Consider the following 72,089-nt stretch of genomic DNA (forward strand, 5'->3'; position numbering starts at 1 on the left):
TATGTATGATACTCCTGAGAGGAAAGGTTGTCACCACTTTTATGGGGTGGCACTGAAAATACGGTCTAAGCTTTCGTGAAGCTACGACTAGTGCCAGAGCCAGTTTCTCAAGGTGGGGGTACCTTGTTTCAGCGTCAATTAAGGTTTTGCTGATACAGTAAATTGGAGATTGCGTACCATGGCTTTCTCAGACTAGAACTGCACTTACCACAACCTCGGTACGACTAGGTAGACTAGGAGGCACTCACCTGAATCTGCTTTGGCGAGCAAGGGTGGCGAAGACAAGTACGCTTTTAGTTACCTCAGGGAATCGACGCACTCTGCATTCCACTTGAGCCTGTTGTCCTTCCTTAATACATTAAAGAATTTATGGCACTTGTCTGATGACCATGAGATGAACCTCGACAGGGCTGCTATTTGTCCCGTCAATTTTTGTACCTGCTTTTTGCTGGTCAGTGTTTCGGGTATTCCTTCGATGGCCTTAATCTGCTCCAAGTTGACCTCGATGCCTCTTTGTGACACTAGGAAACCAAGGAACTTTCCTGAGCCTACGCTGAAAGCGCATTTTTTGGGGTTTAGTTTCATGTTGTACAATCTCAATATGTCGAAGGCTTCCTTCAGATGTCCGATATGATCTTCTTTCCTCTTCGACTTAACCAGCATATCGTCGATGTAGACTTCTATTGTTTTACCAAGCTGGTTTTTGAACATTTTGTTGACCAATCTCTGATATGTCGCCCCCGCATTTTTCAGTCCGAACGGCATCACTTTGTAGCAGTATGTTCTCTGGTGAGTGGTGAAAGTGGTTTTCTCCTGGTCTTCTTTTTCCATGAGAATCTGGTTATAACCCGAATAGGTATCCAAGAAGCTTAGCAACTCATTTCCTGCTATTGAATCGATGAGCTGGTCGATGTGTGGCAATAGAAAAGAATCTTTCGGATATGCCTTGTTTAGGTCCATGAAATCTACACACATTCGCCATTTTCCGTTTTTCTTTTTCACCATGACCACATTGGAGATCCATTGAGGATATTTCGATTCTCGGACGGAGCCATTTCCGAGTAGTTTATCGACCTCTTCGTTGATTGCGGCGTTGAACTTCCTTCTCATTTTCCGCACTAGCGGATATAGGGGATCGACGTTTAACTTGTGGGTGGCGATATTGGAATGCCTGGCATATCTGCATAGGAGAAGGCAAATAGATCGGCATGGTCTGTCAAGAACTTATGAAACTTACCTAGTTCCAAGAGGTTGTGACCGATGTAAACCTTTTTTGTGTTATCTTTGCCATCTAGTAGGACGGGATCAATATTTTCTATCATTGATTAGAACTCCTCCACGATGTCGGGGTCCTTGATAACGTCTGTCTGCACGTTAGGTTTGGCTCCCGACATCGCTGATTGCTATGCTTCCACATTTGCTCCTTTGAGTTGTTGGGTGTGTGTGCAATCTTGGGCGATGCGATAGAATTCTTGTGCGGTGTGGTGCTCCCCTCGAATGCTGAACATTCCCCATAGGGTAGGAAACTTGATCACTTGATAGAGACTGGAAGGTATCGCTCGCATGGTGTGTATCCACGGGTGCCCTATGATGGCGTTATAAGCCGTTTCTTGGTTCATGACGTGAAATGTTGTTTCCAGGGTGACTCCTCTAGCTAGGACGGGTAGCACTATTTTCCCCAAAGTCTGCTCAACTGCATTATTAAAACCTGTTAGCATTATACAGCATGGTATAATTTTATCTTCGAGTCTCATCTGTACGAGAACTCGAGGATGGATAATACATGCGCTGCTACTGTCATCTACCATTATTCTTTTTACATCAGTATCTGCGATACATAAAGTGATAACAAGATCATCATAGTGAGGGAAAGACAAATCGTCGAAATCTGACTTATCGAAGATGATACTGTCTTCGATGTCATCATACCGCTCGTGAGTGATTGATCGTTTGAGCTTATGTGGTGGTGAACTTGACATGATTGATTGTTGTGTCGTTGCCCCCGCCGATGATCATCTATATGGTGCAAGCGGGAGAGGGCGATTTTGAAGGCCCGTGGGGTTGTTCGCGTCCGCGGGCAAAGTTAGTCTGTCCTCGATCATTCAATAGCTCCTTCAGGTAACCCTGGTTCAGCATTCGTATTACTTCCTGTCGCAATCCTATGCAATCTTTGATTTTGTGACCCCTTTCTTGGTCAAATTCGCAGAAAGTGCTTGACTTCCGAGTGCTGGGGTTTGACCTCACCTTTTGCGGCCATTGCACTTTTGGGCCGAGTTTCTCTAGGGCGTACACTATTTCTGAAGGAGAAACACAAAAGTTGTGAGCGGATAAAAGTGGAGGCATACCTTTCTCGTGTCGATATGGTGTGATGTGTTGAGGAGGAGCATCCGTGCATCGGTGTAGAGGCGGGACCGACGTCCTGACATAGGGTTGATGCCTTTTCCGACCGGAACGGGCCCCCAACTGATCTATTCGACCGTCGCTACGATGATCTTTCCTTGCTTCGGTTTAGAGTAACATCAACCGTTAGGTCGGGCCGTTTAGATTTTCCTCGTCGGCTTGTACCTCGGCGTAGTAGGCGTTATGAATTTATTCCCAAGTAGTTGGAGGGTATTTCATGAGCCTGCTTAACAGTTTTCTAGTCGCCCTCGACCCATTTCTGTTTAATCTGTTCTGGAACTCTGCTACTGCCATTTCTTCTGACATATTCGGCAAGCTCATTCTCACCCTGTTGAACCGAGCTAAGAAGTCCCTAAGTCCCTCACCATGTATCTTCCTTATGGCGAATATATCATTTACCCTGGCCTCTGCCTTTTTGGCTCCAGCATGGGCGATGATGAATTTGTTTGCCATTTCCTTGAATGTTGCTATCGAGCGTGCTGGTAGTTGAGAGTACCATGTCAAGGCTCCCCCTGTTAAGGTTTCGTCGAACGTTTTCAACAGCACCGATGGTACCTATTCTTTTAAGAGATTGTTGCCTTTTACGGCTGTAACGTAGTGGATGATGTGATCTTTTGGATTGGTAGTACCATCATATATATTTAAGTAGGGCGGCATTTTGAAGGTTTTTGGAATAGTGTACGGGGTCGCTTCCTCATTGTATGGTTGCTCGATGAATCGCCTAACATCGCGTTTTGGCAGCAACTTTGGAACGCCTGGTATTTTGTCAATTCTCTCTTGATGTTCTTTCATTTGATTGCAGAGCGCCTTATTCTCATTTTTCATTTCTTCCATTTACTTGAAAGCGGCTGCATGCGTATCATTACTTGTGTTATTAGCAACATAAGTGTTACCTATGCGGGGGGCGTCTTGCTCACCCTCGTTTATTGTGACATCTGCATGTGTCACATTCCTATCATCCATTTGGGTGGGTTTATCAAGGATGGTGTTTGGAGAATTTGTTAGCCATTCTTCCAGCAGTCTTCTTACTACCGGTGGTGCCTCTCCTGTTGCAGATGTGGAGGCTTTCTTTTCGCGTGAAGCGGTCATGCTCCCGTGCGAGGGAGGTAAAGTTTCTCCCCCGGGCGTGATGTTTGATGTTTCATTTTCGTGATCCTCTCTGCTATCTTCGTTGATGGTGTCTAGGAGGTTGGCTATGACTGTCACGACCCATTTTCTAAACAAGCCGAGACCGGCACTCGATCACTAAACCTGAACGAGCGAACCATCTCTGCTTATTCAATCTATTATAGCTCCACACTTTATATGCAAGAAAGCAATACTCTAACCAAATACTCTTGATTAATTCAAATATTTAAATAAATTAACTCCAAAACTTTATTCATAGTAACTACTGAATTATTGCTAAGTTATTATAAAATAACTTATGAATCTCAACCCAATGACTACGTCTATGAAGCCTCTACTGATAAACTGACGCACTGCTCAGGACATGAGATTTCCTGGTCAGTTCTCTAGATAAACAAACAAATAGCTAAATGAAAATGACTCTAAGAATACTCCACGAACAAAAGCGGAGCTCACCAATATCACTGGAAGGGAAGGAAGTCCTAACTCGTAACCTGCTCGCCTGCAAATCCGGTTCCTACGTTGTACCGCAGACCAACGTAGGTTCCCAAAAGAGAACGTCAGTACCATCCATTGTACTCAGTGAGTCTGAACAACATGAGGAGAAACTTTAATAACATATACATTACGAGCAAATGTTCTAAATGCATGTAAAACATAAAGCTTATAAGAATAATTCTAAAATAATTGCATAATAGCAATTTACGAATATTCTAAAAGAAATTCTTTTCTTTTTCTTTCTTTACAAAAAAATTACTTCACTTTATACTTTGGGAGTTCCAACTATCCTGACTTAATTCTATCTCAGTCACCGTGTGATCGGCACGGGTTCGATCCCAACCTGATCGAATAGGTCCAATCCACGAGGTGCCACTCGCTTCATGGTTCTCAGCGCTCATGTATCATACCTTAGCATGGCTAAGTAAATTCTCAGCAACGAGACCCTCGGCTCGTGTGCTCCCTACTTTGGCACAAGTAGTTTTAGGAAGTCAACGCCTTGGTCAGGACCCTCAGCCTGGACGATGACCCCTTCTCAGAATAACGGATACTCCCCAAAAATCTTTTCTTTCTAAAACTTCTTCCTTGTGACTTTATCAAGTCTAAATCTTTTCTTTATAGAACATTATGTACATGCTCATATTGATGCCCTTAAATGTAAAGCATGACATAAGAATGAAATAAACATATAAAAATATTTCTAAAGACTCTTTCTTCTTCATAATCTTCAACATGAAAATAGCATATAAGAATAACACAAAAATCTGAAAATTTAAGCACATATAGCATAATAGATCATCTAAACTTTTGCTAGAACAATTCTAAATTAATGGGTACTCACTCGCTCTAATTAAATAAAGATAAACTCTTTTAAGCAATTCATCAAACACCTTGTATGCGTGCTTTTGTGAGTTAAACCACTTTAGTAAAGGGTTATATCAACTCACCTCAATACTCCTTGGGCCAATACGTAGACTCCAGTCCAATTTATACCCGTCAAACAATCGTTTCTACAACAATCAGTGTATTTTAATCAATTTTAAAGTACTACACCTAAATATGAAATCTATTGTTGATATAGAGGGAGAAGGGAATTAACTATTATATTCTTACCTATTACTACTGTAGAGTAATTGACAATAGGGGATTTTACATACCTGAGTTCAAGAATTAGTGATTTGTAAGAAACCCTAGATTTTTCCGTTGCCTGTGTGATAAACGAAGTCTCTGTTTCGTGAGCGAACGATTCTATTTTTTTTTTTTAGCTTTTGCTTTCCGTCATTCTGATAACGTTCTGCCTCTCTTTTAAGGTTTGGAGGCTTTTGTTTCCAACAGCCCTTCTTATGGGCTTTTAAGCCTTTTTCCTTCTTTTTTTAATTACTAATAACTAATGATACCTTTTTTTTTGAAATTTAATAATATTAAAACTATTAACATTTTCTTAATTGTATAACCAATTATATATATATATATATATATATATATATATATATATATATATATCACTATAGGCAAGATAAAAATAATAACAATAGTAATAAATTAGTTCTATAGTTAGCGTGTCTCGAATCTTTTATAAATTTGGGGAGTGTTACAATCTTCCCTCCTTAAAAATATTCGTCCTCGAATGTTGCTAGGGCCTTATTCTTAAGTTAACAATCATTCCTTAGGTCCTTGAACCTCTTAAATTTTCTTAGCACTATCCACTCTTCCAAGGGACTCAAAAATTTGGCTAACTCCCTAAATTTTCAAAAATTTCGGCAGAGTTTCCTTTGTAACTTGGACTATCCAAAAAAATATCTCTGTCACAAATACCACTACTACATCAACAACAACCAAATATACCATAACAGGCCATTCATAGGCACCATACGCAGCTCATAAATTAATTACTCACACTCCGGCAAGGAGGTACCACGATAACTAACAAGAATCTAAAGCACAACAACTCTAGCACAAGTAAATCACTTTAATGAATTAAATATACTATGGCATAAACTAAATTACTACAACAACTAAGTATAATCTAAGAAGGACATAAACACTTGCTAACTTGTATTAATAAATGAAATATAAATGTCAAGTCAAACCTAGGTTCACATACCTTGTTACTCAAATAAATAAGGATACTTCTTCCTCATATCTTCCTCGACCTCCCACGTAGCTTCTTTTGAATCATGATTACTCCACAAAACTTTTACCGATGCTAATTCTTTTGTTCTTACGTAGCTTCTTTTGAATTATGATTACTCCACAAAACTTTTACCGATGCTAATTCTTTTGTTCTTAACTTTCTTACTTGCCTATCGAGAATGTCTATAGGTACCTCTTCATAAGTTAGGCCTTCTTTAATTTCTACGGTATCGGCAGGTATTATGTGCGACTCATCATGAATGTACTTTCTAAGCATAGACACATGAAAGACAGGATGAACAGAGGACAACTCAATGGGTAGCGCTAGCTTATAAGCCACATTTCCTTTCTTTTCTAGAATTTCATAAGGTCCGATAAATCTAGGGCTAAGTTTCCCTTTCTTACCAAATCTCATAACTCCTTTCATTGGTGAAACTTTCAACAACGCCTTATCACCAACCATGAACTCTAACTCACGATGCCTCTTGTCAGAATAAGACTTTTGACGACTCTGAGCCGCTTTAAGTCTTTCTCTAATTAGCTGAACTTTCTCCAAGGCCTCACAAACAAACTCTGGACCAATCAACGGCACCTCTGCTGGTTCAAACCAACCCACCGGAGACCTACATCTCCGCCCATACAATGCTTCATAAGGAGCCATATTAATGCTGGCTTGATAGTTGTTATTGTAAGCAAATTCTATAAGTGGCAAGTGATCATCCCAATTTCCTCCAAAATCTATAACACATGCACACAGCATATCTTCGAGAGTCTGAATGGTCCTTTCTGCCTGTCCATCAGTCTGTGGATGGAAAGCAGTGCTTAAATATAACTTGGTACCCAGATTGAATCATGCTTACGGTATGTGCGAGGTAGACCTACTACGAAATCCATATTAATCATCTCTCACTTCCACTGTGGTATCTCTATGTCTTGAGTTAGGTCACCAGGCCTCTGATGCTCGGCTTTGACTTGCTGGCAATTTAAACATTTAGCCACATTCTGCTACTTGTTTCTTCATGCCCTTCCACCAATACAACTCTTTCAAATCTAGATACATTTTGGGGGCACCTGGGTGGATAGAGTACCTCGAACTGTGGGCTTCCTCCATTATGGCCTTCCTAAGACCATCTACATCAAGCACACATAACCGATCATTCAACTTCAAAACTCCGTCACTTCCTAGAGTGAAAGCAGTGATTTGTTTGCTTCTGACTCCTTCTTTTAATTTCACTAAGTACGGATCGTCGTCTTGCTTAGCCTTAACATGCGCAACAAGGGAGGATTGCGCTAAGGCATAAGCAGTTATGTCTCCTTCTTCAGTCTCATCCAATCTAATTCCATCATTTGCTAGTTTTTGAATTTCTCGACCCAAAGATCGTCTTTGTACTGCAAGATGGGCCAAGACACCCATTGACTTCCTACTAAGTGCATCTGCTACCACATTAGCTTTGCCCGGGTGATAAAGGATATTGATGTCATAATCCTTCAATAGCTCGAGCCACCTTCTCTGTCTCAAATTTAGTTCTTTTTGCTTGAAAATGTACTGGAGGCTTTTGTGATCTGTAAACACTTCAGAATGCTCGCCATAAAGGTAGTGTCGCCATATTTTTAATGCAAACACCACTGCTGCAAGCTCCAAGTCGTGTGTGGGGTAGTTCTTTTCATGATTCTTTAACTGCCTGGAAGCATAAGCAATAACTTTTCCATTATGCATAAGAACACAACCAAGGCCCACTCTAGAGGCATCACAATACACTGTGAACCCACCCGAACCTGTTGGCAAGGTTAGCACACGTACAGTGGTCAATCTCTTCTTTAACTCTTGAAAACTCTGCTCACAAGCATCTGACCATTGGAACTTAACTGCTTTCTGAGTCAACTTAGTTAATGGAGCTGCAAGTGAGGAAAACCCCTCTACAAACCTTCTATAGTATCCAGCTAACCCCAAGAAACTCCTGATTTCGGTTGGCGTTGTCGGCCTGGGCCAGTTCTTGACTGCTTCTGTCTTCTGAGGGCCTACTTTTATTCCTTCACTAGATACCACGTGACCTAAGAATGCTACTGACTGCAACCAGAACTCACGTTTTGAAAACTTGGCATAAAGCTCATTCTCCTTCAAGGTCTGCAAGGCTATTCTAAGGTGTTCTTCATGTTCTTCCATGCTCTTAGAGTATACCAAAATATCGTCTATAAACACGATAATAAAGTTATCCAGGAATGGCTTGAAAACTCTGTTCATGAGGTCCATGAATGCAGCTGGAGCATTTGTCAACCTGAAGGACATTACTAGAAATTCATAGTGCCCGTAGCGAGTTCTAAAGGCTGTTTTAGATATATCCTCCTTTCTGATTCTCAACTGATGGTATCCCGACCTCAAGTCTATTTTTGAAAAGTACTTTGAACCCTGAAGTTGATCAAATAAATCATCAATTCTTGGTAGTGGGTACTTGTTCTTAATGGTAACTTTATTCAACTGCCGATAGTCGAAACACATTCTGAAAGACCTATCTTTCTTTTTGACAAACAGGACCGGAGCACCCCACGGTGAAACACTCGGCCTGATGAAGCCCTTGTCAAGAAGGTCTTTCAACTGTTCTCTCAACTCATTAAGTTCTGCTGGAGCCATCCTATAGGGAGGTATAGATATGGGCTGAGTGCCTGGCATGAGATCAATGCCGAAGTCTATGATTCTTTCGGGAGGAAGTCCGGGAAGGTCATCTGGGAAAACTTCTGGAAATTCTCTAACAATTGGCACTGACTGAAGAGCTGGTGGTTCTGATTCTGGATTAATAACGTGAGCCAAATAGGCGAGACACCTCTTACCGATCATTCGTTGTGCCTTAAGATAAGAAATAAACTTACCTACAAGCGATGCTGAACTACCTTTCCACTCTAAGACTTCTTCATTTGGAAATTGGAACCTGACTATCTTGGCATGACAATCTAACATGGCATAGCAGGAAGACAACCAATCCATACCCATGATCACATCAAAATCCACCATTTCTAACTCTATGAGATCAGCTTTGGTGTTGCGACCTTGGACTGAAACTATACAGCCTCTATAGACTCTGGTGACTTTCACTGACTCGCCAACTGGAGTAGATACTAGGAATGGCTCACTAAGTTGTTCAGGTTCTAGTCCGAGGTTAATTGCAAAGTATGGAGTCACATATGAAAATGTTGAACCTGGATCCATTATGGCATAAGCATTATGTGAGCAGACTAAAAGTATACCTGTAATAACTTCTGCAGATGCCTCTGCACTCTGACGATCAAGTGTAGCAAACAAACGGGGTTGTCCCCCTCCCTGAGTAACTCGGTCTGCACCTCTGCCTGCTCCATGCCCGGACTGATTATGAGAACCACGAGCCTGAGGTGGTGCAACTGCAGTAGCTGAGGAACTAGAAGGACGAGTTGATCCACCACTGAAATTACGTTGCAACTTTGGGCAGTTGGCCTTTATATGACCAATGTCTCCACAATGGTAGCAACCATGAAACCCGAGCTTGCACTGACCTGAATGTTGCCGCTTACATGTTCCACAAAGACTTTGCTGGTGTGAATGTTGCTCAGCATGACTCTGGCTATGTGAGGATGATGTCCTAAAATTCTGATTCTGGCGAGACTGATTTCCATTACTCTGAGTACGTCTGAAGGAAGACCCACCACCTGACTGATGACTGAACTAAGCTGGTGCTAATGACTCCTTATTAGAGGAATCCCTTCTGCCTCCGCTGGATGTACCATTAAACCTGCCTGTTGTCCGGGATTTCTTGTTATGCTCTTTCTCTTCTCTCCTTTGTTGTCTGTCTTTTTCTAAGTGCTTGGCGAACCCCACAACAGATGAGAAAGTTGTCATTCCTACTGCTGCAGCTAATGTCGTATCCTTAATGTGGTAAGCCAAACCGCCAACAAACCTGCGAATCTTTGCTTTTTCTGTCTTAACCATGTGAGGAGCATGCTTAGCTAACCTTATGAATTCCATGTAGTACTCTTGCACACTTTTATTCCCTTGCTTGAGCTGTTCGAACTGTGTAGCCTTAGCTGCCATATCCTCTTCTGGGATAAAGTTAGCCATGAAGGCCTCTTCAAATTCTTCCCAAGTAGGTGGACCATCATCTTCATCTCTCTCTTTTCCCACATCTCAAACCAAGCACCAGCCACATCTCTAAGCTGGTAAGCAGCCAGCTCCACAGCTTTGTCATCAAATACTTTCATCACTCGGAGGGATTTATTAACACCCTCCATCCATAACAGTGGATCTTCATCTACTATAGAACCATGGAACACTTGAGGACTCAACTTCAGAAATTCATTCACTCTTGAGGACTCAGAATTGTTCTGCCTATTTGTTTGAGGTGGAATCTTATCTCTTTTCTCGTTCTGGTTAGCCATAAAGGCCTTAAACATCTCCATAGCACTGTTGACTGCATTGAACATTTGACCCACCTCTGGGGATATAGTTGTTTGAGTCAGAGCTGTTGTTGGGGTTGGCGTTGGATCCTGAGGTACTTGCTCATCATGCTCCACCCCTTCTTCATGTTCAACCTGGGGTACTTGAACCCCCTTGTGGATTTACCCTTCCTTTTCTGAGTTCGAGCCTTTTTAGTTATGCCTTGAGCCACAATAGTAGCAATAGTTTCTTGAGCAGCATCCTGAGTGTCGATGTTAGAGTTGCGAGTACGAGTCATTTCTGCGAGTTTTGGAGAAAAGAATACATTAGATAATTTCTTAGAGGTAGGCTCTACTGCACGATCTAAAGTATAAAAAAAAATTCCTAAATGCTTGTAGCCTCCTGTTTATAAGTATGGCGCGCTTCATACACATAAACAAGACTCTACTAACATGGCTTCATAGACCCCTAGAACTCCATAAACCTGAGGCTCTGATACCAAGTTTGTCACGACCCATTTTCTAAACAAGCCGAGACCGGCACTCGATCACTAAACCTGATCGAGCGAACCATCTCTGCTTATTCAATCTATTATAGCTCCACACTTTATATGCAACAAAGCAATACTCTAACCAAATACTCTTGATTAATTCAAATATTTAAATAAATTAACTCCAAAACTTTATTCATAGTAACTACTGAATTATTGCTAAGTTATTATAAAATAACTTATGAATCTCAACCCAATGACTACGTCTATGAAGCCTCTACTGATAAACTGACGCACTGCTCAGGACATGAGATTTCCTGGTCAGTTCTCTAGATAAACAAAGAAATAGCTAAATGAAAATGACTCTAAGAATACTCCACGAACAAAAGCGGAGCTCACCAATATCACTGGAAGGGAAGGAAGTCCTAACTCGTAACCTGCTCGCCTGCAAATCCGGTTCCTACGTTGTACCGCAGACCAACGTAGGTTCCCAAAAGAGAACGTTAGTACCATCCATTGTACTCAGTGAGTCTCAACAACAGGAGGAGAAACTTTAATAACATATACATTCCGAGCAAATGTTCTAAATGCATGTAAAACATAAAGCTTATAAGAATAATTCTAAAATAATTGCATAATAGTAATTTACGAATATTCTAAAAGAAATTCTTTTCTTTTTCTTTCTTTACAAAAGATTACTTCACTTTATACTTTGGGAGTTCCAACTATCCTGACTTAATTCTATCTCAGTCACCGTGTGATCGGCACGGGTTCGATCCCAACCTGATCGAATAGTTCCAATCCACGAGGTGCCACTCGCTTCATGGTTCTCAGCGCTCATGTATCATACCTTAGCATGGCTAAGTAAATTCTCAGCAACGAGACCCTCGGCTCGTGTGCTCCCTACTTTGGCACAAGTAGTTTCAGGAAGTCAACGCCTTGGTCAGGACCCTCGGCCTGGACGATGACCCCTTCTCAGAATAACGGATACTCCCCAAAAATCTTTTCTTTCTAAAACTTCTTCCTTGTGACTTTTTCAAGTCTAAATCTTTTCTTTATAGAACATTATGTACATGCTCATATTGGTGCCCTTAAATGTAAAGCATGGCATAAGAATGAAATAAACATATAAAAATATTTCTAAAGACTCTTTCTTCTTCATAATCTTCAACATGAAAATAGCATATAAGAATAACACAAAAATCTGAAAATTTAAGCACATATAGCATAATAGATCATCTAAACGTTTGCTAGAATAATTCTAAATTAATGGGTACTCACTCGCTCTAATTAAATAAAGATAAACTCTTTTAAGCAATTCATCAAACACCTTGTATGCGTGCTTTTGTGAGTTAAACCACTTTAGTAAAAGGTTATATCAACTCACCTCAATACTCCTTGGGCCAATACGTAGACTCCAGTCCAATTTATACCCGTCAAACAATCGTTTCTACAATAATCAGTGTATTTTAATCAATTTTAAAGTACTACACCTAAATATGAAATCTATTGTTGATATAGAGGGAGAAGGGAATTAACTATTCTATTCTTACCTATTACTACTGTAGAGTAAACAACAGGGGATTTTACATACCTGAGTTCAAGAATTAGTGATTTGTAAGAAATCCTAGATTTTTCCGTTGCCTGTGTGATAAACGAAGTCTCTGTTTCGTGAGCGAACGATTCTATTTTATTTATTTATTTAGCTTTTGCTTTCCGTCATTCTGATAACGTTCTGCCTCTTTTTTAAGGTTTGGAGGCTTTTGTTTCCAACAGCCCTTCTTATGGGCTTTTAAGCTTTTTTTCCTTTTTTTTTAATTACTAATAACTAATGATACCTTTTTTTTTTGAAATTTAATAATATTAAAACTATTAACATTTTCTTAATTGTATATATATATCACTATAGGCAAGATAAAAATAATAACAATACTAATAAATTAGTTCTATAGTTAGCGTGTCTCGAATCTTTTATAAATTTGGGGAGTGTTACAGTGACGCCTACTCTGGCTTTTAGCCTTGCATCTCTTTTCCCTGCCTTTGTTGATTTGTACTAGGTTCGGAAGAAGTGATTATCCCTTTCAGGAGTCTGGATGAAACTATATTCTTAGCTAGAGAAATCCCTACAAACGATGCCAAATTGTTTGACCCAAAAGATATTGAATCCTTTTTGGTTAAATCAATTAAAGAATATAAAAGGGTTAATCTCAGTCAAGTATAATAAACTCCAGAATGAGGGACATGAGGGGTGAACAAGGTAAATAGAATTTGTTGATCTCGTGGAACAGAAGGATTAAGTGTCTCGAAAATGATCACCACCAATGCCGAATAAGTATTACAAAGAAAGTTCTTAGTTGAAAAAGTCCCCTCCCCCAAGGTTACTTCCTTCATGTATATATAAGGGACAACTCCCCTCTGAACCCTATGAGACATATCATAGGGAATATTCGAGAGTATATTCCCAATACACCATGTTAGGCCTACGCTATTACAAAAGTCATACGTCCTTCATCCGTTGTCGGTCGTCCTCCACAGGACGTCATGCTGTGGAGACCTCGTCTTTGGTCGTATTTGACAGTAGCAGTGATCGACCAAATTTAGACCCATACAATAGTCTATATATATACAGTTGCCGCAAAGGTTCAAATTGCGGTGATATATGCTCAGATGCAATGGAAAAATGGATCCAAGTGGCAGTTGGAATTTCTCAATCTCAACTTGCTGTGAATGCCATCCGTCCAAGTGTAAATTAGCCGCTTATAATCAGACGCACCTATCATGGGCGTATTGATTATTGATTAACTCTTAGAAAGCAGCATCACACAATCCTTTGTGACACTTACTTTTTAGTTCCTTTGCTGCAGAAATATCTTTATTACTTGTCCTGCTCTGGTAGAAATCATCTACATTATTTAATAACCTTATAACTAACTAGGGGTGGCAACTGGCAAGGGGTCGGGTTGGGTTGGATATGGATGGGTAATGTAAAAACGGATAAATTAACCGACACAATCCATATTTTATACGGATAGAAAATGGGTTTAATCTGAGGATAATATGGATATCCATATTTTATACATGGCTTCTTGAATATGATCACTTTTGGGGGAATTCCTAGTCTTCCAAGCTTGAGAACCCCCAATTTGAGCCTTTACAAATATAAAAGTTAAACTCATTGGTTATCCATTGGTTAAGAGGATAATATTTGACCTGTGTTTAAAAAGTTCATTATCCAACTCATTTTTTAGTGAATAATATAAGTGGATAGCTACGTTTTTTTATCCATTTTATCACCACTGCTTATAACACCTTGAATTTAAAGCTGATATTTAAGTAACACTATCAATCTTATCATATATATATATATTTCCTGGTCCCAGACACGATTTGCTAACGAAGCTTATATATTTAAATAATAGTATGGGTCAAATACGTAGCTGGAACTTTTTCGTGCAAGTTTTGGCTGGAATCAACACTATATACTTGCAATTTGAATTGTTTTGAGGAAATATTATGTTGATTAATGGGTCATAATAAATCGTTGCTTATGAGCGATTAAACATGACACCGGCTAGTTCTGCAGGTTCTTATCCATAAATCTAGTTATGGACTCGCAAAGAATATTGAATACGCTTGAATATTGAATACTTAACAATTAAATTAAAGTTATTTTAAAGAAATGCTTTTTCTTTATCTTTTTTTTTTTTAAAAGATAAATTGCTTCCAACTTCCCAAAAAGTTTGCCAAACAGTATATGCCTCTCCCATATTTTGGTTTATAAAATTCGAGAGGTATCTATCCCAATATAATGTAGTAATCATGAGATTACATTTCGAATCATAGCGGAAGGGGTCATCCGTACTCATCTCGCCGGAAACTTATACGTACTATATATACATATACAAAGTCAAATTTTTTTTTATTTATATATAATAGATATTTAACTCACTTGAGACTTGACCCTCTCCGTATATTTGCTTCTTTATATTTGGAACTCTTTTACTGAAATTTCTGGGTCCGCTACATGATTCAAAAGTTAAAAAGAGTAGTCCATGTCGTTTACTACTATCATTTAATAATGCGTATTTAGAGTCTTTCCAATTTTTTGCTGGCTAGATATATATGCCGGAAAAAGGGATAAATGAAGGGGGGAATTTCCAGCAGTCATTTATTTATCGCTAGAGCCAACTAACGGCCCTACAGAGAAGAGGCCAGTCTCTGAAGCTTCATCCTACAGAAAATGGAAGAAGTGGCTGTCAATTCAATTTTTAGTGAAGAGAGAATCCGGCAAAAGAAGAACCTTCCTTTAAACAAGGAATCTTCTTACAATGACGATGACTCTGCACTTTTGATACAGGGGCGACCCTTCCATATATAAAATAATAAGTAAAGCAATTACGTTAGGCCCCATATTTGCGGGGGTCCCATTTTTTGTTACTTTTAATAGACTATGTATAAGTTTTAAAAAAGGTTTTGTGAAGTGAAAAAGTTGATTTCTTTCATTAACAAGTATAGAGAAGAAGGATTTGCAACTGTTAAGATTCTGCCAAGAAAATTGCATTTGAAATGAATATCGAACCCGAATTTCGTAAGAAACGTATGATATATAGGAAGTAACAATTTGATGAGAATGTTAATAATAAAATCTCAAAATCTTTCGAAGAGATCTTTGGAGTTGATTACTTTATAGATAGTAGACAAGGCTATTTTTTCACTTCAAAATAGATTTGAACAATTCGAAACATATAAAGATATTTTTAATTTTCTATTTAGCGGCTAAAGTTACGATCACTAGATGATGAAAATTTGAAATTTTTTTGCCTTAATCTTGAATGTTCCTTAAAGCATAATAATCAATTTGATATTGATAGTTTAGATTTATTTTCGGAATTAAAAATATTAAGAAAAATAATACAATTAGAAGAATATAACAGTTTAATTGATACACTCAGCCAAATAAAAAGATTTGATCCTTTTTCCAATGCCTATATTGCTTATGAAAAACGCTAATAACTCATGTTACCGCCGCTTCATCAGAAAGAAATTTTCAAAATTAAAATTGATAAAATTTTACCAATGATCAACAATGTCTCAAGAAAGGTTAAATGGATTAGCTATATTCTCAATTAAGAAATACTTATTAGGGGTTATTGAATATAAAAAAAATTATTAATAACTTTGTATCTAAGAAATGCTAGAAAAATAGAGTTAAAATAATTAAATAACTCTAAAAAACAAAAAAAGTTAAGGCCCTCAAAAAATTTAGATTTAGGCCAGATGTGCATTTTGCAATTTTCTAAGTGCCCAATGACCCTGGAAATGTGGAATAAAAATGTCTTTAACATCATTACACTTGACGTTCATGCGGAAATTAAAAAAGAAGGCTTTTTGTTTATTTGATAACTCCACTTGCATGCTTTGCCGGGTAATTAAAGGGTTTTAGCAAACACCCCCATATCGTGATGATTAGACACTTTGAGAATGAGTAGCTAGGTCACATTGTGTTAAAAAGTCTTCTTTTGTGTTTGTTAATGAGCCATGCCTAAAACCATCTTCACTCGCTTATAGTACTTTAATTTATTTGTTAGTTGTTACGTGTAAACCTGAAATATTAATCACAGATCTTTTAGTCTTTCTTCTTTTATTATGTCTAATTTTCTTTCAAATAATTATGTGCCAAAATTAACAACTCCGTAGTGCTATGACATTGACTTTTCCTTTCCTCTTTGATTATTATATATGATCTTCATTCAGATTTTGATTCTTTCCTTGAACAGTTCATAATTTTCGGCATTCCAATATTTTTTATAATAATTTTAGAGCAAAATTGTTGAAGTTGAGTAACGCAGAAATTACGAAAGGAAGTTTTGACTTGTCCGGTTCTAGATTCCTATTTCTATTTAATTTCTACCTTTGATTATTCGGTCCTTGGGTTTCTTTCCTTCCCACTATATATATATATATATATATATATATATATATATATATATTTATATGCAGCCTTTTCTAATTTAGCGTGCTAGCGGTTGATGAATATGAACACTTGCATGGGATGCCCAACTCCATATCGCTACTTAGTTTAAATATTTCTTTTATCCCAAAACCTCAAGTAATATATTGAATCACTCTTTTTCTATCATTAGAAAGGGAAGAAAGAAAGGGATTCCACATTTCTAACGCATATTCAATTCAATCGACATCACTCAATTGATTTCTTTCAGATCAAACAATCATGCAAATGCAAAAGATTTGCATGGAGAAATTAAAGGAAAGTGCCTACCCTCTCTTTGTGGGGTCATTAATCGTGACTTATCTGCCTTACTGAGAAAATATCTTTATAAAAAATCTCATATATTAGTAATACAACCATGCATCTCTATAAAGTATAGTATGCCCATATAACAATCATAATAAATGTCATATTTTTTTCTCGAAGTTATTTTATATTTTGCCTCTTTTTAACAATTTTTTTACCTATAACAACAACTGTCTTTATTGCAGTACGCTCTTTGTAAAATTACCCCTCTGTAACAACCAGGGACAGATGCACGTCTAGCGAAGCGGTGTCATCCGACACCATTTCGTCGAATTTTTTTACTACATATGTATTAATATTTTGAGGAAACGAATAAGTAGGATAAAATGACACCACTTGATCTAAATTGTCTCTTAATGCGTTGGTTATGTGTTTAAAGATGCACAAATACAATATTTTTCGTTGGATAAAGTTCCATCATGTATAATGCTTAAGATTTGAAGATTTATAGAAATCTTTTTCAGAGTTTTTCCATCAATTTTGGAAGAATTTATTTTTCTAGTAGCTTTAGAATGTGCGCAATAGAGCTTAAATCATTGTATATTTAGTCATGAATTTACTCATAATACATTAGCTTTCTTTAATATTTAATTAGTGAAATATGCATATTTTTTGAGATTTTAAATTTAAATAATTTCTTGTCTTTTATATGTAACATTAAAAAAAGAAAAAAGTCTTTTTCATAATTTATTTATAACGGCCAAAAAAATATTTAAACATGAATTGTTGTTATGGATATATAACCGTTATTCATTATTAAAGTATAGAAATATAGGAACTAACGATGTTGTAATATAAAAATTTGACTTTATATATGGGAGTTAGAGGGCTTCTCTTGGAGGAATCACAGATCATCTTCTCCAAATTAATTTCCACTTTTTCGAACAAAAAGCAAATTAGGAAAATCAACGCATCCATTGACCCATTTAACGTGCGAGGCTGTGAATCTTTAATTTGAAGCAATGATAAGATAAGTCCAGCCCTGGAGGAAAGGAGCCAAAGTAAGGTATAAAATTATTTTTTAAAAAGTTAAATAATTTGAGCATCGAAGTTAGCCACGAAATACGAATAGCATCTAATACTTGTGGCTATTATATTATATAATTAGACTAATAAACATAAAAAATAAAAAATAAAAAAGGAAACGTGGAGATAGGATAAGAACACTTTCTCCTAAAAAATGGTGCAACAGGAAACATATATACAATGAATATAAAACAGTATTTTGTGAATCCTATTCAGCCTACAACGTCTGACCAAATATTTCTAATTGACATGAGGCGCAACTCCGCTTCTAATTAAGCTGGTCATATCTTACTACAATATATAGTATCTTTTTCAACAACAATATCAAATTTTAAAATTACAAGGGTCAAGGGTCTCCCAATTTAAAACGTGCGGATTTCAGCCTCTCTAATTAAACTGACCTCATAATATTCCTTGTGTAATTATACTCATCTTTAGAATATTATGTTACAGTTCATCATATTATGACTTATCAGTTTTGGCCTCTAGAATATTTCATAATGAGAATTACTTCGTCCTATTCAAGATATATAACCGAAGAAATTGATGGGAGAATTATCAAAAAACATTGCACATGCAAAAATCTAGAATCTATTGGGCTCACATACAATGAAGACTAGGGGGATTTGCATCTATACCCGTTTTTTGGGTCACGTTTTAACTTGTGTTCGCTTTGTAAAAAAAATTGCAAGTGTGACCACTTTTTCACGTAACTTCAGCATTCTAGTAGACGGGCCTGAAGTAACAAAAGCAATAAGCTGAAGTTTTTTTTGTCCTGGATAAGATGCTGAAGTTATTTAGTTTATTTGTAAAAAAATTCAACACTAAAATAGCTGAAGTTTTTTTGTCCTAGATTTATTAGTTTTGTCATAAAGCTTTTTCAAAAACTTCAGCAGAAGATGCTGAAGTTATTTAGTTCATTTGTAAAAACTTCAGCACTAAATAAGCTGAAGTTTTTTTGTCCTAAATAAGCTTTTTAAAAAACTTAAGCAGAAGATATTGAAGTTATTTAGTTCATTTGTAAAAACTTCAGCACTATATAAGCTGAAGTTTTTTTGTCCTGGATTCATTAGTCTTGTCATAAAGCTTTTTCAAAAATTTCAGCAGAAGATGTTGAAGTTATTTAGTTCATTTGTAAAAATTTCAGCACTATATAAGTTGAAGTTTTTGAAAAAGCTTTCTAACATACTAGATAAATAATCACCTTATTCTTTCATAGTGTATTACTACTATAAATAATCAGATTGCTAACAGTATCAAAATCATAAATTTTAGAAACAAAAAACGTGAAAAGAACAGAATTACGTGGAAATATTCACAATTATTGTCTACTAACTTACGTAATTATTTATAATTTATTTTTAAATAATCTGATAAACATACTTATGACAATCATCACATGAACTAAAGTTTCATAGCAGCACCAACAATAGCAGAAGAGGAGGAGGAGGAGGAGGAAGAGGAGGAGAAATGGGCTGAAGTTGTTTAAAAAGTGGGTACAAGTTAAAACTTTTTAAAAAAAATGGGTATAGGTTAAATGGGGTCGACCAAATAGGAAGCTCCGTGCAATTTTTACAAAAACTAGAGAAGGACTTTTATCGGGAGAAATTAAAAAAATAGCCAGATTTACAACTGGTCGTTCAAAAATAGCTCAGTTTTAAGAGTAATCGAAATTTAGCCACTTTTCATGTAAAGATAAATCTGAGCGGAAACACTGTTCAAAACCCGGAAAATACGCCAGTATATTATGCTGGAGTTCCAGCATAAGTATACTGGAATTATACTGGAGTTCCAGGATAAGTATGCTGGAACTCCAGCATAATATGATGGAGTTCCAGCATAAGTACACTAGAACTCCAGCATAATATACTGGAGTTCTAGCAAGTATATTTGTCTAGCATAATATACTGGAGTTTGGTGCTCCAGTCTTCAGTATATTATACTGGAGCCAGCAAAGTATACCGGTCCAGCATAATATGCTGGACTTCTTACACAGGTGCACCGAACTCCAATATATTATGCTGGACCGGTCTCTGTTGCAGCAAAATAGTGGCTATTTTTTTATTACCTTGGTAAACGCTGACTATTTTTGAATGACCAGTCCGAAAACTGGATATACTGTGCTATTTTGCACTTTTATCTAATCAATTTTAATTTGGAGCACGTGAATCATAATATATAGCTGGGGGTGTGAGAATTTTCCAAATAATAGGCTCCACGTTCATTGTATTCTTTTAATGGTTTTCACGCTGTCTCTTAAGAAGTTATTTAATCACTTTAAACTATAAAATTATTTATTTAAACTACCATTTTTTATTTTTTAAAAAAACTACCGTAAGTTTTTCATAGGCTCCACTCTTTTAATCCATAAGTTTTGGCATCTTGTTGTTGTAATGTTATTCCATTCCAATATTTCTCTCTGCTTTATCTTTACCGTTCTCATTTAACAGAAGGTGTAAGGAAAAAGGTTATACATGTCAATGAACTATACGAATTAAGATAAATATGCACGTCGTTAATAGTTTGGCACAGATATGTCAATCCGTTCAATACTTGCTCATTCATGCCTTTAGTTTAACAAAACCACTATTTTGTTTTTCTTAAATAATTAATAATCGGACCCAACCAAAATCTGCTAACCCAATCCATTAGGACCGACCCACCCTTATTTCAAAGATATTTTTTGATATATTATTTTTGTTTGATTGAGAGATTGTGTGATAACCATATTTATTTATCTGAGTAATTTGATAATCAATTTTTTTGGTATACATTATTTTGGAAAGTGATCCTACTAAAAGTAGTAATTGATATTTATTTATTATTTTAATAATATTATATTCGAATTAATTTGTGCTTTCTTCAATCATTTTACCATCTATTTTTATTTTTCTCACAATCTATTTGTATTTTTCACCAATACAAATAACTCCATGTTCACTATAACTTAACCTGATGGATCCGTTTTTTTGTTTAGATAAGTGATTGATTATTAGTTTATTGGATTATTTTCTGCATTATAAATTTATTATGAAATAATTAATAAATTGTTAAAATAAGTGGCGCTTGTTATTAATTAATTATTTCATAATAAATATTATTTCATAACAAGCACCATTGAGAAAAATATAAATAGATGATAAAATGATTGAACAAAGCACAAACTAATTCGAATATTATATTATTAAAATAATAAATAAATATTAATTACTATTTATAGTAGGATTACTTTCCGAAATGATGTATAACAAAAACAATCGATTATCAAATTACTCAAATAAATAAATATGATTATCACACAATTTCTCAATCAATCAAAAATAATATTTCAAAAAAATATCTTTGAAATAAAGGTGGGTCAGGTCCTAACGGATCGGGTCAGCAAATTTTGGTTGGATCCGATGATTAATTATTTAAAAAAGATAAAATAGTTATTCCGTTAAACTAAGGGTATATATGAGCAAGTATTGGATGGATTGAGCATATTTGTGCCAAACTATTAACGACGGGTATATCTATTCTAATTCGCATAGTTCACCGGTATTCGAAGGTGTAATTTCAATTCCATTTGTATGTAGCCCTTATAATCTTATTTGATCTTAACACGACCTCTCATCAAATCCTTTGGCCAACATCCAAACTGAAACAACAACAAAATTAGACATCAAGTTGCCAACATTTTGAATATTGCAACTCTTCTAATATAACAATAGCAGCTTAATCTTTCCACTGGTAACACATCTTAGTCGCCTCCACTTTATTGGCTTGTATTTGTACTTAAAACATTATATTGACACTTGTCCAACACTTTTGAAGAAAATCAAGAATTATCTCAATCAATTAGTGCAATGTAATTAATTAATTAATTCAACTATTGAAGTTTCTTATAGTTATCAACACGTACCTCTCTAGATTTTGAAAGGTTTATCATTTGTGTAATCAAATGTTGTTCGTTGTATGTTAACAAAAAAATGTCAGGTGAATAGAACTTTTGGGAAAGCAAGTGCACATTAAATAAGGCTAACAAAACTCTATTGGTCATTGCTACGTGGCAAGGGTTTGCCAACAAGGCAATTACTTTTTAATTTCCTATTGGATAAAAGTGTGTATATTGAAAGGTTAATAGAGGATTAGGATGACACGTCAGTCTCAGAGTAAATAGAAACTTGGCCATTCCTTTAATTTCTGGCTTTTGAAAGTTTCTAAAAGCCGTTTATTGCCAATTCTCGACCTTGCCTGGCATTGACGAGGTGGTTTATCCATATAAAGGGGACCCGGAAAATAAAACCACGAAAAGTTCAAGGATAAAAAGGGAAATTCATTTACAAACTCAACCAAATTCTTTCTCCACTCTCTCTTAAGCATGTTATCTTTCACGAATCACTATTTTTGTTTTAGTCTTGGAGGTTGTTGTTCACGCACATTTAAGTACGCGTCAAATACGTTGAGAAAGGAAATCGTCCACGCTGTCTGCTCTTTTGCTTTTCTGTTGGTGTGTCACGTTGCCTATATATAGGGGGACATGCGAACCATGATTCTCCACCGAAAACTAAAGAAAAGAAACACTCTAAAATCTGAATTATACCCCGAAGAGGAAATTCATTGAAACGATATTATTAGTTTCCAAAAAAATTGTCGATATGTCGCCTAATAACTTTGCCACCGATTTTAATGGAGTTTCCGGCGAAATGCCTGAAGCCGACATTCAAATCATCACCTCCGGTGGCCGCCGCATTCCAGCACATTCTACTGTTCTGGTACGGAATTTCTAAGTATTCGAGTTTAACAAATTCAATAAGATTTGATTGCCAGTCGAATCTTCATATTCGCGATTTAACGAACTTGAATTGTATTTTCAAACGGGAGAATTTAAAGGAGAATTTTCAATTTTCAGTTCCAAAACGTGAATAGTACTAAATTTAGAATAAATTGTTGGATAATCTGTGTCAATTTGCAATAAGTACTGATTTTTTTTTGGCTAAATGTTATTGTAGGCTGCGGCTTCTTCAGTTCTGGAGAGCATACTGGTTCGGCCGCAAAAGCGACGGAGCTCCGAGAAAACCATTCGGATTCTGGGTGTTCCCTGCGACGCCGTTTCCGTGTTTGTCCAGTTTCTCTCTTCTTTCAAGTGAGTTTACTGATTCACGCCAAGTCCGTCGTCGTACATTCACGTTATTCTCATGATTAGTTTTCTCGCTAAACCTTTGAAACCTGATTGGCTTGAATTAAGTTATACCTGAATTTACTGGAGCTAAATTGACCATTTACAGTAGATTTTTTCCCTTTTATTAAAAGATAAAGTAACTGGCCCCTAAATCAAATCCCTGTCTGCCATTTATTTATCGTCTTACACATGGTACAATCATTGACTCTAGACAAATTAATCACATGTTTCTTTTCCTTAATAGTATTCTATAAAAGACTAAGCACCGGCGGTTCTATGTTTTCCTCTATTATTGGAGGAAAGAATATCTTATTAAATAAATATCTTGGTGTCTCGAATTGACCAATTTATCCTTGTGATCAGGTGCAGTGAGGAGCAGATGGAGAAACATGGAATTCATCTTCTAGCACTCTCTCATGTGTATTTGGTACCACAACTAAAACAGAGATGCACAAAGGGATTAGCTGAGCAATTGACCATTAAAAATGCGGTAGATGTGCTTCAACTGGCCAGGCTCTGTGATGCACCTGATCTTTATCTCAAGTGCTTGAAATTTATATCAACCAATTTCAAGAAAGTTGAGAAGACTGAGGGTTGGAAGTTCCTCCAAGATCATGACTCTCTGCTTGAACTTGAAATTCTGCAGTTCATGGATGAGGCTGACTCGGTATGTTTAAAATTAATTTAGCATAATTCCTCTTTGGTTTTAGATTGGCTAATATCAGATTAAATTAATTTTTATCATGAAAATCTTGTACTATAATGTTAAAGTTTGTCACTTGATAGTGAAACAATAGGATTTAAAGAAGCCGTCGTACAATCTTGGCACATTTGTTTGCATCTTCTTTACCATTTAGCGAATGTTTACTTAATCAAATTTGGAATTTTGTTATTACAGAGGAAGAAGAGGACAAGAAGACACAGACGGGAGCAGAACTTGTATTTACAGCTAAGCGAAGCAATGGATTGTATAGAGCACATATGCACTGAAGGATGCACCAGCGTGGGGCCATGTCACGAGGAGCCCTGCACAAAGAAGCTTCCATGTAGCAAATTCAAAACATGTCAAGGCGTCCAGCTCCTTATTCGACACTTCGCTACGTGTAAGAGAAGGGTGAATGGAGGTTGTTTGCGATGCAAAAGGATGTGGCAACTCCTTAGATTGCACTCTTCTATTTGTGACAAACCTGATGAATGCCGAGTTCCACTGTGCAGGTAACAACTAGTTTCTTGTTCTTTACAATAACTCCATTTTATACTATGAACATCGGCCTCGCAACGTTTCCATGTGAATTATCAGGACAAGGAGTTCATTTAATTGATTTGTCTTAATAGAAAAAACAATGAAAGTGCTGTCCTGGACTTGTCCATTTCCTCTTTCATGATCACCTTGTTGTGACACTTTTTCTTTTAGATTCTTTGGTAGCTGAAACGTCTCTTTCTGTTTTCCTGTAAAAATCATCAACAAAATGTTCTAATAGCCTTACAATACGTTGGACTGGATAAGGTCGAACCTCTTACATAAATATATCAGATTAAAATAGCGTAGTTTGCCCTAGCTCTTTATCAGTAGGGCCAATTATTTTTCTTGTTTGTCCTTGGTATTATTGAGTCTCTAAACATGTCCAATTCTACATTACAGACAATTCAAAATGAAGGTGCAACAAAAGGGAGATGATGCGCTATGGGAATCACTTGTTAGAAAGGTGGTGTCAGCCAGAACCATATCCTCACTATCTTTGCCCAAAAGAAAGAGAGAAGAGGAACCAAAGATGAACTTAGACCATCATCAAGCAAGAAGCTTGTCGACAACTCGGTGTCAGTAGTTTGGAAGTTTAGTAGTACTATATAATCCGAGAAGGAATTCCAGATAGAATATTAGTGGAAGCGCAACGGTTTTTGTTATTATTACATATGTTCTGCTATAGTGATTTTACTTAATGTGTCAGTCCTATGTAAATGCGGGGGTTCAAAAGTAGAGTTGTTAGGAATGAATTTTGTACATGTAGTTGATGGCTGTCAATTGTATCTTCCTCCGTTTTGCTTGATGATCAAGTAGATTGGTGAGGTAATTTATTGTTATTGGCTTCAATCTGTTACAGCAGTTTGGTTTCTTTTACACATTATATTGCGAGAAACATCCCCCACCCCACCCCACCCCCCCAAACCCCCACCCCCCTCCACCCCCAGAAAAAAGAAACAAAACCCCAAAATGAAAAAGAAAGGAAGAGAAGTGGAGGAACCAATTAATCCATAAACAGAACTTGTAAGTTTTAGAGGAAAGGCCCCTACCCACCCACCAAAAAGAGAGACAATGAAGGAGAATATACGAAATGGGAAAGAAGACCCCATTTTGGCGTTGGATTTTGCAAGTTGTAATACTCTGGACGGCCACTTCAAAACTGGCCATAGAATGTGCTTTGCTTGTCCCCGTTCGGCTTAAATTTTCACAAAATTAAATTCCCTTAATAAATCTTTTTGAAGCAGATTGGTGTATTGGTCAAAATCTGACCGTCGCGGCCGAGCTGATCAATGTCCCGTCTAAGTGACCGGACAGTAAAAGATAACGTAGTCCACTCTACTTCCCGTTCCCAATATCCGTCGAGTTAGAAGGAGCAATGTCTAAAAGGACGACCAAGGCACATTAGATGCGAGAAAGCGTCGGACCAAATAAATGGCAAGGGTGTCTTGGCTATATATAGCAAGGGAAAACCTTCGATTGAAGGGGGAGGGGAGAGGGGGGAGGTTCCTCTCCCTCTCTCTCTCCCAAGCTCTCTTCGGGGGGAGGTTCCTCTCCCTCTCTCTCCCAAGCTCTCTTCTTGTAACTTTGATAGGAAAGAAATAATCCGCAGAAGAACATGTAAAATTGTCTCCCTCATCGATTGATGAGAGTCACAATGTTGAATTTCAATAAGATCAATTTTATTTCTTTCACCCTATGTATTATCTATATTATCAGCTTTTTGATCTGGAGATTATTATGTCTGACTAAGATTTACCCATTCATTTTCTTTGATTGATTTGCTCAAAAAGGTTCCGATATCTTTTGAGTCAAACAATTTGGCACCGTCTGTGGGTATTTCTTAGTGAAATTTCCTAGTCTCTCCTAGATCAAAGACAACAAATACGATCACCCACCAAAAAGAGCGCGAAGGAAAACCCAACCCACGCGGGACCGAAGCGCAGCACTGTAGGGGGCGAAGAGCCAAGTAGAATCACCAAATTTAGAAATCTTCGCCCCATCAACCATCGGAATGCCAAACGAGACGAACAACGTTACCAACCTGTTCTCCTTCATCAAACCACTGGGTGGGGGCAAGGAAAGTTTCATTCTAACTCACCCTCTGCTCTTTGCTCAAGCAGGAACGCAAAGGCCGCGCGGGTGAGCGGGTAAAGAAACATCTCAATTAGAGAACGAAAAACTACTGCAGAACAACCGAAATACCGCCCGTCGGTGACACCTCCAAGCCGGAGGGTAGGAGTCAGACAAGGAAACTACAATGTGTGCGCAAAACGAACCTAAGCGAAACAACGACATTTCGTATTTTTCGACGTTGCACCCTCTGATGCAAGCAATGTCAAACAAACTGGGACTCTCCAAAAACTGGGACTGACGACGGGTTACTATTTCGATAAGGTCGAAATAACACCCTTTAAGGCCAAGGGCCTTCGCCAAAAAGAAGAGTTCGACCTCGATCGAACGACGACGGGTTACTATTTCGATAAGTTCGAAATAACACCCTTTAAGGCCAAGGGCCTTCGCCAAAAAGAAGAGTTCGACCTCGATCGAACGACGATGGGTTACTATTTCGATAAGTTCGAAATAACACCCTTTAAGGCCAAGGGCCTTCGCCAAAAAAAGAGTTCAACCTCGATCGAACAACAACGGGTTACTATTTCGATAAGTTCAAAATAACACCCTTTAAGGCCAAGGGGCTTCGCCAAAAAGAAGAGTTCGACCTCGATCGAACGACAACGGGTTACTATTTCGATAAGTTCGAAATTACACCCTTTAAAGCCAAAGGCCTTCGCCAAAGAGAAAGTGCAAAAGGACCGGGACTCGTTGTGCGGGAATCTATCTCAGACCGAAATCACACAAAACGAAAACAAGGGTAGAATACAAAACAAATAACAACGAAAAATTCTTCTTTATACAAAGCCTTCGCGCAAATAGTTGCGGATTACATAAGACCCAAGTCAACAATACAAAAAAAAATAAGGAAAAAGGGGAAGAAAGGAACAACGGCAATCGACTACGAATGAAAAATGGAAAGGAAAACAACAAACGGATAACAGATCAATATCACTATCCCTCTACTCTGCATCATCATCGCCACCCTCTCCACTGCCATCTCCGGGAAGTTCTCCTTCGGCGTCCGCGCCCCCATTGGCTTCTGGCGTCGCCGCGTCATATCCACAATTGACGCGAGCCTCCTACGCTTTCACCCGTACCTCTCCATATGCAGCCTCAGTGACATAACCCGCCTCCCACAAACTCTTGTATAAATCCTGCTGGGCTTCGGTGTAAACCCAAAGCTCGTGCATGCGGCGGGAATGACGGTGGAGGAAGATTCAATATGAGCCAATAGTCGCTCATTTTCTGCCTTCAAGGCTGCGATCCGATCTCCCAGAACCGACGCCTCTTGGTCAATCTCGCTAATGCGCTCCTCAAGCCTTGCCTCCATAAGGGTTGTTGTCGCTCTCCCCGACTCCTGCTCGGACTGGAGGACACAGATGGTGTTCTCCAGGACCGCCTCCTTCACCGAAGCTGCAGACCAGGCACTCTCGATGCTCTCCAACCCAGTGACCTTGTTCTCTAGTACAGTCAATTTCCCCATCCATTCCGCGCTCAGCGCCTCGAACCTGATCAAGTTCTGATCCATCTCCGACTGCATTGACCTCAATTTCTCCGGCAGATGCTCGCACTCTACGGAGACTCCCTTGCCCAACTCGAGTTCCTCGTCCTTTATTCGAAGTTGCTCCTCAAGCACACTCTTCTGCGGATAGCCTACATTAATTCCTAGTAACGTTTCTCCAACTCCTCACCAAGAGCCCGACTATCGGGGTTTGCCTTCAGCCGCTCATGCATCTCACGACACTTATTGTGGTAACGACGGTATTTCTCCAACATCTTCAAGAAAATCTTGGCCCGAATGTTGGCCCTGCAAATGCTCTCCACTTCCACCATATACGTCTGAAAAATGAAAAAATGGGTTAGAATCCTATCATCAAGAAAGGCGAGGGAAAATCAAAAGTAAGCGTAACATACCCTTAAGCCCATATTGTCCACCTTGTCCATCAACTCAGCATCGGGAACGGTCCGAAGGGCCGCATTCTCGGCTACAGAGCATAGCATGCTGAACTGCGACACCAGGTCCTCCATGTCCCCCAAGAGATTGACATTCGAAGGGATCTTAAGAATAGGGGTCGAGCCTCCCGCACGAACCACCGAGTAAGTAAGACCCTTCTCAAACTTCCTGACATCATCGGGGGCGAGGTCCGATTCAGATTTGTAGTCGTTGACTACCACGACTTTTCCTCTTTCAGCAGCCGAAGAGGAAGCACGACCAACTGCGGAGGACGAGGGTACGTCCGAAACTAATTGAGTAGATAGGTTGCTGACCACCGACAACGGTAGGAATATCTGATTGAGCCGAGGTGACGGCCGGTTCCATCCCTACAGGTGGAGCCGCAACAACCCCCTCTCCAGATCCTGTCAAAGGAGAGTCGTCCAGATGATTCACTATTGGAGGCGCTGTCTCGAACTCCACTCGCCGTCTTTTTGATGGCCCCTCTTCTTCCCCAGTAGGTGGAGATTCACCCGTCGGGCGAACGGCACGGGTCGGAATATCGGCCTGAGAAGCGGCTCTCGCAGGAGTAGCCACGACCACAGACTCAACTAAAGCAGCCCTAAACGAAGGTCGGGCAGTGGGTACCGCAATAGGGCAAGCAGATGAGGCTGGCTGCCAGAAAGCTAACAGAGGAGCCCTCACTCTCCGTACCCTCCCTGACACCGACGAACAACACGTGAGGAATTAAATACAAAGAAGAAAAAGAGAAAAACGGTGAACAAAAACAACATCTTACCAGAAAGAGGCATGTGCCCATACTTGTCATAGAAAGCCGCCCACGTGCGGACCCCCGCCGTATGAGAGAGAATAATGCTCACCCATTCGCGAATATTTTTGACAGGTGGAGGGGGCAATTTCTCAACTGCAAAAACACAATAGGGTTTAGTACTATAACAGAAAATGGTCAGATATATCTCCGACTAAAAGCATGAGACTTACGTGCAAAGTTTCACTTCTTAGGGAACCCCGTCGGATCCGCCACAATGTGTTCAGTCCGCACATAGAAATAATTCTCATAAAAACGATGGTTAGTCCTGTCGTCCATCTTCACCACCAGACTCTTCGACCCCCGAGGACATCTGTGAAGCATCGTGCCGCAGATAAGTTGAGGGACGAAGATACTGAGCAGGTGGTCCAAGGTGATTTCACGATCAGCGAGCTCTGCAAACTTGAGAAACATAAGGAACAGCTTGTACAGGTACGGTGAAAGTTGAGCGGGGCATACCTCATAAAAACTACAGAAGTCTACCACCAGGAGAGGGAGAGGAAATGTGTATCCAATAAGGAAGGGGTAAGCGTAAAATACACAATAATCAAGGCGATCAAAATGAACTATGTCGTTTCCTTTCGCTGGCCGCATGTCGACGTAGCCAGGGATCCCCCACCTGGTTTTCAACTCTGCAATGTCTTCTTCTCTCATAACAGAAGGGACAGGCTCCGGCTCCGCCCGGCGCGACTACTGAAGTCGGTCAATTCTCTCCTAGGGCGAGGTAAAATCACAACTATCGACGGGACCTCCTCGTCTTCCACTGCATCTACCCCTCTAGTGGCCTAAGCAACACTTTCCGGTGTCAGAATCGTGACGGGGAGATCGGTACGAAAGGAATCACCAGCCATTTTGCCCAGAAGATACGACAAAAAGACAACGAAAAGAAAGAATGAAAATTCTTAGTTAACAAAAGGGTAAACGAAAACTTGGAATGTCAGGAAGAAAGAATATCTGCAGAATTCTTTTGAGTAAAAGGCAAAGAAGTGTGTCAATCGAATGATAAACTCTTTCTATTTATAAGAGACATAAATCCCCCGAGCACGAAACCCAAGAGTCGCCAATTGAACCTGATAGGGCACGAAACGTTTCAGTTCTCCAGGAACGTGTGTCATAATGGCGGTAACCACAAAATAACGCTTCGATGCCAAACGACGTTTCGGTTCTGAAACAGCCGCAACGATTCACGCGTATCGAGATAACGCCGCCACCTCGCCTAAAATCCAAGTAATGTAACTAAGGAACGAGAAGTCAGATTTCGCTCGAATTCGTAGTAATCATGATCCGTCTGTCGGGCCCGACAGAGGACGACCCCGACAGATGGAGGAACTAACTGTATTGGTCAAAATCTGACTATCACGGCCGAGCTGATCAACGTCCCGCCTAAGTGACTGGACAGTAAAAGATAATATAGCCTACTCTACTTCCCATTCCCAATACCTGTCGAGTCAGAAGGAGCAATGTCTAAAAGGATGACCAAGGCACACTAGATACGAGAAAGCGCTGGGACCAAATAAATGGCAAGGGTGCCTTGGCTATATATAGCAGGGGAAAACCTTCGATTGAAGGGGGGGGGGGGTTCCTCTCCCTCTCTCTCTCCCAAACTCTTTTCTTGTAACTTTGATAGGAAAGAAATAATCCGCAGAAGAACATGAAAAGTTGTCTCCCTCATCTATGAGAGTCACAATGTTGAATTTCAATAAGATCAATTTTATTTCTTTCACTCTATGTATTATCTATATTATCAGCGTTTTGATCTGGAGATTATTATGTCTAAGATTTACCCCTTCGTTCTCTTTGATTGATTTGCTCAAAAAGATTTCGATATCTTTTGAGTTAAACAATTGGTCCCTGAAAACTTTGGGATCAGTACTTGAGAATTTTGTCACGACTCTATCAAAAAGATTACTACTCTAGAACAATCTTAATTAGAAAAAAATAATGAAAAGATTAAGTAATTCGTTTATGACACTCCGACACGGGTGTGTGTTTTGACCTAACAATTAATTACCAGTTTGATCCTATCTTCCGGCATCAGACCAAAATCAGGAAATAGCTAGCTAGAATGTATTTAAGATTATTATTATATTATAATTTAAGATTATATAGAAAATACATGGAGTTATGGTTAAATACTACTAGTTATAGTAATAAATAAGGTGACAAGTGTCATTTAACTATTGGCTTGGTGTACGCGAACAAGTTTTTTCCACACTTTACGAGTAGGATAAGCCTAACTGCTATCGCCTAATCACCTGATAGAGGATACCTAGTTTCCTCAAAATGGCCAATGCATATACTTGCATTCTCTGTGTCTTGGATTCTAATGCTGAAATATAATACACATTTTATGATTAAAGAAGTGTACGGTTTAACTTTCGATTTCGATTTGAACGAGAGGTTTATGCAAATCTATCGTTGGTCCAGCCACAATTTGCTAACGATGCTTATATTATTTTTAATAATAAAAAATGATACTTTTTCGTGCAAGTTTGTGGCTGTTATCAACAGACTCAACGCTATATTCCAACTAGCAATATGAAATTGCTCTAAGACAATATTTGGTTGAAAAGGTCATATATTATATACTCCTAGTAGATTAGGAAGGATTATACATGACACTCGTCAGACAATGACAGTTATTTTAATCTGGTTCTTATCCATAAATCTCTCCTTCTGATTAGATATACGCATAGTCCATAGACTCGTTTGAGTAGCAACATATCTATATTACGAAATTACAAATTAAATAAAATAAACAGAAGTAAGGGACTAACTCTTACAATATTGTGGTTTAGTAAAAGTCAAGGGATATTTCACAATCCTTATCGCAATTGAGAAGAGATCAGTTCAGAAAATAGTAGAAGTGGATTTCATGATTTATTAGAAGAGACAATCAACACAAAGGACTATGTTTTCTGTTTACTTTTACTTGTTCACAATGGACCTGGCACAATTTTTAAAAAATAATAAATGAAGTATATATTTTGCTATAATTAATATTCATAATAAATGATAGCACTTTAAAAAAATTTGAGAAATGATTTAGGAACTGAATAGTTAATGATAAAGATAAATTTAGAAAACAAATTTAGTTTTCGCTTGCTTTGCTAAAATTGATAAGCAAAAGTGAAAATGTTTTTTTTTTTTGTTTCACATCCGAGTATCCACATTGCTGACTAAATTTGAATTTACGCCGAAAAGTTGCACATTAAAGATAAAGCGCTCTCTAAATATATTTTTAAGACAGTGGATAAGTATATCTGAACGGAGGGAGTAAAAGAAAGGGAACATTTTTGTTTCTTTTCCTCAAAACAAGGAATGAGACCCTACCCCTTAGATTGATGTGTGCATTTTTGTCAAATAGCCCATTAATGCTCCCAAATACTCTAGCACAAAGGGCTTTAACATCAGTATTACTATTGAATTTTCCTGGGGACAAAAGCACTTTTTTGTTTTTGATAGTCTCCACTTGCATGCTTTGCCTAGTAATTAAAAGGTTTCTAACAAAAGCCAACTTATTTGGTGATGCTTTAGGTCACTCTCGTACACTTGGTGTGGTTGAAAGGTCTCTTTTGTTCATCAATCGTGCTCAAACAATCATCACTTGATTATAATTAATAGATGAAAAAGTTTGATATATTCAGTGGCCTTTTGATTTTTCTTCCTTAAAACTTTTTTCTTCTAAGAAATATATACTATGTTGACTTCTCCTTTTCTCTTTAATTATTATGAGGAGTATTAGTAGTTTTTGGATTTTGCCCTGATAGATTCTGTATTGTAATATTTATTTTATACAGAAGTCTTGAAAATAAGGCCATATAGTTCTTTAATCTAAAATCTAAAATTGGATTCGAAATGCTGTATTTCATAGCTTTATTGGATCCTGTTGCATATTATATATTTTCTTACTTTCAAGTTTATTTTTTTGCTTCTTCCACTCTAATATTTATGAGGCATTTTATATAAAAAATATGACGTGGTGATGAACAAAGTTGCCTCACATTGTAGTCACGTCCAAATGTTAAACCTTTGATTTTTCTTCTGAACAAGGATTTGACATGGAACTCAATGGCAATTTGAATACTTTTCCATCGCTGTCCCCCAACACCAATGCACCCTATTCAACCACGTTTCTATTTTGGGAGGAAAATTGACCTTTCAAATTCCATATTCTATAGTATGGAGATGGCTTTATTGATTTGTTATGGATGGAAATGTCGAGGAACGCACTATAGTTCTGCTTGACTATAGCATCTCGACGATGGAGACGGTGTCAAGGGGATTCAGAGAAATGCAAAAATTATATTTGAGATTTGAACTAATGACGTAAAAAAACATTTTAAGCCACATCAACCATATCACTAAAAGTTTTTCTTACGTTACAATTATTTTAATTATGTATAATAAAAATATTGGGCAAAATCAAAATTTGCCAGTCAGCTGAATCTAATTGTATTTGCTGGTCAAAAAATCAATATAATATGTATATTTATATGGTATAATATGCATATATATAAAACATATATATATATATATATATATATATATATATATATATATATATATATATATATATATATATATATATATATATATAGTGTTTGTTATTATTTTTTAAAATGGTTAAAAATATACATTTCTCATGAATATTTTGAGTTATAATCTCTTGATTGTTGACATAAATTTTTAACTTTGACATTGTTATTTTAAATGAAGATGGAATAGTGTACACAAACTTTTTCTAGTCATTACTTGGTCCTGATCTGCCTTATTAAACATTTCTCAATAAATCCCAGATATTCTATATTTTAGTTTTTAGAGCGCAGAAGCCAGGAAAATATACAAATCTCATCTCATCTCATCTCATTTTCAGTTCTGGTTAAACTAAATAGGTGAATTCAACAGAGTAAAGGAAGAACCTTGTCTATCACCCAGAGCCCAAAAGTAGAACACGTAAAAGCCCAACAGCGAAAGTACAAGCTCCTTCCTAAATAAGAATCAAAAGGGAATGGGCTAAATGCCTAAACACAATAGTAGTAGCGGAAAAGGGTAAAAAATGACCTTAGCCTATTGGAAATAGTTCAAATATATCCTCCTTCCACCTATTGGACCATAAATGCCCTTAACGTTAATTTTCGGACTCAAACTGCCCCTACTTATACAGAACTATGACATGGCATATGTGGGAATTTGCATTAAATACGTGGCATTGGTTTTATTGGTACACATAAAGCTATCAGACCCAGCACAAATAACCCGACCCATTTAGACTAACCTTAAACCCGAAACCTTTTAATTATCTCAAGCCTACTTTCCATCTGAAGATTGGAAGCCATTGTCACAGAAGGTTGAAATTCTCTTGCACGATAAAAGAGAGAAAAACATGGTTTAAGGAAAATTTAGAGTGATACCCTTTTAAATTTTTATATTTTTCTTCTCTTTCCCCTTTTTTTTTTTTTGTTTGAAGTGATTGTATTTTCTGTTGTTGATAAATTATAGATACTTCAACTTTGTTTCTGATTCTTATAGCGACGTATCTTTTAATTATTGGAATATCCAAAAAGAATAGTGAGAAGCTGACGTCCCTTAATATATAAACCCTCTCACAAGATGAGTAAAAATCAAGTGTAAGTTCAATTCAATAATTTATTTACTCATAGTAGTATTAAACAATTGATCTCTCACGTCTATTCATGAATTTTTCTTTATGGTATGTGTATTCATGAATTGTAAAATACAAGCGATGGAATGTAAATTTGTAATGAAGGAAAAAATGGGGGGAAACGGTGCTTGGAAGCCACAAAAATGGATAAGGATTTACCATTAATAGCAATAAAAAATCTTTATCATCTCCATAAAACCAAGTTAGCAGAGAAAGAAAACCCCTTGAACCCATTGACAAGTGACAACCATGAAAAGTCTCCATCACCTTTTGAGTGTTGTTTTCAGAAAGAGAGAGAAAGAGGATTTGGTTTTGAGGAAGATGAATTATTTCGAGAGAGTTTGGTTTTTGGATTAGTCTTGGGTTATTTATGTTGGGTCTAATATCTCCATGTGTACCAATGATAATTGGCTTAATGTATGCATATTTTGATGTATATTGCCTCACATTTTGTTCATGTCTCGAAGATTTGAGATGTATAATATGACGATTTGTGCTAATTTATGATATTTCTATGTTAAGGAATCATTCAGACTGCAATTTGGGACGAACGGGCGCGACTTGGAGCGAAATTGGGAAGAAAAGGCAAAAGTGCAAATTTGAGGGTCACAGACAGCGTCGAGCGTTGCCTATGGCGCAATTTACAGTGTGCTTTAGAAGTTGAGTGCAGGGCCAGCGCCCCATGCTGCCCTGGACGCTCAAAGCGTGAAGTTGTCCTGTTTCGACTGTGAGCACGTGATTTTTGCTTCACGGAAACTACTCCAAAAGAAATCAAAAAAATAAAACAAATGTCCTTTAGGTACAATTTTAAGAATTTGCGTGACATCTTTGGATAATTGTTTGTATTTTTGTCTGTGAATGTTTATCTTGTTTTAATTAATTTAAAATACAAAAATATATGTTGCATGCACATTTGGAATTTAATTGTGCACTTAGGAATTAACTGAACCATGTTTTGTTTCCAAAAGAAAGAAAATCACAAAATATGTATTTGTTGCATTTTTGTCGTTTTATTGTCCAATTGTGTGATTTTGTTTTTTTTAATTAATATTTAATCTTGTGTGTCAATTATTATTTAGGTTTAATTAATATTTTTAATTTAATTTTGGTTTTACAACTTATTTTAGAATTTTTGGTAATTAGGAATTAAAAAGGAAAATAATAGAAAAGAAAAACAAGTGCAATAAGAAACACATTCGGAACTGGGCCATTTTTTTTGGACCCAAAATCAGGCTCAAAACACCCCATTTACCCGGTCCAATATGCCTGATCTCTTAGATGACTCAAACGACGCCGTTTAGGCGTCTCAAGTCTGAACCGTTGATCAAATAGATCAAACGGTCCAGTTCAGCCCCAACATTGGTTCAAACACCGTTTCAGGTGATTAATCTGAACCATCCGTTCCTTTTGATCTAACGGTCTCAGGCTTCCCCCATAACCCGATCCATTTTACCCCGGGTCGACCCAGTCTCGTAGCATGGCCAAACGATGTCGTTTCCTATTAGTAAAATGATCCAGGCCGTTGATCGTGATTGATCCAACAGCCAAGATCAAATGCCCCCTCCCGTATATAACCCTAATCCCTTACTCCACGCCCCCAAACCAAACCCCCCCTCACCCCATCGTCTCTCTCTCAAGCTTAGAGACGAACCAGACCAAACCCTAGCCGCCATTGTTACACCTTCGCCTGAAACCCGGCGGCAACAACGTCGACGGTCACCAAATTAACACCCCTAAGCCATCTGACCACCCTCGTTACGAATCCGTTAACCGTTGGCCTCGAATCAACCTCTAGCTTCTCAAAGATTCGAGCAAAACCTAAACCTACCCCAACCAGTCTCAAACTCACACCACGGCACCCCCTGACCTCCCTCGTGCCCAAAATACCTTTGGCCTGGTTCGAATCTTGCTAGAACCATTCGAACCCCAAATGGAACCAAGACCCATATCAAGACCAAGCCTGGGTTTTGTTCGAAATTAAAGGAATTTAGGCATCTAATCGACCTTAGTCGAAGTGTTCTCCGTTGAGAACACTCGATTAAGTTCTGTTCGACCTCAAAAAGTTCGAGTCAAGAGTTCGACCTGGGTTCGTCTAGTTTCTGTTTTGTTAAGGTATTTTTTTCTCCTTTCTTTCTTGTTCTATTTTTGTTACGGTTAATTGTGTTTTGTTTAGTTATAATCTAGTTTTTGTTCATTGCTTCTTCTTCTTCTCCAATCAGGCCTTTTTATTTGGTCGAGTCTGCTTCTGTTCATGGTCGAATATATGTTATCAGCCATGTAATTTATTAGTTTATAAGTTCCCTGTTTTTGTCAATACCACTCGAATCACTTGTTGGTCTGTTTATTCTGATTGTTTGTTGTTAACTGCTAAATGTTATAGCATGTGTAATCAATTGAATAAGCGTCGTCGATTAGTCTTTTAGGCTTGAATGTTATGTTAACATGATAATAGTTCAACCTTTGGTTCATACCAGTATGTTTACCATCTTGCATCTTGTATATACTTGAATTAGAGTTTTGTTTGCTCGTTCCCTGTATTTGGTTTGACCTCCTGTTCTTTATAGTTGTTCGCATGAACCTCCTTCCTTGATTCATACTGCTTCAATTTTGGCTTGTATTATTGAATCTCTGCTCAATCACTGGGTCGGAGTTGATCAGGATTGGTTCCCAATATGATCAACTCATTCCCTTTGATTGATGCCATGTTTGAAATGATCTGGTCTTCTGTCCTTGAATCACTGTATGAATTTGATAGTGGGAATTGGTTTATACCTGTAGTAATTTAGTGATCAATTAGAAATTAGTTGTTAGGGTTACAACTTATAGAGTTTTAATAACAGATCAATGAAGCTTAGGGCAGGGCAGTAATGCACAGGGGTTTCAGGGGTAGTTTTGGGATTTAAAAGTTGGCAAAATGGTCTTGCTAAGTGGGCTGTCTGTAAAGCACTTAATTAACATTAAACTAATACATTTGTTTAGTGCTAATGGGGAACAAAACATAATGGTAGGGGAAGGCTTAAAAATGATTGATTAAAATATGTGGCCCATGCCTGTTTGAACATTAAATAAGGAAAAGACATACTCTAGTGGAATTAAAAGAAGATCATGGGCAGAATTAGTGGGAGGATTCTGCCTGAGTGTTTTTGAGAGAGGGGCAAGGTCAGTATAAAATAGGGGTCTGGACAGAGTTATGAGGGGATTTCTTTTTTGGTATGGTCTTGGTTTTCTTTGGGAAATTGAGAGAGTTCTTGGGAGTTTCACCAGTCTTGAAGAAATCAGCTGGTGAGAAAACATTTTAAGCCAGTTCTTCTTTAAGCAATCTGAGAGTTTGAAAACACTTAAAATACTGGAGAGTCAATCAGTATCTTAGGGATCAGTTTGGAGAGTTTTAAGCTTGAAAAGAACAGAGAGAAATACTGAGAAGTCTCACTGTGTCATTGAAATTCTTTTCCTGCTTCAGTGATTTCATTTTCCTAATTCAAATACCCTAGACTGACCTTGAGTGACTTTGAGTCCAGCTGAAGTGGTTTCTGATTGAACTTTAGCCTATTGAAAGTTTCAAGTGGTTCTGGTCGTCTCTTTGAGTTTATTTGGTTTGTTTGGGTACTGCTGTGGGTCAATCTTTTGGTTTCTGTTTGGTTTTTGGGTCATTGAATCATTCATGGGTTGAAGAATAGCTGTGTTGTGGCTGTGTGAAATTCCTAATAGTTGTTGACTGCCCTGCTGAGCTAACTGCTTCTACTTCCTGTTGATTTCTGATTTCTAGGTACACAATTTGAACTCACCTTGATGTAACTGCAGATTTGAATGAAATGAAACCATATTTCCAGAGCCATGTTCGTTTGGAATGCATATGGCTGTATTTGATCATCTGTTGAGTAGTATACATATTTAGTTCATCTAATTTGTATTGTATTAAGGACTGTATGATTAGAACCATTTCTGAACTACTTAGACCAGCTGATTCATACTGGACCGTACTTGGACTGTGAGTATTTGGTTTTCTCAGACTTGTGTGAATACTCTTAGCTAAGCATTCAGTTATACTTACGTTCAGTAGAACAATGTCTTAACTAGCTAAGGTTAACTCCAGTGGTCATTTCAGGTTGCTTCATGAAGTCATTCTAGTAAGTAATATAGTTGCAATAAAGTCATTTTAAGAAGCTATTTCAGTAGTAGTTAAGTTTGATTGAAATTCTAGCTGAGTGTGCTAGGGAACATAAAGGATGTAAATAGTCAAACTATGTAATCAGGGTGGTAGTTCATATACTTGAGGTTACCTCATGAGCATTTTACTCAATCCAGTCTTTGCGTTTAATCTTGTCTGGGTACGAATTATTAAAAGTGGAAACTAAAATTCCAGGAAGTGTTTAGTCTTGTTTAAATTGGAGTTGTGATTCATTTTGTCGAAAAGGGGCTGAGAGCCTATATTTAGGCGGTTTGGGCTTCAACGTGGGAACAAGGTGGCCCAGGTCCTGTTTCACATTAAATTCATTTGGACCTAGGCCCAGGCCTGTGAATGGCCTGCCCTTGTGCTTATTTGGGTCTTAATTTTTAAAACGGGCCGCTTAAGTCGTGTTAATTAATTAGGGTTTTTTCTTTATTTTTTAGAGACAAAATAAAAATAGCAAATCATAGTCGCTTTTAGGTTTTGCCTTTTAAATAATAAATGAGACAAGCCTCGCCAAACAAAAATACATAAATTGCGGGGCCCTTGATAAATGGTTAAAAATGAAACATTTAGAATTCAGGATGAGCCGCTTAGTGAATTTCACGGCTCTCCCCAAAGATAACAACGCGCTAGTCATTTTAGACGCGCTTTTAATAATTTACTTCCTTAAACTCGGGTGCACATTTATGTGACCCAAATCCAAATCTCAACGGAGTCGAAATGTGTCAATAACCACGGGTGCATTGATGTGACGTGGTTCGAGATGTGTTTTCACGACGTTGCAATTCTCGTTAAAAATAATAATAATAAAAGCGGTAAAAAGTTAAAATTTGCACATAGGTTCAACATGTATTAAAATCAGATAAATAAGCCGAATATGACATTTGAGCGACCGTGCTAGAACCACGGAACTCGGGAATGCCTAACACCTTCTCCCGGGTCAACAGAATTCCTTATCCGGATTTCTGGTTTGCGGACTGTAATACAGAGTCAATCTTTTCCTCGATTCGGGATTCAACCGGTGACTCGGGACACCATAAATATCCTAAGTGGTGACTCTTAATTAAATAATAAATCCCGTTTCGATTGTCCTTTAATTGGAAAAACTCACTTACGCCCCTGCGGGCGCAGGTGAAAAAGGAGGTGTGACATCGACTAGGACTCAGTTATTTTGACCCAAAGACGCCCCCAACTCATATAAAAACCAACCTAAACCTATTTTGAAGAGGGGGGCGTGACTTTGAGAGAGAAGCAAAAGTACGAAATACACAGGAGCATGGATTTGAGCAAATCTTCTATTCTTCTTCTAGAATCCATTGATTTTATGTTTTAAAATATTATTTTTGATGATTGTATGAACATGAGTGGCTAAGAACCCTATTGGTCTAGGGTCGTGGGTGATACATGAATGTTGATATTTGAAGTTTAATTGACGAATTTGATTTTATCATATTGGGTTGTTTATTTAATTCTATTTTTAATTATTTTGCTGAGTAGCTAATAGTGAAATACTATCTACGAATCTAGAGTTGAACTCGAAAGTGGAAATTCTAGATTATATATAGAATTAAATAGATCAGGTACTTGAACTCGGGCATCGGGTAACGGATTCGCAATTAGGATAGAAATATACCTAATTGTCTTGCTTGGTTGAAATACAGAAAGTGTAAATGCATTCTTTTTAATCTTAATTCCATAGACATATAGGTATTAAGTTAGCTTGAATAGGCTAGTAAGAACTCGACAGATTCTTATGAGTAATATTAACCCTGTCAATCAACAATCTGAATAAATCAATTAGTCATTTTAAGCCAAGAACGCAACACAATTGTTAGCTAACCCGTGACCCTGGAATATCCTCTCCTATTGATTGTTTTCCGAAATTGCTTAAGTGTTGTGGTTGATTTCTAGTTATTTTGTTGCTTGATAGTTTTAGGTAGTAAATTAGTCACTTATATATTTTGTGGGAAATATCTTGAATCGATAAGTGTTTGAGTTTGAATCAGTCAAAAGTTAATCATAAGTCTTCGTGGGAATGATACTCTGCTCACTACTCTATAACTTGATGACCACGTACACTTGCGTGAGTGTATTTTGTCGCAACAAGTTTTTGGCGCCGTTGCCGGGGACTTAGAAATTAACTACTTGACTAAGTTAAGATTTTATTAGTTATTTGTTCAGGGTTTAATTTTTAGTTTGTCTTGTTTGTGTTAACGCAAGTTCTTCTCTTGAATGCGGAGGAGTAGAAGCGTAAACAACCTCCTTCCTCTTGATCCTGAAATTGAAAGAACACTTTACAAAGTGAGAAAGGAAGTCAAAGCTAGAACTAGAATAGAAAGAGAGTTGGACATCATAGTTCAACCACAGCCAATAGAAATGGCAGGTAATGAAGAGTGTCCAGTGATAGAAGCCGCAAGGCCTAATCTTGCTAATATGACTCAGGCTATTGTGAACCCTGATATCACGGGGCATTTTAAACTCAAACAGTACATAGTACAACTGATTCAGTCCACGGGGCAATATGTGGGTCTATCTCATGAAGACCCGCAGAGGCACATTCATAACTTCCTAGAAATTACAGACACTTATAATTATCCGAACGCTTTCAAGGACTATGTCAGACTGACACTGTTTCTATTTTCACTGTTGGGGGAAGCTAAGGAATAGTTGCAGAAGGATCTCGCGAACTCAATCCACACTTGGGATGATCTAGCAAGGAAATTTTTAATCAAGTTTCCTCCCACTAAGAAGACAAAGTCGCTGAGGAGCCAGATTCTTGGGTTCCAATAACGGGATGGCGAGACACTTTGAAAAGCTTGGAAAAAATACAAGAAGCTACCTAGAGACTGCCCGCATCATTGTTAGACTGATGAGGTGTTGGGTCACATTTTTGTTGATGGGTTAGACGAGACTTCAAAGATGAATCTTGATTCAGCTTGTGGGGGTAATTGCATGGCGAGGTCGTATAGTGAAATCCAACTCCTGCTAAATAACTTCACTATTAATGATCATAATTGGCAAGGAAATGGGGACTCACAAAGAGCAATTAAACAAAAAACAGCCGGTGTGGTTGAACTTGATGACTTCTCAGCCATGAGAGCAGATATAGCAAAGTTGGCAAATCAGAAGAATAGAATAACAATGCAACAAACACAATAGATGCAACATGTCCAACAAATGTCTACTTGCCGCGAACTATGTGGTGACAGTCATACGAGTGACATGTGCCCCACAAATCCTGAATCTATTTACTATGTAGGGCAACAGAGCAGGGGTTCGATGAACCAGCATGCACAATATGGGAACACTTACAATCCAAATTGAAAGAATTATCCTAACTTCTCATGGGGTGAAAATCAGTAGAATTAGAATCACTTTAGGCCCCAAGGAAATTTCAATCAACCTTAGAAGCCACCCCAACAATTAGAAGAGAGTATGAATGACTTGTTGAAGAAGTTGTTGCTTGACAATCAACAACTCATAACTGATTTCAGAAATCTTGAGAGGCAAATGGGGCAGTTAGCAGCGAATCAAAATACTAGGCATGCAGGCGCTCTTTCCGATACAGAGAAGAACCCTTAAGTTAATGTAGTTACACTCAGAAACGGGAGGGAACTAAAGGAAGTGCCAAAGAAGAGGCAGGACAAGCCTATATTTGAGGGGGAGTTGATTCCTAAGGCAACACACGAGTCAAAGAAAAATGATGCAAGTCCAGATCCAGTGAATGTTGCAAGGCCACCACCACCTTTCCCCCAAAGACTGCAGAAGAAGAATGATGATCGCATGTTCAACAAATTTCTCTCTATGTTGAGCCAGGTTCAAATGAATATTCCAATATTAGATGTACTTCGTGAAATTCCAAAGTATGCTAAGTACATAAAAGATATAGTAGCTCACAAGAGGAGATTGACTGAATTCAAGACAGTTGCACTTACTGAGGAGTGCACTTCAAGGGTCTAAAACAAGCTTTCTTAAAAGCTTAAGGATCCAAGCAGCTTCACCATCCCTGTATGAATTGGTAATACTTATGTGGGTCGTGCTCTTTGTGATTTGGTGGCGAGCATAAATTTGATGCCTTTGTCCTTGTTCAAGAAATTGGGTCTGGGAGCTCCAAGACCAACCACTGTGATGTTGCAACTAGCTGATAGGTCCATAGCTTACCCTGAAGGAGTGATTGAACATATGTTGCTGCAAATAGGGAAATTCATCTTCCCGGCTGACTTCGTTATCCTAGATTATGAAGCTGATGAACAAGTTCCGATCATATTGGGGCGACCTCTCTTGGCTACAAGTGATGCAATTATTAAAGTGAGAGAGGGAAAAATGATTATGAGGGTGGACAATGAGGGAGCAGTCTTTAATGTCTACAAGGCGATCCAACTTTTCCGCCAGTATGAGAAGCTTTTTATGATATCTGTTGTGGAGATGGATGAGAAACTTCTTGACACGAGTGTATATCTAGACAATTCTCTAGAGAAAGCACTCATGTTCTTCGATAGCTTGGAGATTGATGATGAGGTCGAGGAGATGATGTATATCCTAGATGCATCATGTGCTTACATGCAGGGATTAAACCCCTTTGATCCCCCTAAATAGGCCAAGTGGGCCTCCTCCAAAGCTGTCAATTGAAGAAGCTCCACAATTGGAGCTTAAACCCCTGCCCCCTCACCTTCAATATGCTTATTTGGGTGGTTCTGACACTTCACCGGTTATTGTTTCTTCTGACTTATCTAAATTGCAGGAAGAAAAGCTGTTGAGAGTGCTACGTGGGCACAAGCGAGCAATTGGGTGGACGATGTCTGACATTAGAGGCATTAGTCCAGGTTTCTGCATGCATAAAATCCTCATGGAGGACGGACACAAGACAAGTATAGAGCAACAACAACACCTAAATCCAATCATGAAAGAGGTGGTAAGAAAAGAAGTGATTAAGTGTCTTGATGCAGGTATTGTATTTCCAATCTCTGATAGCAAATTGGTAAGCCCCGTCCAATGTGTGCCTAAGAAAGGGGGGCTGACTGTAGTGGTTAATGAAAATAATAACTTGATTCCCACAAGAACTGTCACTGGGTGGAGAATTTGCATAGACTATAGAAAATTGAACAATGCCACTCGAAAGGACCACTTCTCCCTCCTCTTTATTGACCAAATGCTTGACAAATTACCTGGCCAGGAATACTACTATTTCCTGGATGGTTATTCGAGGTATAATCAGATTGTTATAGCCCCATATGACCAAGAGAAAACTACATTTACCTGTCTCTATGGCACATATGCGTTTAAGAGAATGCCCTTTGGTCTCTGTAATGCACCTGCGACTTTTCATAGGTGTATGATGGCTATTTTTACTGACATGGTTGAAATATTTATAGAAGTGTTCATGGATGATTTTTCTATGTTTGGGTGCTCTTTTGATAATTGTTTGATGAACCTTGATAAAGTCCTTGCTAGGCGTGAAGAGACAAACTTGTACTAAACTTGGAAAATTGTCATTTCATGGTACATGTAGGTTTAGTGTCACACCCCTTTTTTACCCCCAAAATAAGATATGTGTATTATTGTTATGGATTGAGGGTTAAAGAGTTTTTCCAATTGAAGTGAAAAATTTGAGTAAGGATTATTTTATTTACAGAGTCGCCACTTAGAATTGGTTTTCGGTGTTCCAAGTCACATTTTATTTGAATCCCTAGTCAAAGGAAGGTTTGAATCTATTTTTATCGGTCCACGAAAATAAAGTTCTGGCAAGGAATTGTGTTGACCGGATGAAGGTATAAGGCATTCTCCGAATCCCGTGGTTCTAGCACGGTCGCTTTATTAACTTAAAACTTGGCTTGAACTAATTTTGAACAAACTATGATTTATACGATTTTTATATTTTACCTATACGCTTTTATCTCTTGATTATTAGAAAAATTAAAGAATATTTTGAATAATAAGATGTCATAACCACACTACGCAAGCGAATGCGTGATCGACAAAATTTATTATTTAGTCATAACAGCGCTACGCAAGCGAATCCGCAGTCTTGACAAATGATTATTAGCACGTTATTTACTTTTGAAAAATTACTACAATTGAGAAAATTAATTTTGAATTTTAATAAAAGTTACTATCGCGCTACGCAAGCGAAGCAGCGATTATGGGTATTAAGTAAATTAAAATTAACTAAAACTAATGCATATGGTATTAGATTATTTAGTTAAATTATTAAATGTTAAACATCACGCTACACAAGCGAGTTCGTGAATGAAAAAGTCGAAGCGCGCCTATTAGTTTCCTAGCGGTTAGATTAATTATATTAGAAGCGTTTGAGTTGGTTAATTGAGAAGAAAGCTGATTTTTGAATCTTATTATGGAGGAAGACATGTCAGATTAATACTGGACAGCCATGGTACTTAAAGGCTGGGCCAACTTCTAACAATTCATAGAATGGGCTGCTTTGTCATTAAAATGGAAAATGGGCCAGCTGCATCATTATAAAAATGGGCCAGATTCATAAACTTTGATGACATTGGGCCTGGTTTATTGGTTTATTGCTTTTGCACTAATTACAAAAGAAGAAATATAAATAATGGCTCAAGCTCATCCGGTACTTAATATAGGAAGTGTTGTTCCCTCAGAGGTTTGAAGACATGAATAATTTCAGTATATTTGGAATACAACGAATACACACACACACACACACACACACATATATATATATATATATATATATATATATAATGAACCAAGATATAAACATATTGACAAATTAAGTTCTCTTTGCCATTGTGCCTCAAGTTTTTCTTAATTTAGGAGGCCATTTCTTGACATCACATACTCAACTTTTAATGAACATTAAATTCATACAATGAACCATTACAAAGATGGATCAAATTAGCATCTTTAAACCATAAACAAAAAAAAAGGTTACAACCTCCAATAAGTATAACTCCAAGGAGAAGAAACTCAAACAAAATTATTATGATTGTCACTGAAACTATTTCATTGCAATTCTCGTGAATATGTAAAGAACTTTCAAGAAATAAAACTCTCATTGAAACATTTAAAGCAAAAAGCACTTATGCCATAGCTAATATCCGAACATGACCGCATAAAGTTATCATTCATGAAAATAATCCAAAACCAACAAATGAAATCAAGTTAAAGCTTCAGACTTCATGCTTCATTCATAGAGATCGAAAAAAATACATTACAAAGTTAAGAAGAATACCTAGGCCGCGGATTCGAAAGCAAACAAAAGTGATGAAATTTATCCAAACTCACAGCTAGCAAACACAGCTCAAAACCAACAGCAACAGCAGCAAACAAACTAGTAGGACCAAAACAGAAACCAGCAAGAAAGAAACCGAAGCAAAAGTTTTCTTTTTCGCTCAACGAAGACTATTAAACAGTTATGCTTGCCAAGAAGAATTCTTTTTCTTTTTTGCTCTCAGCTTTATGCTCTCTTTATTGTGTTTACTTAGAGTGAAAGATTTCTTCTAAGTGTGATAAAGTGTGTAAAAGATATTCTGAATATGTGTTTAGAGTGTTCAAAAATCTCCCCTAAGTTGAAAGAAAGACCCTCCCTTTATAGGAGAGGGAAGCTTTGAGTCCATTATGAGAATCCGTCCTTTGGATATATTTTTTACCAAAAATATGTAAAAACAATTCAAAGGATAGATTTTTGGTTAAAAATCTGTCCAAGAGACAGTATTTCACCAAACAAGGACAAGACTTTTTGGGGTTTAGTACTCCTAATGGTCTTTGAATAGTAAAAAGCAAACAAAGCAGTAACCTACTCTCATTAGTAACATATCTACTCTTCAACTTTAAATCAAATATGTACCACACCTACTGATTTTGAAACCAGACACCAAATAGATAATCACATTTTAAACACAAACGAGCAGAAAATCGAAACCAGAATTATGAGGTTTCATTAATAATTCAAACTAACTAACCAAGAGAATAGCTTAAGCGAACTAACAGCCAAATGAAGTAATTCTGCCGAAAAGCTAAAAGTTAATCAAATAGCATTAACGACAACTAGAAGCTAAAAAGTTACGAACTTGAATCCTAAAACTAAATTCAAAGCTAAGCAAAATACATGTTAACAACGAAATAAACTAGTGAAATTAATTATTCTGAATGTCGACAAAATCAAAAGCTAGATTAAACGCAAAATAAATGATCACAAACAGAATTAAAACTAAAAAAACTACAAATCAAACACAAAATCAGAGACATGGGTAAGAGGGATTCGAGGTTTTACCACACGAGGGAATTTAATACTAACTCGACCAATAAGGAGGTACCGGGGAACACGACCAATAGCTGTCCGACTTGAAACACCCATTTCATTCTGGTAAATGCTGATACAAAGGGATTCCAGTATTATGCTGAAAGGAAAAGAGGGTTCTTTGGTCGAAAGAAGCAAAGATTGAGAAACAATGTGTTTGGTGGTGGTTGTCGCGGCTGGCGAGTTGCCGGAAAAAGTTCACCGAAAAATGACTCAAAATTCGGCTCCAAGACCAATGCCAAATGGTACATCGAGTTGAGTTATAAACATCCATATAAGTGGTACAGGGTGAAGTGTCCTGAAAACTCATGAATTTGAGCAAAATGGGTGGCGGCTAGGGATCCTAGATCTAAAATTCATAGAGTTTGAGGGGTTTTTAAAGGTTTTAGTTTGGATATATGGAAAGAGGAGAGTAAGAGGATGATATGGTGAAGTTTTGGGGTTGTTTGGACGTCGGTGAAACGGCGGCAGGCGGTGGCGCCGGCATAGAGAGGGGAGACGGCGGCAGAGGTGGAGTGGGACAGAAAAGAGGGGCTCTAGGGTTTGGGAGATAAAAATGGGGCAAAAAATCTGATTAAAGAGCCTTTTATATGACAAACAAAGTTGATTCTAGTCCATTGGATCAAAGATAATAGAAGGCTGAGATTTGATCTCTGTGAATTAAACAAAGCGACGTAGTTTTGTCCTTAAACTACATCGGTTTGGCCCCTAGCCTAGTAGCCCTCTCAATTGACCTTGATATTGTACTCTTAGCCACCTAACCATTTCAATTTTAGCCCATTTTTTCTTAATTCTACTTATTAAACTAAATTTATACAAACAAATAAATTAATTAAATAACTTATTCAAATGATCAATTAACTAGATTAATTGACCTATTGAACAGCTAGTTAATTTATAAATGCAAAAAGGAAGAAAGAACTATATTTATTTTTGGTATTTTATGATAGGAAATATGCAATTAAAGACACAAAATTGATAAAAATAATTAAAAATAATAAAACACTAATGAATGTAGGAGATGTTAAAATAGTGCAAAAATTAGGTGTTCACAGATGTCCCTCTTTGCTCGAGAACATGAAGAGTTTTCTTGCAAAGAAAAGTGAATGCCATAGCTAATTTTTGCTCACATATCACTCCAATGGAAGCATTTTTTAAAAAAGTGATCGAACCTTGCTTTCAAGGTTGCATACATATCCTTGGCTATAAAGGAATCAGGTTAGTGTAGATCTGGAAAATTTTGTAGCTAAGACTACCAAGCACTAGAGTTAAGATTGTTGCTGTTGTTGTTGTTGATGTTACTGTTACTTGTTGCTTACATCAAAAGGAAAAGAGAGAGAACTATATATGTCTGCAAACTAAGAGTTACAAAATTCCTATCTATATGCCTTCTAGAGTCAAATCTTGATTCTTGACCTGGTCTCTTGTGTTGACCTTATATTGGATCTTGATGCTCTTTGAAGAAAAGATTATGACTCAATTTCAGTTGCTTGCTTTCCTGATCTGAAATTGAGAAAATGAATCTTGAGAAGCTGTGTTGCTGACACATTGTCAAAGTTAACTCCAACTATCCGGTGATCGAAAAACTTCTTCCTTCTGATGATAACTGAAACTTCAAGCTTTGATTGTCACAACCTATGCTCTACGACGGGGCCTGCAAAGCCATCAAAGATGAACAAAATGAACAAATTTTTCTGCCCCAGTTTGGCACTAAGAAAATTTTGTGAGTTATTGGGTAAAGTTGCAAATCAGCTTATTTTATTTGAAAGATGCAAAAATGATACTGAAGACTCCGAATCGAATGTGCTTCTCTTAGGAGTAGAACTGATAAAACTTAGACTAAGAGATGCATCTCCCATGGGTAGTATTAGAATGACTGCGCGTTTGAAGGACTCGAACTAGGAGTTGTGTCTCCTAGGAGTAATGATACATATTAGGAAGTGTGTCTCGTATTAGAATGAATAGGGTTGATTCAATCTAGGAAGTGCGTCTCTTACGAGTGAGGTTGAAAGACAAGGACTAGGAAGTACGTCTCCTACTGGAATGACTCAAACTAGGAAGTGTGTCTCCTATGAGTAAGGTTGAAAAACCTAGACTAGGAAGTGCGTCTCCTAGGATTGGTGGTTTAGATTAGGAAGTGCGTCTCCTACTGGAATGACTCAAACTAGGAAGTACGTCTCCTACGAGTGAGTTTGAAAAAACTGGACTATGAAGTGCATCTCCTAGGATTGGTGGTTTAGATTAGGAGGTACATCTCCTACTGGAATGACTCAAACTAGGAAGTGTGTCTCCTACGAATAAGGTTAAAGGACTTGGACTAGGAAGTGCGTCTCCTAGGATTAATGGTTCCAGTTAGGAAGTGTGTCTCCTATTGGAATGACTCAGACTAGGAAGTGTGTCTCCTACGATTGAGGTTGAATGGCTTGTACTAGGAAGTGCGTCTCCTAGGATTGGTGGTTCAGATTAGGAAGTGTGTCTCATATTAAAATAACTCAAACTAAGAAGTGTGTCTCCTACGAGTGAGGTTGAAAGATTTGGAGGGAATGTAACCAGGGGTTGGCGCCCTGCATCACTGAGAAAGAATGTAACTAGGGGTTGGCACCCTGTATCAGTAAGAAAGAATAAAACCAGGGGTTGGCGCCCTGTACACTAAGAGGGAATATATTAAAGGGTTGGCGCCCAAACTAGGAAGTGCGTCTTCTACGAGTGAAGTTGAAAGACTTAGAGGGAATGTAACCGGGGGTTGGTGCCCTGTTCACTAAGAAAGAATGTAACCAGGGGTTGGTGCCTTGTATTATTAAGAAGGAATGTAACCAGGGGTTGGCGTCCTATATTACTACGAAGGAATGTAACCAGGGGTTGGCACCCTATATCACTAAGAGGGAATATAATCAAGGGTTGGCGCCCTATATCCGTGAGAAGGAATGTAACCAGGGGTTGACACCCTATATTACTGAGATAGAATATGACCGGGGATTGGCACCATGTATTGCTGAGAGAATGTAACCAAGGGATGGCGCCTTATATCACTTAGAGAGAGGGTAACCAGGGGATAAGATACTTCGTATGAAAATGGAACCTCACTAAAAATTAGTGTACCTTATATTGGAAAATACAGCTAGGGATTGGTGTACCCTATACTAAATATGCGACTAGAGAGTGGTGTTCCCTATGTCAAAATGGAACCTCAACTAAGGATTGTTGTACCTTATGCTGGAAAAAGCAGTAGTTGATGATGTGATTATAGGCATATCTACAAAGAACAAGCAGAAACTTTGAAGAATTTACCTTTGGTGAGATTCATCCTTTGAGAACTTCATTTCTACACTACTTTGTTTCCTGCTTCAAACAAAGAAAGATTTGTGAGTTTTCAAAGTGGTCGGTTTGTGGCCTTGAATGCCCTGAGCAGTTTGAATATGCGTCCACCTCATTGTTAGAGAATTGATTTGCCAGTAATGGTACCAAACAGCTAAGAGGCTCTATACCATGTTCTGGAAACTTTGGCTTTCTAATGTCGCCTCTGACTGTTTCATAACCGGATGTCTAAAGTGTTGCTGAACCTTGTCTATAGAGAAAGTCTTCACTTGGGCGGTTTTTTCCTTTAAAAATCAAACTTGATTATTTTGCACCCGATATCAGTTTGTGTCTGTGGTGCTATCAGCTTTGCCCATGAAGCAAATGTTGCTTAGCGACATTTTTCGATTTCTTTGAAACACTTTGTTCGTCTTATCAGAGGAGAGCACTGATAGATTTGTGCCTTTGTCAATGCCATGTATGCCCTACATCCTTTATTTTGCACTTCCAGGAAACAATGATCAATTTTGTGGCCCTTTCTTTATTGGCTTCTAAACAAATAGACTAGCAAACTTTTGGAACTTCCGTTGGCATGAGCCCCCAGATCTCGTTTAGCTTCAACAAACTTATTGTGCATGTTGCTTCCTGGGTATGTTCTCTCGATGTGCCAGGATAGAACACGCTTTGTATAATTAGAAAGCTGATAACAGATTTTGAAATCATTTCTCGGTTGTTTTAACAAAGACTAGCTCAAAATAAAAATGCAAATGGACAAAATGGCGCGATGTAAAAGTGAGAAGGAATAGTTTTTAACTGAAAATGCCACTTTACGGGGAGAGAAAGAAAAAAGGGGCTTCTTTGAATATGGTAGCCAACTTTAATGATCATGATATGCATTTTGGACTGAGCGGATGAATCTATCCAACCAATCTACCCTTTCTTCTTGTTGTTCCTTTTCGTCTTTGAAGTTGGCCTCTTTGTGCCAATCATTTTCATCAAATCACAGCTCACCTTCGACCAGTAGTGCCCTAAAAGGTTTTCACCAACCGACCTCTCTCATTTATTTATCTCTACTTACCATCGCCTTACAGTGCCAATGAGGGTTTTAACTAATAAGACTCTCTCATTTCCATTCATTATCTCTTCTTTGTTTTTGCCTTTTTATGCGAGCAACTTGACATTGTTCTACGTTGTGTGAAAACTGTTGTTTACTGCGTGTTTCCCTTGGCATTCTTAAGACTATTTGGAAGGTTTTTATTTGGAAGTATTTTTTGGAGAGGGTTAGAAAGAAAGGGTCACATTAAGGCTCAAAATAGACTCAAGATGATAGGGTTTTATATTTACAACTCTTAGAATCGACTCTTCATAAAAACATAAAAAAAAAAATCTGCCCCAGTTTCAGATACTGGGGAATTTTTATTTTTGATTTGGTTAGACTGAACCCTAGTGTGAGCTGCCTACGTATTCTTTAAAAGAATCAAGTCAAACGTAGTTCAAACTAACACGAAAGATTTCTTTATTGCTTTTCTTTTCATTTTTCTTTTTTTCTTTCCTCTTTTCTTTTTCTTCTCTTTTTTTTTAACAAATTGACTCAACTTCTATTTTTTAGTGGCATGGATCTTTGATTTTTTTTTTGATTCTATACTTGATTCCAAAAGAGGGGGGTCAAAGAAAAATAAAATAGGCTCAAAAGGAGTAACGAATGGTATAAAGTGTTTTGGTAGTAGAAAAAGGGTCTCCCATCCTCAAGAATGCCAAACATTCTATCTCTTCTCAGGTTCGGCATTGATGGACATGACTCTCTTCTTGGTTTTGTCACTTGTATAGTTCCGTAGTCAATATCTTGTTCACCACAAATGACTTTTGCCAATTGGAGCCACCTTTTCTTGGTCCTTGTCCTGATGTAGAAGGGTGCACTTCAGTACTAGCTAATCATTTTAAATTCCCTGGAATGCACCTTCTTTGGGGATTTGGATCATCTTCCCTGATATGATCAGACTATGCAGGCCATGGCAAAAAGCCTTTCATCGATTAGCCCAACAAAACTTTCAATTATCATTAAGCCGGAATTCATGATATGTTTGAGATAAACATCTTTAACCTCTACGGATATGACTATTTTGGTTCCATATGACAGGCTTATCATCAAAGTTCTTCAACCTCTTATTTATCCTCCAAGTGTCTTTTCTCGATTCAATTCAAGATTGGACAGGCTTTCTAAAATCTAGCTGAAGACTCCGCATGCATGTCATGTCACTAAAATTGGCGTGAAAGAACTATATATGCAAGAATAATTAAACACATTGGATTAAAATGACACAAAGCAAAAAAATTCATTTCATTGATTAAAGGATAGAGAGGTTTGATGACAGTACAAACAAACAACATCTGGATCACAACCTCGAAGTAATATAGATGATAGAAATAATGACAAAATAAGTTACCAAGACTCCTTTCCAGCAAGGAGAGGAGTGACTTTCCAATTACCAAGTTCGACATCTTAGCTACCATTTGCACATCAACATCAAACAAGACCTTCAATAATTTTGATCGCCTTGCATTCAGTGACATGTTCTTGACATTTTTCACCAAACCACCCCCTATTATTTATCATTGAAAATCATCTGAACATTGTGTGATTTGTCATGACGTTTAGGGTGCCACTATCTTGGACCACGAGTATCCCTTCTTGAATCATCATTTCTATTTCCTTTTTCAAAGCCCGACAATCCTCAATGTGATATCCCTGGACATTAGAATGGTACGCGCACTACATAGTAGGGTTAAAACCTTTTGCATATGGATTAGGAACATACCCTTGAAGCAGCTCAATCATCCACAATGTTTCAATCTTTCAAACAAATTTGTGTAGGATTCTGTAATTGGCGTGAAATTGTCCCTCTGCTTATGTTCCCTTTCATACTCTTCTTTTGGACGAGGGTTGTAGGGTGATTGAGAGTTTTGCTATTGCAGATGAAGGTATGTTAAAGCTGGGGCCTACATCTATTAGCGATTGATGGTTTGGCATAAGACTGAGCATTATGTTGCATACTGTGGAGAACCTGAATATAGTGGATTTGGTGGTTGAGATGCTCCCATTTAGCCTCCTTTTGCCCGTGATGCCATCATAGCCTCCTCATCCTTCTTATTTTGGTTAACAAGGCTACCCGGGCTATCCTGGATTTCTTGGGTGGTTGCTTTGAGAGCCTCTTGACTTATAATTCGTCCTATATTGAGGCCATTGTCGACCATTTCTCCTATCTTGATTGCATCAACGAAATATCTGCCCATTGTAGATATCATATTTTGAAAATAATCAGGATCCTGAGCATGAAGGAAGACAATGATTAACTCATGATCATCCACGGGTGGCTTAACTCTAGATTCTTGCTCTCTCCACCTAACGGCATACTCCTTGGAGCTTTCAGTCAGCTTTTTTCTCATATTGGACAGCATATGACGATCTGGCACAATATCAATGTTGTACTGAAATTGTTTGACGAAGGCCTGGGCCATGCCGTCCTAAATATGCCAGTGAGAGATATCTTGGTCAATGAACCATTCAGAGGCTAACCCTACCAAACTCTCCCCAAAATAAGCCATTAGCAACTCTTCATTTCTTTCTGCAGCCCTCAGCTAGTTGCAGTACCTTTTCAAGTGGGCGATAGGGTCACTGTGTCCATCCTATTTTCTCAAATTTTGGGGTCTTGAACCCTGGGGGCAAATGGATGTGAGGGAACATGCATAGATCACTGAATGAAACACTTTTGTGACCACCTAGTCCTTGTATGTTCTGCTCAAGATTTTTAATTTTTCTGGCCAACTCATCTGGCTCACCCAACTTGGTAGCCTTTTCAGTTTCTATAGGTGACTCGTACAGAGAAGTCTGATTGTATGGAGCCGAAACCCTGAAATCCATGTTTGGAGAGTAGTATTGTCCATCATAAGCATGAGATGATGGCTCATTATTTGTCCTCGTCACAGGAGGTGGTGGAGGAATTGTATACACAGGCGCACCAGACACGACGAGAGGTGTGTTCCTAACCTGTGCGGTAGGAGGCTGCACATTAGAGGTACCGGGGCCGACATGGAATCTGTAGTTTGGCACATACCCTGGTGGTAGAATATGATCACTCGTTGTAGGGAGCGGTGGTTGAGTAGCCTGGGGTATGGTGGAAGTTCCCTTATAGGGACCCTGAGGCGGAGGCTGACCAAAGACTCAAGCCTGATACACATCACTCAGTTGATGTTTCAATCTTCTTACTTCCTCCGATTCTTGCTCAACCGATTGACCCGGAAGGTCATCACTGACCAACTCAATTTCATCATTGTTAGCCATCGCTACCTTCCCCTTAGATCTGGTAAAGTAATGATGTGTTGCCAGTTTCACCACAAACCGACCACCTTAAGCTTACTAGATATAAGAGACAAAAACGTGTTAGGGTCAAGCATTTTACATATTTGAATCACACGTAATATGCCATGTTTCTAACATTGTCACCATTTCTAACATACTTTTGGAAGGCTTCATGTTTCATTCCGGTTTATAAGGTTGTTGCTTACTGACGCTCTTATTTTCTTCTCTCTTTTTTTCGCCTTTCTTTTCACTTGCCTCATTTTCATCCCTCATTTTTCAGTCGTTGAATAATATTTTGATCGAACCTTTTGGGGGTTGCCTATATATCATGTCGCCCATGAATCAGATCATTACGTAGTTCGGGAAAATCAGGAATAAATAAATAAACTAACTCTCTTTTTTTTCTTTTTCATACACAAATTAGACCACAAAAGCTCCTAACGAGGAAAATATTTTTGGATTTTTTTGTTGTTGGGGGAATTGTTGAAAGAAAGACTTCTGAAGAAGAAAGAATTTTATTTTTTGGTTTTTTCGAAAGAAAGACTTCCAAAGAAGAAAGTAAATATTTTGGGGTTTTGAGTTTTTGCCGTTGCATGAAAAAAATCTTTGGATTCTGAGCCTTCTTTTTAATTTCCAAAGGAAAAACTTCTGAAGAAGAATGAAAATGTTTTGCAATTTAATTTTTTCTTTTAGAATCTTCGAAAGAAATAGTTCTAAAAAAGAAAAAAAAATTGAATTTTTAATTTTTGCCTTTGAATTTTCGAAAATATTTTTGGATAGTTTTCTTTTAAAATTCTGAAAGAAAAACTTCTGAAGAACAATGAAAATGTTTTGCAAAATCTTTAACCCACAATCCAAAACAATAAATTACAGTATATACAAAATCAATAAAGCCAAATAATAGTCAACATGTACAAGCTCGAATTCTAGTATTCCCCAGCAGAGTCGTCAGAGCTGTCACACTCTTTTTTATCCCTAAAAGAAGATATGTGTATTATTGTTTTGGATTGTGGGTTAAAGATTTTTTCCAATTGAAGTGACAAATTTGAGTAGGGATTATTTTATTTACAGAGTCGCCACTTGGAATTGATTTTCGGTGTTCCAAGTCACTTTTTATTTGAATCCCTAGTCAAAGGAAGGTTTGACTCTGTTTTTATCGGTCCGCGAAAATAAAGTTCGGGTAAGGAATTTTGTTGACCGGGGGGAAGGTATAAGGCATTCCCCGAGTCCCGTGGTTCTAGAATGGTCACTTTATTAACTTAAAACTTGGCTTGAACTAATTTTGGACAAACTATGTACGATTTTCATGTTTTACCTATCCGCTTTTGTCTCTTGATTATTAGAAAAATTAAAGAATATTTTGAATAATAAGATGTCATAACCACATTACGCAAGCGAATGCGTGATCGACAAAATTTATTATTTAGTCATAACAGCTCTACGCAGGTGAATTCGCAGTCTTGACAAATGATTATTATCACGTTATTTACTTTTGAAAAATTACTACAATTGAGAAAATAAATTTTGAATTTTATTAAAAGTTACTATCGCGCTACGCAAGCAAAGCCGCGATTATGGCTATTAAGTAAATTAAAATTAACTAAAACTAATGCATATAGTATTAGATTATTTAGTTAAATTATTTAATGTTAAACATCACACTACACAAGCGAGTTCGTGAATGAAAAAGTCGAAGCACACTTATTAGTTGCCTAGCGGTTAGATTAATTACATTAGAAGCGCTTGAGTTAGTTAATTGAGAAGAAAGCTGATTTTTGAATCTTATTATGGAGGAAGACATGTCAGATTAATACTGGACAACCATGACACTTAAAAGCTGGGCCATCTTCTATCAATTCAGAGAATGAGTTGCTTTGTTATTAAAATGGAAAATGGGCCAGATTCATGAACTTTGATTACATTGGGCCTGGTTTATTGGTTTATTTCTTCTGCACTAATTACAAAAGAAGAAATATAAATAATGGCTCAAGCTCATCCGACACTTAATGTAGGAAGCGTTGTTCCCCGAGTGGTTTGAACACATGAATATATATAATGAACCAAGATATAAACATATTCACAAATTAAGTTCTCTTTGCCATTGTGCCTCAAGTTTTTCTTAATTTAGGAGGTCATTTCTTGACATCATATACTCAACTTTTAATGAACATTAAATTCATACAATGAACCCTCACAAAGATGGATCAAATTAGCATCTTTAAACCATAAACCAAAAAAAAAAAAAGTTACAACCTCCAGTAAGTGTAACTCTAAGGAGATGTCACGACCCAAAACTGACCCGGTTGTGATGACGCCTCTTGTAAAGACAAGGTCAACCGACACAACACCCATTTTAACCCTTTAATCTCCAAGAGTCATTTTAAGCCTTTAATTTAAACAAATATTTCATAATATGAGTCTGAATGAACAGTGCAGAAATAACATACAAGCCCGACATCAAGGTGTCACTATTCATAAGCATCTACCAAGGTCCAAGTACAACAAGAGTCTAAATACTAAATACAGTAATAAAAATGAGAGGAAAGGAAAGTCATGCTGCGAACGTCGTGCAACCACCTTGCCAGCTCCGATGACTCCGCCTCTACGGGGTTCCGAAATACCTGAATCTGCACACGAGATGCGGGGAGTAATGTCAGTATTCCAACCTAGTAAGTAATAAGAGTAAATAAAGACTAAGCAGTAGGAAAATGATGAATCCACATTTATGATAAACTCAATAAGCACAACAAGCTTTCAAATCAAAATACGAGTCAATTGTCTCATTTAAAATCCAGCTTTTGGTCAAAATCATTTGAAAATGCTTTCCAACAGTGTCAGTAGGGGTTCAATACCATTTATAATAAAAGAGATGAAAACCATAATCGGCCCCTCGGGCAAAACATAGTTCGTATACAGCCCCTCGGGCAAAACAGGAATCATAAACACCTCATATCATAAAAGTCTCAGTGGAAATAACAAAGCCAAATCAGTGATTAAATACCGAATATCTCATAAAAACTCCAGCTTAAATGAAAGTTGTTTAGAAACATTTGTTCAATATTTTCAACAGAGGCTCAGTATAAAGAGGAGCAGACACAACAATTTCATAAAAACAAGCCCCTCAGCAAAGCATCACTCATATATGTATACAGCCCCTCGGGCAAGCCTCTCAGTCACTCGTGACTCAACTCTTACCAATCAGCGCTCAAACTCAGCACTCACACTCAATAGGTACCATATAGTAACCGTGTGGCGTGCAGCCCGATCCATATATCACTGTGGCGTGCAGCCCAATCCATATATATATATATATATAGTCGACTGCGCTCACTGGGGGTGTGCACACTCAAGAGGGACTCCTACAGCCCAACGCTATATCGCTGCGGCGTGCAACCCGATCCATAAATATATAATCTTCACAACTAGACCCTCGGTATCCCTTAGTCATTAACCTCACAATCAGACCCTAGGTCTATCTCAGTCATCAACCTCACAATTAGACCCTCGGTCTATCTCAGTCATCAACCTCACAATCACTCGGACCATCAGTAAAACAGGGAACTCAGCCCAAACAGTTTTCACATTTTAAGAAGTAAAGTGATAAAACCAGATTTAAACAATAAACAGGTAAAACATGACTGAGGATATACTTTCAAAACAAATAGAGTGAGGAAAAATAGTGAATATGCCCCTAAGGGTCTCAGCAGGTCAGCACAAGGCCCCAAACATGGCATACAACCCAAGATATAATATCAATCTCTAAAGTAGGGAATATCGTAAGATTTCAAATCAAATACGCGACTTAACAATCGTACGGGGAAGACCAAGTATCAATCCCCAACGGTGCACGACTCCACGCTCATCATCTAGCGTGTGTGTCACCTCAAAGTAGCACAACGATGTGAAATTCGGGGTTTCAAACCATCAGGACAGCATTTACAATCATTACTTACATCGATCCGGTTCAAACTCTAGCTCGCGATGCCTTTTCCCTCAGGAATCGACCTCCAGATGTTCCAAATCTAGCCACAATTAGTACATAACTATTAAAATATGCTAAGGGAACAAAGCCCACTTGAAAATATCCAATTTACATCAAAATCCCGAAATTACTCAAACCCAGTCCTCGGGCCCACATCTCAGAATATGATAAAAGTCACATTAATAGAATCCTCATCCTCTCACGAGTCTATACATATAAAGAACATCAAAATCGGACCTCAATTGCCCCTTCAAATTCTCAATTTACACTCTCCGAATCCAAGCCCTAATTTCCCAATTTTTAGGCTTTAATTTCCACATTTTTCATGATTAAACAAGTAAGAATAAACATAGGATCGAGTATTGTGTTCAAAAATCTTAACTCCGGGTGTTATATCTTGAATCCCTCTTCAAATCCTCTCAAAAAGCTCCAAAATCAGCCAAAAATGGTGAACGTTAGCCCCAAAATCGCGGACAATGGCTATTTAAACATTCTGCCCAGACATCAAAAACCTTATTTGCGAACGCGGTCAACTCCTCAAGTTCGCGAAGCACAAAAATAACTTTGACCCAAAATTACACTTCGCATCGCGACCAGCCACTCGCGAATGCGATGGCTCCTCAACTTGACCCTTCGCGATCGCGTTACCTCTCTCGCGAACGTGATGAATAAAACATCTCAAGCCCAGCTGACCAATTTTCTCTACGCGAACGCGGAGCTTCACCCGCGAATGAGATGACCAAATAATAAGCCCTTCGCGAACACGACCAGCCTTCACCAGCTAACCCTTCGCGAACGCGAAGGCCATTTCTCTGCAACACTGATCAACAATTTTCTGCAATTCCAAACAACATGCAATGGTCTGATTGACCACCCGAAACTCACCCGAGGCCCTCGAGACCTCAACCAAACATGCCAACATATCCCATAACCTCATTCAAACTTGTTCCAACCATCGAAACACTCAAAGCAACATCGAAACACCAAAATCACATCGGATTCAAGCTTAAGAATTTCAAGAACTCCCAAATTACGCTTTTGATAAAAAAAACCAACCAAACCACGTCCGAATGATCTGAAATTTTGCACTCACGTCACAAATAACACAACGGAGCTATTACAACTTCCGAAATTCCATTTCGACCCCTATATCAAAATCTTACATATCAACCGGAAAACGCCAAAATCTCAATTTCGCTAATTCAAGCCTAAACCTTCCACGGACTTCCAAAATGCATTACGATCACGCTCCTAAGTCCCAAATCACCTAATGGAGCTAACCAAATCATAAAAATTCTGATCCGAGATCATATACCAGTAAATCAAATCTTGGTCAAACATTTCAAATTTCAAGCTTCAAATTGAGAACTGTTCTTCCAAATTCATTCTGATTACCCTGAAAACCAAAACCAACGATTTGCATAAGTCACAATCCATCATACGGGTCAAGTCATGCCCGAGAACTAATGAGCAAGTTGCAAAAGCTCAACATGACCGGTCGGGTCGTTACATCCTCCCCCACTTAAACATACGTTCGCCCTCGAATGTGCCTAGAGTTGTTTCAAAAGCCAACCAATTGCTGAATAACCTTACCATGCACATACCCGGGGGTGATCCTATGTCACCCTATCTCGTATAGGTCCAATAACACAATGTAACTAAATTTCACAGTCCAACTTAGCCCATGAACCTTAGAACCACATTTCCACTTCTGAAATCATTCACAAGATCAAAATTTCACATCTATACTCTGACTAAGCCCGAACAAGCTGTAATAACCCATACCCGCAACCTCGGTGTAATTACATGATATACCACATAACTCAAACGCTTGCAGCGATAACTTCTAATCATAGCAGCTGCACACAACAACCGAAATCAATAGGAAACCTCTTATCAACTAAAGCCTCATTCCAACACTTTCATATACTGATAATAAAACATGCAGTAAGCCATAACCGTTTTCTCAGATCAACCATTCATGAAGCCACTTTTCCTTTGGCAAAGACCATAGCAAATTTCTGCGCTGAACCTCAATGTTATCCTTCCAACATGCTGAAATCAAATCTGTTTGCAGTCATTAAAGATCCCGACGATCTCATCTAATCCATCACAACTACTCTGGTGACATTGAGCATTAATACAGACTAAAGCCAAGACTTGTGCAATCTGTGCACCAATAAGACACAATCTGAACTTACTCAAATCATGAAAATGACTCAAACGAAAGAGCTGTACCGGAAGCTCACTAGTACCACCACAACACAAGGCTGAGAACCCGCCACACATTGTAGAAACAAAACACATGAATCTAACCCGCCGGATCATACTTCCACATAGCTCCACTCCAATGCGCGACCTTATCCAAACACTGGTCCACATGAGACACCTTAAGTTACTATGCTCAAAATCGACAACCGTGCGCAATATGATGTCTAAAACCAAAGCAATCATCATAACCACCCCGAGGAAATTACATAACACCACACAACTCGAAAGGACATAACCGATATTCCATCCACCGAGCAATGCCCAGTGCTCTTCCCGCTCGAATTCCACTGAGAGGCACTAATAACATCGCACCACATGTGCCTATAATCAACAAATCCTAACGGCTCGCAACACGGAAAGGTAACTCATAGATCCCCCTAATTACTAATAGCTCAATAACAACTGAATCAACACATACCTCCCCAATGGCAACTCAAAGTCAACAAAGCCGTCTCGATGTAAAACACACATCCATATAGGTCTACCAATGAACCACACATCAACTCTAGTCACACACAACAGATAAATAATCCTCCGAAGGTTCACAATGATTGAATCATAGCACACACTATCATCTGACTAACTTACCCACATTTTTGCCATCCACAACCACGAGCTAACCTATATATGAGAACTTCTAGTCTCCAAGTCCATAAAACACACGAATTACCATATCTAATCCTAATTCTGTCGCTCACATATATAATACACCTCTAGTACTCAATCATCTCATGAGAGGTACACCTGTAATTCTTCTGAGCCACCAAGCAAACTCGAATACCATCCGTCGATCAAACAAGATAGTGTCGCAATACCAATAAAGCATACGTAACTCAAATACATCGCCCTTTCTGAAATGTTATACGTTTATCAAGCCACACTAATCAGTGATCTCATTTATCTAGTCACCTGAAGCTGCTCATGATATCTAAGAATATGTGATCTTCCTTTCAAATCTGAACCGTTTCCTTACACATGCAAATCTCAATCCTACACAACATACCGCATAAACCGTACTATCCTAGGATAACCACGAGAATTTCATATCCCTTCCAGGCCACAAAAAGCTACGTACTCAATTAGCCAAGAACTTTCCATTGATCCCATCTAGAAGAAAATCACTATACATCCCATGCTCCTCACGCCAATAGAAAACATACACCTCCAAACCGTGGCAGAAAGCCATCAAGAACTCTCCGAATTTTAATTGCACAAAACTAAACCGTCAGGACTGAATCCCTCTAACTCAACCAAGCTACGCAGGCCACTAAAACCCAAGAGCATTGTCGCGAAACACCTATATAAACTCATTAACTCATAAGCATCCAAAGAACTAATCATATCCTTACCACACCGATCCGGCCTACTACCAAGCTATCCCATCTATCCGAGTTCTCTTCTGATTTACCTTCAACTTGATACTCCTTCTTGCTATAACATCACCATTCCTCAACCCAGACTTACCACATGAGACCCAAGCATAAAGCCACAGTGTCCTACGGTCCATAAGCCGTTGAATACTCTCTAGATATTCCCAACAACACCACGTTCAAAATGCTTACCCTAAAGAGACTTCCTACGAGTCCAAAGCCATTACCTTCACCTTCCTGAAACTGATATATAGAACTCCATAATTAATATAGAAAATACCACAAGTCTTGATATCTTCCAATGAAAACTCAGCTTCTCAATACCCAATTGTTACATGTAAAATCTTGAAATCATAGAACCAATCTCGAGAGTCATCCACTCTACTCAAACCGCAATTAGCCCGATCAAAAGAACTGAACGACCTGTGCCTCATTAGCACTTCAGACACTGCAGAATGCAACCTCATCCCCATATAACCAAGAAATTTCCTGCTCTATGCATCGAGCATCCTTTACCAATAACAACTCAAGACATTCCGTGATTCTCACACACCTATGAAGTATACTTCAACCTTTGTCAAAAAATTTCCTTTGCTCGAGCCATCCTCGGTCTCAATCTCCGTAGGCCATAATGATTCACCAGTACGCCTCAAGCTGGAACTAACATAGCACATAACCGTGCAATCAACTAATCAATAGCAGACTCCCCCACTTGGCTCGAAGCCATAGATCAAAACACACACGATAACTCATAACACATATACTCTATTGCCGCCATAGTACCAAAGTGAGATTAAAATTCCACACTTCATGGTTCGTGAAACACAGACCATCTAGTACTTTAAGTTTTATGCAAATCTCGCATTCACTCTCGTAATAGTTGAACCCCACTCTCTTAAGCGACCCAAATATAAATTGCAACACATGTATTTCACTTATAAATGAGATCTTATAACTGACAACATAAGGATCACACAACCTCAGAACTCTCAGCAGGAGATAACCCACCTACTTTGCCTCAAACTGGCATTTTTGTATACCTTCCACCATCATAAACGTTACGCAGTTACTTAATCTTTCTGGGTCTGAACTCATATCGCAACATGAAATTTACTTCATTCCCAACTAGGACACTTGAAAAGATTTTTCACATGCCCATAACTCGGGCTAAACCTCGAATCAAGATGGAAATCAAGCACCTAATAGTTCTTCTATCCTCTAGTAGACCCTTCTCGTCGCTTCTAAATCATATGAATACCTCTCGCAGTCACATCACACTCATCATGTAACTATCCAGTCATTACTTCTACCAATAGGGCACTACCGAATGTATAAGTTCAAAAACACTTGCTCACACAATCAGCACCTCGGTGCTCAAGCTGTAGGCAAAAATCCGGCCTCGAGTCCTCCAGACTGGACCAACATCAACACACAGAGATCACATCTCAGCCCTCGATTAGGGAATCACAAACCATCGATGCACATCTGATACTGAGCGCTCATACGCGCATATGAACATGTGGAAGGAATTCAAAGAGTTACTTTTCAAGCTGAATCAAGAACGCACGATAAGAATTCAAGAATGTGAAGTTTTTCCTAAAGGTTCCTCAGCCTCCCGAGGATAAATACAGACGTCTCCATACCAATCCGCAAGACTCTACTAAACCTGCTCATGACTCGTGAGACCTATGTAACCTAGGATCTAATATCAACTTGTCATGACCCAAAACCGACCCGGTCGTGATGGCATCTCTCGTGAAGACAAGGCTAGCCGACACAACACCCATTTTAACCCTATAATCACTAAGAGTCATTTTTAAGCCTTTAATTTAAACAAATATTTCATAATATGAGTCTGAATGAACAGTGCAGAAATAACATACAAGCCCGACATCGGGGTGTCACTAGTCATGAGCATCTACAAAGGTCCAAGTACAACAAAAGTCTAAAAATGTACTAAATACAGTAATAAAAATGAGAGGAAAGGAAAGCCGTGCTGCGAACATCGTGCAACCACCTTGCCAACTCCGATGACTCCGCCTCTACGGGGTTCCGAAATACCTGAATCTGCACACGAGGTGTGGGGAGTAATGTGAGTACTCCAACCCAGTAAGTAATAAGAGTAAATAAAGACTGAGCAGTAGGAAAATGATGAATCCACATTTATGATAAACTCAATAAGCACAACAGGCTTTCAAATCAAAATACGAGTCAATTGTCTCATTCAAAATCCAGCTTTTGGTCAAAATCATTTGAAAATGCTTTCCAACAGTGTCAGTAGGGGTTCAATACCGTTTATAATAAAAGAGATGAAAACCATAATCGGCCACTCGGTCAAAACATAGTTTGTATATAGCCCCTCGGGCAAAACAGGAATCATAAACACCTCATATCATAAAAGTCTCAGTGGAAATAACAAAGCCAAATCAGTGATTAAATACCGAATATCTCATAAAAACTCCAGCTTAAATGAAAGTTGTTTAGAAGCATTTGTTCAACATTTTCAACAGAGGCTCGGTATAAAGAGGCGTGGAAACAACAATTTCATAAAAACAAGCCCCTCAGGCAAAACATCACTCATATATGTATACAGCCCCTCGGGCAAGCCTCTCAGTCACTCGTGACTTAACTCTTACCAATTAGCGCTTACACTCAGCACTCACACTCAATAGGTACCATATAGTAACAGCTGCGGTGTGCAGCCCGATCCATATATCGTTGCGGCGTACAACCCGATCCATATATATATATATATATAGTCAACTGCGCTCACTAGGGGTGTGCAAACTCTCCAGGGGATCCTACAGCCCAAGCGCTATATCGCTGCGGCGTGCAACCCGATCCAACATATCGCTGCGGCGTGCAACCCGATCCAACATATCGCTGCGGCGTGCAGCCCAATCCACATGCATAAATATACATACATACATACATAAATACACACATATATATATTGCTATGGCGTGCAGCCCGATCCATAAATATATAATTCTCACAACCAGGCCCTCGATCTCCCTCAGTAATTAACCTCACAATCAGACCCTAGGTCTATCTCAGTCATCAACCTCACAATCAGACCCTCGGTCTATCTCAGTCATCAACCTCACGATCACTCGGACCATCAGTAAAATAGGGAACTCAACCTAAACAATTTTCACATTTTTAAGAAGTAAAGTGATAAAACCAGATTTAAACAATAAACAGGTAAAACATGACTGAGGATATGCTTTCAAAACAAATAGAGTGAGTAAAAATAGTGAAAATTCCCCTAAGGGTCTCAATAGGTCGGCACAAGGCCCCAAACATGGCATACAACCCAAGATATAATATCAATCTCTAAAGTATGGAATATCATAAGATTTCAAATTAAATACGCGACTTAACAGTCGTACGGGACGGACCAAGTCTCAATCCCCAATGGTGTACGACTCCACGCTCGTCATCTAGCGTGTGTGTCACCTCAAAGTAGCACAACGATGTGAAATCCGGGGTTTCAAACCCTCAGGACATCATTTACAATCATTACTTACCTCGATCCGGTCCAAACTCTAGCCCGCGATGCCTTTGCCCTCACGAATCAACCTCCGGATGCTCCAAATCTAGCCACAATTAGTACATAACTATTAAAATATGCCAAGGAAACAAAGCCCACTCGAAAATATCCAATTTACATCAAAATCCCAAAATTGCTCAAACCCGCCCCCCTAGGCCCATGTCTCGGAATTTGATAAAAGTCACATCAATAGAATCCTTATCCTCTCACGAGTCTATACATACCAAGAACATCAAAATGGACCTCAACTTCCTATTCAAATTCTCAATTTACACTCTCCAAATCCAAGCCCTAATTCCCCAATTTTTAGGCTTTAATTTCCACATTTTTCATGATTAAACAAGTAAGAATCAATATAGGATCGAGTATTGAGTTCAAAAATCTTACCTCCAGGTGTTATCTCTTGAATTCCTCTTCAAATCCTCTCAAAAGCTCCAAAATCAGCCAAAAATGGTGAAAGTTAGCCCCAAAATTGCGGACAATGGCTATTTAAACATTCTGCCCAGACATCAAAAACCTTATTCGCGAACGCGGTCAACTCCTCAAGTTCGTGAAGCACAAAAATAACTCTGACCCAAAATTACTCTTCGCGATCGCGACCAGCCACTCGTGAACGTGATGGCTCCTCAACTTGACCCTTCACGATCATGTTACCTCTCTCGCGAACGCGATGAATAAAACACCTCAAGCCCAGCTAGCCAATTTCCTCTACACGAACGCGGAGCTTCACCCGCGAATGCAATGCCCAAACAATCAGCCCTTCGCGAACACGGAGCCTTCCTCGTGAACGCAAAGGCTAAAATTCCGGCCTTCACCAGCTAACCCTTCGCGAACGCGAGGGCCTTCTTACGAACGCGAAGGCCATTTCTCTGCAACACTGATCAGCAATTTTGTGCAATTCCAAACAACATGCAATGGTTCGATTGACCACCCGAAACTCACCCGAGACCCTCGGGACCTCAACCAAACATGCCAACATATACCATAACCCTATTCAAACTTGTTCCAACCTTTGGAACGCTCAAAGCAACATTGAAACACCAAAATCACATCGGATTCAAGCTTAAGACTTTCAAGAACTCCTGAATTACGCTTTTGATCAAAAACCCAACCAAACCACGTTCAAATGACCTGAAATTTTGCACACACGTCAAAAATGACACAACGGAGCTATTGTAACTTCCGGAATTCTATTTCAACCCCTATATCAAAATCTCACCTATCAACCGGAAAACGCCAAAATCTAAATTTCGCCAATTCAAGTCTAAACCTTCCATGGACTTCCAAAATGTATTTCAATCATGCTCCTAAGTCCCAAATCACCTAATAGAGCTAACCAAATCATAAAATTTTTGATCTGAGATTATATACCAACAAGTCAAATCTTGGTCAAACTTTTCAAATTTCAAGCTTCAAACTGAGAAATGTTCTTCCAAACTCATTCTGATTACCCTGAAAACCAAAATCAACGATTTACATAAGTCATAATCCATCACACAGGGCAAGTCATGCCTGAGAACTGATGAACAAGGTGCAAAAGCTCAAAACAACCGGTCGGGTCGTTAAAGGAGAAGAAACTCAAACAAAATTATTATGATTGTCACTGAAACTATTTCATTGCAATTCTCGTGAAAATGTAAAGAACTTTCAAGAAATAAAACTCTCATTGAAACATTTAAAGCTAAAAGCACTTATGCCATAGCTAATATCCGAACATGACCCCATAAAGTTATCATTCATGAAAATAATCCAAAACCAACAAACGAAATCAAGTTAAAGCTTCAGACTTCATGCTTCATTCATAGAGATAGAAAAAAATACATTACAAAGTTAAGAAGAATACCTAGGTCGCGGATCCGAAAGCAAACAAAAGTGATGAACTATATCCAAACTCACAGCTAGCAAACACAGCTCAAAACCAACAGCAACAGCAAAAAGCGAACTAGTAGAACCAAAACAGAAACCAGCAAGAAAGAAATCGAAGCAAAAGTTTTCTTTTTCGCCTAAGGAAGACTATTAAACAGTGATGCTTTTGCTAAGAAGAATTCTTTTTCTTTTTTGCTCTCTTTGTTGTGTTTGCTTAGAGTGAAAGATGTCTTCTAAATGTGATAAAGTGTGTAAAAGATGTTCTGAATATGTGTTCAGAGTGTTCAAAAATCTCCCCTAAGTTGAAAGAAAGACCATCCCTTTATAGGAGAGGGAAGCCTTGAGTCCATTATGAAAATCCGTCCTTTGGATATATTTTTTACTAAAAATCTGTAAAAACAATTCAAAGAATAGATTTTTGGTTAAAAATCTATCCAAGAGACAGTATTTCACCAAACAAGGACAAGACTTTTTGGGGTCTAGTACTCCTAATAGTCTTTGAATAGTAAAAAGCAAACAAAGCAGTAACCTACTCTCATCAGTAACATATCTACTCTTCAACTTTAAATCAAATATGTACCACACCTACTGATTTTGAAACCAGACACCAAATAGATAATCACATTTTAAACACAAACGAGCAGAAAATCGAAACCAGAATTATGAGGTTTCATTAATAATTCAAACTAACTAACCAAGAGAATAGCTTAAGCGAACTAACAGCCAAATGAAGTAATTCTGCCGAAAAGCTAAAAGTTAATCAAATAGCATTAACGACAACTAGAAGCTAAAAAGTTACGAACTTGAATCCTAAAACTAAATTCAAAGCTAAGCAAAATACATGTTAACAACGAAATAAACTAGTGAAATTAATTATTCTGAACGTCGACAAAATCAAAAGCTAGATTAAACGCAAAGTAAATGATCACGAACAGAATTAAAACTAAAAAAAAACTACAAATCAAACACAAAAGAAAACACAAAATTAGAGACATGGGTAAGAGGGATTCGAGGTTTTACCACACGAGGGGACTCAATACTAACTCGAGCAATAAGGAGGTACCGGGGAACAAGACCAACAGTTGTTCGCCCTTGAAACACCCATTTCATTCTGGCAAATGCTGAAACAAAGGGATTCCAGCATTATGCCGGAAGGAAAAGAGGGTTCTTGGGTTGAAAGAAGCAAAGATAGAGAAACAGTGTGTTTGGTGGTAGTTGCCACGGCTGGCGAGTTGCCGGAAAAAGTTCACCGGAAAATGACTATCAAAATTCGGCTCCAAGACCAATGCCAAATGGTACATTGAGTCGAGTTATAAACATCCATGTAAGTGGTACGGGGTGAAGTGGCCTAAAAACTCATGAATTTGAGCAAAATGGGTGGCGGCTAGGGATCCTAGATCTAAAATTCATAGAGTTTGAGGGGTTTTTGGAGGTTTTGGTTTAGATATATGGAAAGGGGAGAGTAAGAGGATGAGATGGTGAACTTTTGGGGTTGTTTGGACGCCGGTGGACAGCGGCAGGCGGTGGCGCCGGCATAGAGAGGGGCGACGACGACAAAGGTGGAGTGGGAGAGAAGAGAGAGGGCTCTAGGGCTTACGAGAGTAAAATGGGGCAAAAAATCTGATTAAAGAGCCTTTTATATGACAAACAAAGTTGATTCTGGTCCATTGGATCAAAGATAATAGAAGGCTGAGATTTGATCTTTGTGACTTAAACAAAGCAACATAGTGTTATCCTTAAACTACGTCGTTTAGGCCCCTAGCCTGACAACCCTCTCAATTGACCTTGATATTGCACTCTTAGCCACCTAAACATTTCAATTTCAGCCCATTTTTCCTTAATCCTACTTATTAAACTAAATTTACACAAACAAATAAATTAATTAAATAACTTATTCAAATGATCAATTAACTAGATTAATTGACCTATTGAACAGCTAGTTAATTTCTAAATGCACAAAGGAATAAAGAACTATATTTATTTTTGGTATTTTATGATAGGAAATATTCAATTAAAGATACAAAATTGATAAAAATAATTAAAAATAATAAAACACTAGTGAATGTAGGAGATGTTAAAATAGTGCAAAAATTAGGTGTTCACATATAGTTTTGGGGCACAATGTGTCCAAAAATGTTTTGCAGGTGGACAAAGCAAAGGTGGGAGCGATTAAAAAATTGCCCCCACCAACATCTGTCAAAGGCATTCACAGTTTCTTGGGCTATGCAGGTTTTTATCGTCATTTCATTAAAGATTTTTCAAAAATTTCTTCTTTGTGCAGGCTTCTTGAGAAAGATACTCCCTTCAAGTTTTATGTTGCATGTCTGAAAGTATTTGAGGAGCTAAGGAGAAGGTTGGTGACTACACCAATTATCATTGCCCTGGATTGGGCGCAGTCATTTGAGTTGATGTGCGATGCGAGTGACATAGCAATCAGAGCTGTTTTGAGGCAAAGGATGGATAAAAATTTCACTCCATTTATTATGCAAGCAAAACTTTGAATCCAGCCCAGATGAATTACACTGTTACTGAAAAAGAGCTATTTGCAGTGGTGTGGGCATTTGACAGGTTCAGATCCTATCTAGTGGGAACCAAAGTCATCGTCAACATAGATCATTCAGCTATAAGGTACTTGTTTGAAAAGAGAGGCACCAAGCCGAGGTTGATTCGTTGGGTCCTTCTCTTGCAAAAAATTGACTTGGAGATCCGAGAGCGAAAAGGGATAGAGAATCAAGTGGCTGATCACTTATCTAGATTAGAAAATCGAAGCCATGTAGCTGAAGGAGGGTCGATCAAAGAAACATTTCCTGATGAGTAGTTATTAGAAATTACCTCAAATGAAGCCCCGTGGTATGCAGATTATGTGAATTTTATTGCAAGTGGGATGACGCTACCAGAATTGACCCGATAATAGAAGAAGGTTTCTGCATGATATGAGGCTCTACATATCGGATGAGCCATTCCTATATAAGCAGTGCGCAGATCAATTGGTACGAATGTATGTCCTTGAGGAGGAGATAAATGCAATATTGCATGACTGTCATGCTTCTTCATATGGAGGTCACCATGGTGGGGATAGAATTGCCCAAAAAGTGCTACAATCGGATTTCTATTGGCCAAAATTATTTAAGGATGCACGTGCCTTTGTTAAAAAGTGTGACAGGTGCCAAAGAACCGGAACAATCACGAAGAAGCACGAGATGCCTTTGCAAAATATTCTGACAGTAGAGCTCTTTGATGTTTGGGAGATTGATTTCGTAGGACAGTTCCTATACTCTAATGGTCACAGGCACATCTTGGTGGCGGTCGACAATGTGTCTAAGTGGGTGGAGGCCATTGCTCTTCCTACTAATGACGCAAAGGTAGTGATAAACTTTGTAAAGAAGCACATCTTCACACGCTTTGGGACTCCAAGAGTGTTGATAAGTGACGGAGGAACTCGCTTCTGTAACAAATTGTTGAATAATGTTCTAGCAAAGTATGGAGTTAAGCACAAGGTTGCCACCTCCTATCACCCCCAAATGAGTGGTCAAGTGGAAGTGTCAAATAGAGAGGTAAAGTAGATTCTAGATAAAACAGTAAGTGGAAATTGGAAGGACTGGGCCGGA

General features: G+C 38.2%; 3 protein-coding genes across 3 annotated transcripts; 1 reads left to right on the forward strand and 2 right to left on the reverse strand.

The window, feature by feature from the left end:
- Positions 1-1,403: 1,403 nt before the first annotated feature.
- Positions 1,404-1,979, reverse strand: LOC104232381 (uncharacterized). Its single transcript, XM_009785570.1, has one exon. It carries the CDS (start codon positions 1,977-1,979, stop codon positions 1,404-1,406), a length of 576 nt encoding a protein of 191 aa, XP_009783872.1.
- A 1,872-nt stretch (positions 1,980-3,851) lies between these two features.
- On the reverse strand, positions 3,852-10,114 carry LOC138888346 (uncharacterized). The gene is made up of 7 exons (XM_070170197.1): positions 9,918-10,114; positions 8,610-9,815; positions 8,245-8,435; positions 7,169-7,548; positions 6,728-6,961; positions 4,974-5,036; positions 3,852-3,914 (listed from the first exon to the last, which is right to left on the reverse strand). Exons 1-7 carry the CDS (start codon positions 10,112-10,114, stop codon positions 3,852-3,854), a joined length of 2,334 nt encoding a protein of 777 aa, XP_070026298.1.
- Positions 10,115-22,927: 12,813 nt separating this feature from the next.
- Positions 22,928-25,658, forward strand: LOC104218846 (BTB/POZ and TAZ domain-containing protein 1-like). Its single transcript, XM_009769429.2, has 5 exons — positions 22,928-23,147; positions 23,385-23,518; positions 23,918-24,221; positions 24,453-24,769; positions 25,197-25,658. Exons 1-5 carry the CDS (start codon positions 23,031-23,033, stop codon positions 25,378-25,380), a joined length of 1,056 nt encoding a protein of 351 aa, XP_009767731.1. The 5' UTR covers positions 22,928-23,030; the 3' UTR covers positions 25,381-25,658.
- Positions 25,659-72,089: the final 46,431 nt, after the last annotated feature.

Source organism: Nicotiana sylvestris, chromosome 3 (genome assembly GCF_000393655.2).
Source record: "Nicotiana sylvestris chromosome 3, ASM39365v2, whole genome shotgun sequence".
In the NCBI taxonomy this organism is placed as follows: Eukaryota; Viridiplantae; Streptophyta; class Magnoliopsida; order Solanales; family Solanaceae; genus Nicotiana; species Nicotiana sylvestris.

Bases quoted from the DNA above. Each gene is read 5' to 3' on its own strand.
- LOC138888346 (XM_070170197.1), bottom strand. From the start codon at position 10,114: ATGGTTAAGACAGAAAAAGCAAAGATTCGCAGGTTTGTTGGCGGTTTG. The intron at 8,436-8,609 runs GTACCCACTACC...AATGTCCTTCAG, and splicing joins AAAGTTACCATTAAGAACAA to GTTGACAAATGCTCCAGCTG. The intron at 7,549-8,244 runs GTGAGTTCTGGT...CCCATCTTGCAG, and splicing joins TTATGCCAAGTTTTCAAAAC to TACAAAGACGATCTTTGGGT.
- LOC104218846 (XM_009769429.2), top strand. From the start codon at position 23,031: ATGTCGCCTAATAACTTTGCCACCGATTTTAATGGAGTTTCCGGCGAA. The intron at 23,148-23,384 runs GTACGGAATTTC...ATGTTATTGTAG, and splicing joins CAGCACATTCTACTGTTCTG to GCTGCGGCTTCTTCAGTTCT. The intron at 23,519-23,917 runs GTGAGTTTACTG...CCTTGTGATCAG, and splicing joins CAGTTTCTCTCTTCTTTCAA to GTGCAGTGAGGAGCAGATGG.
- LOC104232381 (XM_009785570.1), bottom strand. From the start codon at position 1,979: ATGTCAAGTTCACCACCACATAAGCTCAAACGATCAATCACTCACGAG.